Raw genomic sequence first — 72,089 nt, 5'->3', positions numbered from 1 at the left:
AAGGGTAGAATTATCATTTATTAATATTTTTCTCATCAATGTAATTCTATTCAAAACACTTATGCAAAAAAAAGCCAAAAACAATACATTCCCCAGTGTTAAGGGCTCACCCAGAAAGAAAAAAAATGCACATAAGTTATTATTTTAATTTGCCTGTCTTCACTTAGCCCTTCATTCAGACCATTCACTCGATGCTAGCTTGTTAGGAAGTTGCATTATCATTGCTTAAAACTCTGCTCCTTATTGTATAAGCTCCAAAGGGGCAGGGACTCCACCCCTTCCCCATCTCTACATTCACAGTACACAGCCTGATAAACTGCTATATTTTCAAAAACATTGATAAATGACTAGAATATTTCATTCCCAAATGTTGTCTAAATGGAAAATATAAACCACCAGCATGTGGCTTAGATAGGTAGGATGACTGAATGACAATGGTTTATCAGGGGAAATCAGCTGATTGATGCTGATGCTCTAAGTTGAGGTACAGGACGCGCTCTCCATTGGTGCAGCAGGCTCTGTTAGGCTTCTCCAACATCTGCTTCCTCCACCCTTTGAACCCAGCTATAGCCGAGTGACTTATACTGGCATCTTAAATGTGGATAAATGATGTTCTCAAGTCAGTAGAAGTCTTCAGAGCTAAGGCCTCTCAGCTTTGATCCCCCATTTCTAATATTCTGTCCTGTGAGGCTGGGACAGGAATTCTGAAAATACTATTTCAAATTTTGCAGTTTGCTTCCTGCTGGGCCGTGTCACTGTGGAGCCTCAGACAGGGCTCCTGGAGAGCAGGTAGTGGGAGGGGAGATTGGCCTCTTCTTGTGGATTTCTTCCCGTCAACAGTGCTCATGCTAAAGTCCCTCACTGCTAAAGCGGCAATTTGTTCCAATAGCAGTGGGCTCCAGGTTCCAGAATTTCTACACACTAGCAGAAATTACCAGAGAGTGCCCGTCCCTCAAGAGCCCGACTCTCTGCTCTACGGGGCACTCTGGAAGTTCCTAGTTTCTGATAACCTCCAACATCTCCTTTTGTGCCCTAGTCCTAAACGCCAAGTGGCTTCCTGCACTTTCTGTCTCATTGGTATTCTCTCCTTGATCCTTTTCCCTTTATAGTTCTCTATTTTTTATATTAAATGATCTCTCCAAATAACTGATGTGTTTTTCTCAACCAACCCTTGTCTGAAGCAGAGCCAGGGCACCTTGTCCTAGGCTCCTCTCTCTCTGATCACTCAACTACCTTTTGAATAGGGGCGCATCCATCCTTCAGGGTCTTGGGTGAACATGACAGCATTGCAAGGGGATGATGTTGGAGGCTGGGTCGCTGTGCACGATGATGGTGGAGAGGAGACAGGCAAGGCCACACAGCAATGGCTGCGTCCTGAAGAAGGAGGCTCCACTTTCCTTTGTTTCCCCCCAGGGTTTCAGGTTTCAGCAGAACCTAATGCCATTAGCTTGTATCCTTTGCAAATCTGTATCATCTTTACCGTTTGCTGGTTTATCCATTTACTTAGTAACTGCTTATTTTTCATAATCATTAACCCATTTCCCAGCATGAAGTACAGTTTTCTTGTCCTAATCTTCCCTACGCATATCCCATTTATTATGAAAAAAAAATCAAAAGCCGTATTCTTGAAATAGTGACATTTTCAATGATATTCTGTGTCACTTAATAAAATGTTATTTATATTGAACAGCTATGTTTTCAAGATAAGGCATCTATTTTGAGGGTGGAGAAGAGGGCATTTTACCTTAATGTTTCCTCTCCTGTTTCTGTTTGATGCAAATGGACATTTGATTTTTCTTTATGTACACATGACACCCATCCCATTCAAGCAATGAGTCACTCAGCAACCCTGTCCATGTTCTGCGCATGGAACAACCACACGCCATCTCTTGACGTTGGTTCCAACACCACAGGAGAGGAGGGCAGCTGAGCATGGGCAATGTGGGCCCTCTGGTCTCATTTGCTTTTCCAGACGAGTGAACACTTTATTTTTGAAAACTCATACTCGAGTCTTTTCTACATTAGCACAGTGATACTAAATTACTAAATTGTGGTTTGGCCATCGCTTCTTAACAAACCCGCAATGGTGTTCAGCCAAGATCAGAGCTGGCATAATTAAAACAATTATGGAGCGAGTGCGTGCGTGCGTGTGTGTGTGTGCATGTGTGTGTATGTGTGTGTGTGCATGTGTGTGTGTTTGAAGAAGGATACTGAGAAAGCTAAGGTTCCTAAAGGACTGCTGGCCAACCCTGGCCTAAGAAGGCTTCCACCCTGCTCACCATGTATCCCTCCAGACTCTCTGAAGGACGATGCCCTCCTGCAAGCCAGGCCACTAGGAGACAGTCGGGCTCCGATGAGCAGTAGCAGGCCTGGCAGCAAGGACCAGGACTGATTCCACCTTGAAATATTAAAACTGCAAAGGCAGGAAAGAATGTTATTTTCAAAGGTCCATTGAAAGGTAAATGCAAGTCTACTGCGTGGCAGGGAACAAAATAAAGTCCCTAAAACAATGGTTTTATGTTTTGAATTAAAATCCAAGCCTGTTCCATTTTATTTGTCTTTCAGATTGACTAGGAGGATCTGTTTTGGGAATAAGCGATGTTCATAAAGCCAGAGCTTCTCACCACTGTCCACCATTGAGGGAAGCAGTGCATCGGCAGCATACTAATGTGTATGCCCAAGCTTGGAGCCCACAGCTGTGCCTCCGGTCATAGAAAGATTGACTCAGATGTCCAGATTTGACAATGAGTGCAATGTATGTATTTTATGTCTTTTTTTCTTTTTTTACTTTTTTCCAGCATTAAATTAAGAACAAAAACCAAAGCTGTACAGTGAGTACGGTTAAGTAACCTGCCCAAGTAGGTGCGCGGCAGAGCATAGATACTCACCGTGCCCAAGGCTACAATGCAAGCTTTTAACGACCAGAATACACAGCCTGCTGTACCATGAATGTTGTCGTCTTCTTTTCTTGGATAGCATTCTAATGAAAACATACGCAAGGTTGTTAAAAGTACTTTATTATACTGATAATACAAACTATATATAAATAGAAGACACAGATAAGCATAAAAAATAATCATTTTTGATATCTTGGAATATATCCTTAGATTTTTTTCTTTACTTGGAGCTCTGTTAAAAATAAAATACACTCTGCTAATATCATTCTTTGAGGCTTTATGATAATAGTGAGAATAGTTAAAATAATAATAATTTGGACATATAATGTAGCAGAATATAACCTAAGTGATTTAACTTAAAGAAGCATTGACAAATTCAATCCTCATGAGAATTTTCTGAAGTGGGTAATATGATTTCCCCATTGTACAAATGGGAGCACCAAGAAAAAGAAATGCTAAGTGATTGATTGAGGACAACCTACCTAGCAAATTACAGAGCCAGGTCTTGCATTCTCAAAAGCTCCAGCTCACTCTGTTAACCACAAGATACAGTACTGTAGTAACATAATCTAGAATCCATAGATTGTATATTTCTAAAATTCAATTAACTGGTCTTTATTTTTGGACAAGTAGGTCATTTCCAATTTTTAGAATTACAAATATTTTTGTGCACATATCTGTTTTCTTCAGAAAATTTATAAGGAATGGAGTTGGCTGCGTAAATGAGTATTTTTTAAGGTTTTTCATATTCCCATTCTCACCCATGGAAAAGCAGGGGAGATTTACCTTCCTACCAAGAAGACTGAGGAGTGTGGGTTTTCTGCTCAGCTTCCCTAGCGTTGGTTATGTTGATTGACTTCTGTGAACTTTGTGACAAATGGTTCTCAATTTGAATTCCAATTTACATTTGCTTATGAACTAATAAATTAAACCTGTTTCATTATTTGATAGCCTTTTTAGTTCGTTTATTTAGTTTTGTTGTTGTAGTTAGTTAGTGCTTTTTAATGATTACACATTTTTTCTCCTGGTGTTTGCGTGGGTTGTATTGATTTGTGGAAGCTCGCTACATTAAAGTGAAGTTGTCTGTGTTGTGGGAGAGAGGCAGACGTGCATTCTTTGCCCTTTAACCTTTGAATGATAAATTGCTTGCTGTTCACTGTCTATAGATAAAATGCAAGCATCTAAGAATCCTAAGCTACGAATCAGGTTCCAGTCTTGACTATAGCTGTATAACCTTGGACAAACCACAACATCTCACTGGTCCTCAGTGTTCCATCAGTAGAAAGAAGTCGTTATCTCTCTCACTCTTACAGGGTCTTTCACCTGGGTGCTTCCCACCTACAGAGGTTCTGGGCCTTGTGCAGAGGGTGGCACATATTCAGAGCTGGACATTTCGCACACTAAATCCTCACCAGCCACCTCCCTGCTGAATCCACTTCCCTTGCTGGATACTGGCTTCATACTGGCAAAAGTCCTGCCTTAAACATCGAGCTCACCCTCCCATTCCCTGCTTTAAACTTTCAACACAGATATCTAAATAGGAGGCCTTGCCGAATCCCTGAATAATGCTCAGGTAGCTCCTTACAAAACACACACACATACACACAAACAAGAAACAAAAACAAACAAACAAAAATTGCTCAAAAGGAAGCAACTGAACACGTTGCTTTAACAAATGGACTGGTTTTCTCCCTGCCATTCTAGAATGGTTTTCTCCCTGCCATTTTCTTTTTTTATTATTAAATTTTGATTTCTGCAATCTGCATCTTTTTTTCTACTTGGTATTTTAATTAGATAGTAGAATTTAAAAATAGGGTCTCCAGTATATTAAGGAAGTTGCAATGGCATTTAATTTATGTGGGACAGCTGGTAGATTTCTGATTTGAGAGGATATTTTTTAAAAATTCTGTCATCTGAACTTTGCTTTGGTAAGGCTGCAAATTAGCAGCTATTCATTCTTTAATGAACAAGGGTTCATGTAAATTTCAGCTATGAATAGGCAATCAGGATTTCTTTGGGCATAATGGGTTATTTACCAGGCTTCCATTTCAATTTTGAACTCTTTGCTTCTTTAAGCACCCTCCTATATAATTTTACAGCCATCTAATTACATATGTGTATATTTACCATATAGATACTACTTTTGTGCCTATATCTACTCCAAATTGCTCATTAAAATAGTGGCAAAAGCTCACTCTACCTGAAGTGGAGATATAATATTGAGTCAGCCATGATGAGTCCTGCAAGCTTGGAGCGGGGAGGCTGGGAACAGCCCCACGAGCTGGCTTTGGAGGCATGTGGCACACACACGGCTGTGGTGGCAGATGGTGGAGCCAAGGCACTTGCAATTTTGGACATTTCATTATTTTTTTTTTTCCATTGGCTTAAAAGCTTTACTTCAGGAACAATCTTCAGCTGTGTGAAAGATGGTCTATCTGTATTTTTTTTTCCTCCTATTTTTGGATAAGTTATAGACCTGACAGATTGTGAGGTTTAAGGAAGACCTAAGGCTATTGGCTTGAATTGGATTTCGGAGACTGGATGGTGGACGAGTGCCTAAAAGGACTTAGGATCAAGAAAATGAGCAATGGTTTTCTTGCTTCTACCCTTTCCAGGCTTCAGCCACCTTACTTCCTTTTGATTAAAGTCCCATTGAGGAGGAAACAAGAATGACAGGCACGTGTGGTGTCAGTGGTCATACCCATGGTTACAGTGGGAGTGAATTGCAGGCCCACTGGCCCTCTTGCCACTGTCTCCTAGTAGGATTCTAGCAAGTCACATTGCCTCTCTGGATGTTGTCTGTCTGTCTACTTTTTGGAATACATGATGGTTTTGAAAAAGTTATCTATTAGGGGCATTAATGATCTAACATTCATTGATCTCTCCAGTCTAGCCTGAAGTCATCTATTTATAAACACAATTACACCATGTATGTATTTCAATGTGTTTATAGGTAACACATATAGTTTGATAGACTGGATTTGGAAACCATTCTTTGCTCTCAAAATTTAAATTTGTATCCTGTGCAATAATTGTCCAGAGCATATTCATCTGCAAGAGTACTGAGTCAGTGCAGAGCCCTGACAAATCCTATAGTCCTTCCTGTAAAGTTCTCTGAGCTGCCCAAGGGACAATCAGCCTAACACATGAAAAGCGCATGGAGGGATATCATGCAAAAGGCAAAGACTTGCAAATCTCTCAAGGCCAAGGTCATGTATGTTGAGCCCTCTGGCCCCACACTTAGTTTTCTGTGTGACCCAAAGCGTCCAAAAGACTTCTATTTTAAATAGAATCAAAAGAATGACAGTAACTTCAGCTCGCTTATGTGTATCCACATATTTGCTATAAAATATTAAAAACTGACAGGCTGGTTTAACCATTGCCAGGCCAATGTTATTCCACTTTCCGCTTCCTCCACTACGTGTTCCCATTGGATTTGCAAGGTGATCAGCAATTTCAGCAGCCCTTTGAGAAGCAAGGGGCTCCCCTTTCCTCCCTGACAAAAGCCTCCATCACAACATTGCTGCCTCTCACAGAGGCCATTGCCAGTGCCAAGCACATGCAAGCTTAACGTGAGCTGGCTTGGTATGTCCCCAGCAAGTGGAGGAGGCTTCATGTTTTTTCTTGAATTGCCCAGTTTGTGTTCTCCTTTTGGCATGTAGAGGTACTGTGAACCCAGCTAATGAACAATGGTCATGCCTGTTATCTGGCACCCTGGGTATCTTTGTGCACTGTAGAATAGCAGAGAAGCCAAGCTACCTTCCTGCATCTCCTTTCTCTGCAATGCTTCTAGAAAGGCCCCAGTGTTTTGGTTTGGTGGATAGAGTGCCAGCCATGATACTGCTGCTAACTGGAGGGAGAACTTTTGCCGAAGTGGGCTCAGAAGAGTGAGTGTCACTTCCACACTTCCAACTCAGAAGAGAGACACTTACTTATGACACACTGAAAAAAATACTAGACTCTGTGACATGTAGTTGTTTTTTTTTTCTTTTTGAGACAGAGTCTCGCTCTGTCACCCAGGCTGGAGTGCAGTGGTGACATCTTGGCTCACTGCAGCCTCTGCCTCCCGAGTTCAAATGATTCTCCTGTCTCAGCCTCCTTAGTGGCTGGGATTACAAGCGCACACCATCCCACCTGGCTAATTTTTGTATTTTAGTAGAGACAGGGTTTCACCATGTTGTCCAGGCTGGTCTCCAGCTCCTGAGCTCAGGCAATTCGCCCACCTCGGCCTCCCAAAGTGCTAGGATTACAGGCGTGAGCCACCGCGCCTGGCCAACTCTGTGACATGTTACTCAAAGCCTTACAAAAAGCCCCAATCCCGGCCAAGCACAGTGGCTCACTCTTGTAATCCCAACACTTTGGGAGGCCAAGGTGGGAGGATCACTTGAGGTCAGGAGTTCAAGACCAGTCTAAGTAACATAACAAAACTCTGTCTCTACGAAATTGTTTTGAAATGTTAGCCAGGTGTGGCGGCTCATGCCTGTAGTCACAGTTACTCAGGAGGCTGAGGAAGGAGGATCACTTGAGACCAGGAGTTTGAGGCTGCAGTGAGCTATGGTTGCACTACTACGCTCCAGCATGGGCTACAAAGAGAGACTCTGTTTCAAAAAAAGAAAAGGAAATGATTAATCCTGCTTTTCTCCACCCTCCGCTGCCCCTTCTCACTTTGTTCTGTGACTTGGCCACACCTCACCACTCCCCTGCACCGAGCACCGACTAGAGGGCTCTTCACTGCTTTTTGTTTGGCTAAGAATGCCCACTTTCTTCTTTCTGGAATTATCTAAATCCTTCTCCTACAAATGCTGTATCAGCCTCCTTGGCCCCTCCATGTAGACACGGCTTCCTCCTGGGTGCTCTTCTGGCTCCTGGTTGCCCCATGCAGTGGCTTTTGCACAGGGATTAGCTGGGCCCTTCCCAGATACCCTTCCCCCACTGGGCTGGGCACTGGGCTGTGCTGGGCTCTGCAAGTTCTCATGCATTTCTTAATGATCATTGATACACATTAGTACTAGTTTTCCATGCTCCTTGTGGGGGGTGTAGCTAAAAGCTTTTTAGGGATCTCTGTCAGCTATAGACCTGACATCTGCACAGTATCTACCAGCCTCCGACTGCCGTGTCAGAGGCTGCTTCGGCAGCCCAGGCCTGACGCGGGATCTGGTCTTGGTTACACGGTCGTTCTGATGTAATGTCTCCCCTGTTGGGGCGCCTAGCCCAGCAGCCCAGCAGCCCAGCCTGTGGGGTGGAGAGAGGAAGGGAGGAGGCTATGACCTGAGACCAACCCCCTTTGAGGCTGTAAGGGGGCCTCCTGCTTACTTGGATTAGTCAATTAGGTAAATATTACTCCTGGGCCTGTCTGGAAAGAAATAACAAACAACATATTCTGCAAATGGAAAAGCTGATCCAGGCCCAGTGACTGACAATCCAGGTGGTGTCCCCGCCCGCCCAGCTCTAAATCAGGGTAGGTCATTAATATGCTAACAACGCCGAAGTCAATTGGCTCCCATGGCGACAGCTCTGAAGCTTTCATGAATAATCCATGCAGCACCTGGAGGCATGAAATTTTCATTGCAGATTCGGTAGAGGAGCTTTGGGTGTGGGGAATCACAAGCGGAAGACACGCCTAGCTCCTGGAGCATGGCGACCTACAGCCCTTGAGTCTGAGTACAGCACTGGCCACACCGCAGAGCCCAGAGAGAGCCTGACTCTTGGCCATGTGCCAGGAGACATAGAGGCTGGAAGTCTTCAGTCTCTGCACTGAAAACTAGAGCAAAAAATGGAATTCGTTTTCTAAAAACAGCTCTGATCCTGTGTTCTCTGACAATTTAGCATGAGCAGAGCACTTCCCAGACACCCTGTCCCAATGCATCCATAATGATCTCATTTCACAGTCTTTATCCTACAGAGGGATCTGACTCAGAGATCCACTTGATTTCAGGCTGCATTTTCCCTTTGCTCTTTTGTTCCCCGCTTACCTTCCCTAAACCTCCATTTTCTTTTTATAAAACAGGTAGCAACGACCTATCCAAGACACTGTGACAACTGAATGGAGTGCACTTCAAACATTTGTGGCACAGTCTTACACATTCAGCCTTTACCTGCCTCATTGGTGAGTGGAAGTCAGCCTTGCTCTCTGATTAAGCTCACCTCTCACTCTCCACTGAGAGGACGTTCTTTTCTTTTTCATAACTTTTTCCAGTCTTCAGGATGTTTACTGAGCAATCAAATATGGCATGGTTTTCCATGATGTAAAAGCAGGAAGGGGTTGTTTCTGAGAATTAAAACCTTAGACTTCCCTGAGCTGCAGTCTGTTTGTCACCCTAATGAGGATTGTTATTTGAGTGCTGTGACTTTTATCTTCAGGCGTTGATTGCAGTCACCACTGTCTCCTTGATTCACTCCATTTTTATGCCAGTCCTCCTCCTTTGGTTCAACGATTCCTTTGCTTTCTTCTTTGTTCAGTTTGACGTGATGTACTTTGATATTACTGTGGCCTGGATCCTTTGTTTACCTGTTTCAAATTTTATGAACACAAATCACACAGTAAGCATGAAGAGAATTTTCATTTCCAAACAGGAAGCTGCTCTGAAATGGGGAATCTTCCCCTATTTTTTTCTCTTTCTTTAAAAAAAATTTTTTTTAATGACTAGTGATATGGCTTGGCTGTGTCCCCACCCAAATCTCCTCTTGAATAGAAACTCCCACAGTTCCCACATGTAATGGGAGGAGCCCAGTGGGAGGTGTTTGAATTGCAGGGGCAGATCTTTCCTGTGCTCTTCTTGTGATAGTGAATGAGTCTCACGAGACCTGATGGTTTTATAAAGAAGAGTTTTCCTGCACAAGCTCTCTTCTCTTGTCTGCCACCATGTGAGATGTGCCTTTCACCTTCTGCCATTATTGTGAGGTCTCCCCAGCCACGTGGAACTGTAAATTCATTAAATCTCTTTCTGTTGTAAATTGACCAGTCTTGGGTATGACTTTATCAGCCGTGTGAAAACGAACTAATACAATAAATTGGTACAAGCAGAGTGGGGTGCTACTGAAAAGGTACCTGAAAATGTGGAAGCAGCTTTGGAACTGGGAACCAGGCAGAGGTTGGAACAGTTTGGGGGGCTCAGAAGAAGACAGGAAAATGTGGGTAAGTTTGTAACTCCTTAGGGACTTGTTGAACGGTTTTTACCAAAATGCTGATAATGATGTGGCCAATGAAATACAGGCTGAGGTGATCTCAGATGAAGATGAAGAACTTGTTGGGAACTGGAGCAAAGGCGACTCTTGTTATGTTTTAGCAAAGAGACTGGCGACTTTTTGCCCCTGCCCTAGAGATTTGGGGAGCTTTGAACTTGAAAGAGATGATTTAGAGTATCTGGCAGAAAGAAATTTCTAAGCAGCAAAGCATTCAAGAGGTGACTTCAGGGCTGTTAAAAGCATTCCGTTTTAAAAGGAAAACACAGCATAAAAGTTTGGAAAATGTGCAGCCTAACAATGTGATAAAAATCCCATTTTCTGAGGAGAAATACAAGCTGGCTGCAGAAATTTGCATAAGTAACAAGGAGCCAAATGTTAATCCCCAAGACAATGGGGAAAATGTTTCCAGGGCATGTCAGAAGTCGTCACAGCAGCCCCCATCACAGGCCTGGAGGCCTAGGAGAAAATGGTTTCCTGGTCCGAGCCCAGGGTCCCTGTGCTGTGTGCCGTCTGGGGACTTGGTGCCCTGCATCCCAGTCACTCCAGCCATGAATAAAAGGGGCCAAAGTAGAGCTTGGGCCATGGCTTCAGAAAGGCAAGCTCCAAGCCTTGCAGCTTCCACATGATGTTGAGCCGGTGAGTGCACAAAAGTCAAGAATTGAGGTTTGGGAACTTCTGCCTAGATTTCAGAAGATGAATGGAAATGGCTGGATGCCCAGGCAGAAGTTTGTTGTCGGGGTGGGGTCCTCATGGAGAACCTCTGCTAGGGCAATGCAGAAGAGAAATGTGTAGTGGCAGCCCACTCAGAGTTTCTACTGGGGCACTGCCTAGTGGAGCTTTGAGAAGAGGGCCACCATCCTCCAGACCCAGAATAATAGATCCGTGGACAGCTTGCACCATGCACCTGGAAAAGCCACAAACACTCAACTCCAGGCCGTGGAAGAGCTGGATGGGAGGCTGTACCCTGCAAAGTCACAGGGGTGGAGCTGCCCAAGACCATGGGAACCCACCTCTTGCATCAGCGTAACCTGGATCTGAGACCTGGAGTCAAAGGAGATCATTTTGGAGCATTAAGATTTGACAGCCTTGATGGATGTTGGACTTGCATGGGGCCTGTAGCCCCTTTGTTTTGGCCAATTTCTCCCATTTAGAATGGCTGTATTTATCCAATGCCTGTACCCCCATTGTATCTAGGAAGTAATTAACTTGCTTTTGATTTTACAGGCTCATAAGCAGAAGGCACTTGCCATGTCACAGATGAGACATTGGACTGTGGACTTCTAAGTTCATTCTGAAATGAGTTAAGACTTTGGGTGACTGTTAGGAAGGCATGATCAGTTTTGACATGTGAGGACATGAGATTTGGGAGGGGCCAGGGGCAGAATGATATGGTTTGGCTGTGTCCCCACCCAAATCTCATCTTGAGTTGTAACTCCCACAATTCCCAGGTGTCATGGGAGGAACACAGTGGCAGGTTATTGAATTAGGAGGGCAGATATTTCCTGCACTGTTCTTGTGACAGTGAATGAGTCTCATGAGATCTGATGATTTTAAAAAGGGGAGTTTCCCTTCACATGCACTTTCTTTTGTCTGCCACCATGTGAGATGTGCCTTGCACCTTCCTCCATGATTGTGAGGTCTCCCTGGCCATGTGGAACTCTGAGTTCACTAAATGTCTTTCTTTTGTAAATTGCCTGAGGTATGTCTTTATCAACAGTGTGAAAACAGGCTAATACAAGTAGGATGCAGTTTTGGAAATATTAAACTGAGACTCAAAAAATATTTAAAATGTGTTCATTTAATAAGAAATGCAGCCTGTATAAATACCAGACAAGGCTGTTTTAAAAAATCTACCTGTATGAGAGTAGGGCCTGGGGGTGATGGGCTGGATAATTGAGAGGGACAGCTCTGGCTTAGAAATGGCCACACTGTGTTCTTGGTTCATTTCTCCCCACCACACATTCTCTGTTAGTTTTCATTGGCATCTCCCAGATTTGGAAAGAAACAACGTTGTCTCCTATGCCTTCCTTAGGTGGCTTCTTCTGTCCCTGCAGGCCCAGGACTCTTTGGCTCTACCCCGTGCTAGGGAGGGCTTCCCACACAGCCCCACCTCCATTCCCAGCTGGGCTCAGCCTCTACAGGCCAATCTTCTGAGACATGTAGGCCTTTCACTGGAGACACCAAGCCTGTCGGGACTCCATTCTTGAACATCTTACACATTTTCTCCTGCTGGCCCTCACATGTTCCTCCCACATTTTCAGCCCCATCTCTCTTGGAATCCATGCAATTAGTCCCACTCTTTATTCCTTACCCTCTGTATTCGACCCTTCCAAATCCATTCTCTATTTTGTTGGCAGTTAGGTTTCCAAAAATCAAACTTAAGCCTATCATTTTCTTTTTAAAATTCTTGCAAAGGCTCCCTTTGATTGTGAAAAGAATCCAGGGTCCTGAGAAATCAGATTGAGAGACTTGTTACAGAATTGCTTTCTGATTCACTTTCCTTAACTGTCTGAGAGTTTGTAAAACAACATTTTACTGGTAATCTTTGGACTCCGGTAGGTAAATATATGGAGCTGACATTTTTGAAATACTTATTATGTACCAGATAGTAGCTGCATCTTTGCCAAGCATTATTTCTTAGCAATAGCTTTATGAAGTAACCATATTTTTCTTCTTTTTTAGAATATGTAACACATCCAAAACGAGGTGTGTAGCACTATAAATTAGGAAATATAACAAAATGAGCATTCTAAAATAGAGCCTAAAACCTAGAAACTAGGAAAATGCCCATCCATGTATCCTTTTGTGCACATACCTCCACTTCACTTGTCCTACCTTACTCCAAGGGGAACCCATGTCCTGCTTTTGCATCTTCATTCTTAGAGTTTTAAAATATTTTTGTGCATGCATATGTGGACTCCAAAGGAATATTTGTCCCATACGTACTATTCTGAGATGCCCATTCAATTATATTTGATAACTTCATTGTTTCATATCATATACAATGTTACTAGTACTTTTCTATTTGACTTAGAGATAAATTAAACTAGGCATGCAAATCTCTAAATGTGATTGTAATATTTTTGTAATTCTATCAATATTAATGTTTAAAAAAATATTTGAGGCTGTTTTGAAGTATATTGAAGTTTAGAATTATTACACCTTCCAAATTCTATAATTTAGGTTTTTTTTAAATTTGTTTGTTTGGAGACAGGGTCTCAGCTGTCGCCCAGTCTGGAGTGCAGTTGTGCAATCACAGCTCACTGCAACCTCTGCCTTTCGGGCTCAAGCGATCTTCCCACCTCAGCATCCTGGTTAGCTGGGACTACAAGTGTGTACCACCACACCTGGCTAATTTTTATATATTTAGTAGAGACAGGTTTTCCCCGTGTTGGAGAGGCTGGTCTTCAATTCCCGACCTCAAGTGATCTGCCTGCCTTGGTCTCCCAAAGTTCTGGGATTACAGGTGTGAACCACCGTGCCTAGCCTCAAATTCTATTATTATATAGTCCCTTGTTACACACTTAATATAAGTTTTTGTCCTAAGGCCAATTTAGTCTGATTTTAGTAGTTACTCAAGCTTTGTTTTTGTCTGATATGAACTTCGTCTGATATAACCTTTTTCTCTGATGTAACCTTTTCATTATTTTTCTTGCAAACATTCTACATTATTTTTCTTATAAAGAGCCTACAACAGGCTTCCTTTTAAAATTTGAAATATAAAAATATATTTTAACTAGCAAGTTTAGTCAATTTACACTTATTGGAAAGACTATCAATATTGGCATATTTAAATTTGTTTCTATACTCTTCACTTCTTTCTATTGCTCCCAGTTTTTTCATTATTTTACCTTGCTTTCTAAAAAGATATTTTTGTTGTTACCTTGTTTTCTTTCTGTTATCTTCATTATTCCATTTTCTCTCAAAATAGTTTGATATTCCTGCCTCTATATTTCTAGCGGTTACTCTTCAAAATCTAATTTTTATACGTCACTTAACATTACGCAAATTTACTTAATACACTAAAAACAAACTTAGAGCAGTCGGATTTTTACTTCTTTCTTCTTGGCTAACATTTATTATTGTTATGAATTTTTATCCTTTTATAAACAAAAAACACATACTGTTTTTGTCATATAAATTTTGTTTTATCTTGTATTATACAACACCCTGCCCCGCATTGCGTTGCTTCCCATCTCTTTCTAGACCTCAGACATTCTTTCTGGAGCATTTTCCCTTCTTGGGAAGGGTAGAGTTGTGCCTCCTGGGCTCACAGCACCAACACCGTCTGGGAGCTTGTAAGAGACTCAGGTATTCAATCCCCACCCTAGGCCTAGAGAAACAGGGTCCTGGGGATGGGCCCAGAAATTGATGTTTGTATAGACTTCCCAGGAAGGTTCCAAAACTTGTCAGACCCAGCACAGATGAAAATGGGGAGCTGCCCTTTGCTCAGCTTGATTAACAATTTTAGGATGGCCATAGCAGAGCCTTCAATCAAGCTCAGGGCCCTTCTGAGCTTGCAGACTCTGGGTGACTGCCCGTGGAGCTGGCCTTGACTTTCATGTGATATCTTCAATTTTTCAGTGAAGATTTGTGTGTTCTTCCTCCATTTATTCAATCATTTATTTATACCAGTATGAACCTATTACATATTTTATACACATATTTATAATCCAATTCCTTGGTTTTGTTGCCAAAATTGTTCCAGCTTGGGCCGTTGGAAGCTCTTCCCAGTTGTCCTTCCTTACTGTTTAATGGTGAAGCTAGTGAATTAAGTTGGAGCCCTTTGTAGGGGCTTCCATAATCCTTTTGCATTGCTCCCCCGACACAATTCAGGTCACCAGACCCAAATGACAGAGGAGGCTGAGAATCAGAGTGTTCTGTGGCCTTTGTCGGCAAAATAAGGGCTGGCAGGCCCCAAATGAGAAGTAAGTTTACTTACAAAAAGAAAGTGTGTCAGGCAAGGCTGACTGCACATGCCCTCCGGCTGCCCCCACTGAGGTCTGCTGCACAGGCTGCCAGGCACAGGTTTGGTTCTGGGTGGAACAATCCTGTGTTCCTTAGAGTCTTCTGTGGGCAGCAGGATCCTGGCAACCTCAGCAATTGCCTGGAGGCTGTGGAGGGTCTGCTGGTATCCTGAGGGTGTGTGTTGCAGCTTTCCAGGGGCTGCTGGGTTGGGTCGGGTCAGTGCTGCCAGGGGACTCTCATCAAGGCCCATGTCATACAAATTGTTATGGGGATGGTACTGTTTATCATTATGGTCATATTTTTAATTATTAAGAAACTACTTTATTCAAGTAGAGGCAAGCGAGTCACTATTTTCTCTCCTCCTGGAAGAAAGACAACACAATTCTGAGAAGCACAATGTGGATTAAAAACATATTTGGTGCCCAAAGTGATCTGAGAATGTATGTTCATGCAAAAAACCTGCATAGGGATGTTTAAAGCAGCTTTATTCATAATTGCCAATACTTGGGAGCAATCAAGATGTCCTTCAGTAGGTGAGTGGATAAATGAACTGTGCGGCATCCAAACAATGGAGTATGATTCATCGTTAAGAAGAAATGAGCTATCAAGTTGCAGAAAGACATGGAGGAACTTTAAGTGCACTTTGTTAAGTGGGCAAAGACAAACTGAGAAAGGCTGCATACTGGGTGATTTCAACTATATGACATCCTGGAAAAGGTAAAACTATGGAGACAGTAAAATAATCAGTGGTTCCAAGGGGTGTTGGGGGAGGAAGGAATAAAAAGGGTAATCACCAAAGATGTGTGGGGCAATGAAACGACTCTGTGATACTATAATGGAAGACACGTGAATGCATCTGACAAAACCTATGGAATTCACACCAAGACGCAAATCCTAATAAACTATGAACTTTAGTAATAATGTACGAATATTGGCTATACCTAAGGTATTGTACCATTGCAAAATGTTAATAATAGGAGAAACTGTGAATGAGGGAAGAGGGAGTATATGAGAACTCTCTGTACTTTCTGTTCAATTTTGCTTCAAAACAGCTCCACAAAATAAAGTGCATTAATTTAAAAAATTCATATTTAGAGGTCTTGAGCCCACTTTAGTGCAAACCAGATCAGAAAACAAATGATTAAAAACGCATGAAACACCAATAAAGAACTAGAAGTCTCCAACTCTTCACTTGATGTTTACATAGACACCTTTGAAAAGAAGTAAAAGAAGGTAGATGAAACACAATATCGAGAGCAAGTTGACCGATGGTTGACATTGCAAGGAAGTTTCACTCTGTACAAGATGCATCAGGATATATCCAATTTGAAGTACCTGCAATAAAAACGTCCTTCAAAATCCATCTGATGAATGAAGAACAACTTCAGACAGCACTGAAAGATGCTTCGAAGTCTAATGTTCCAAGAAGGCTAAAGTGGAAGTGGAAGGATAGAAATGGAGAGTGAGTAAAGTTATTACAATAAAAATGTTCTAAAACTATAAAGAGAGGTAGGTTAAGCCTCTGGATGGACAATTGCAACAAAGAAGAGTTTTTGCTAGTGTTATTGGAAAAAACAATGTGGATAGTAGGAACTTCGAAATACATATTTTGAATGCCATGAAAATGAAGACCTCCTAGAAGATGACTCAAAGGAATTTCAAAGAAACTGATTGATGTGGCTGAATTAAATATTTATTTTAAAACTTTTGAAGGGGAGACCAAACATATGCTAAGTTAACTCAGGAAGATGAAATAGCCGATGCACTTAAAGATCACATAAAAATCCTCTCAGCTGAAAAAGCATCTCTGCAGTTGGAAGAAAATCAGTTAAAAAAGGAAAAGCAACCACTCCAGAAGGAACTTCAGATCTTCTTGGAAATGCACCAAGAAGAAATGAGCGTTCAGCAAATATCTGATTTGGAGAGATTGTATTTTGTAAGATAGGAGAGTAGTTTCCCAAAGCAGATGAAAACATGCTTCAGCACCTGATAGTCACAATAAATGACTATGTTACTGGCTTATGTACTTGTTATCCTATACATTTTTATTGTTATTTTAGAGTGTACTCTCTCTCTCTCTATATATATATATATACACACACACATATACATACATACTCTTTCTACATATATATACACACATACATACATATATATGTAACAGAAAAACAGTCTCAGGTAGGTCCTTCAGGAGGTAGTCTAGAAGAAGGCATTGCTATCAGCAGAGATGACAGATCCATGCACGTTATTGCCCCTGAAGACCTTCTGGTGGGACAAGATGTGGAGGTGGAAGAGAGTGACATTGATGACCCTGACCCTGAGAAGACCTAGGTTAATGTGTGTGTTTGTCCCTTCGTTTTTAACACAAAATTGTTAAAAATAAATAAATAAATAAACAATTTAAAAATAGAAAAAAAATGCTTATGGAGTAAGAATATAAAGAGAAAAATATTTTTGTGCAGCTGTACAATGTGTTTGTGTTTTGAGCTTTAATGTTGCCCGGGACTGTCTAGGTCACCACTACTCCTAGTGGTCTCTCCCTCCTCCGGACAGAGCATTACTAACATGGGTCACAGTCACAGGTCCTACATGCAGGGCTTGTATGGTTCACTTTACCTCACCCTCAAGGTGCTGCAGACTGACAATATATTCAGTGTAGCACCCCATCACTTACAAATATCTTTCACTTTGTCTCATTCAATATTCCCAATTCTGAGAAGTAGGTAAGTGCAAGAAATTCACATAAAACTTAGTAGCTTAAATAATGGCTTTATTTATGTATTTCTGAGACAGGGTCTTACTCCTGTCACCCAGGCTGGTGTGCACTGGCAGTCTTGACCTTTTGGGCTTAAGCAATCCTCCCATCTCAGCCTTCAGAGTGCCTGGGACCACAGGCAAGTGCCATCATGCCCAGCTAAATTTCTTGTATTTTTTATAGAGATGGTGATGTGGTTTGGCTGTGTCCCCACCCAGATCTTATCTTGAGTTGTATCTCCCATAATTCCCATTGTTGTGGGAGGGACCTGGTGGGAGATAGTTGAATCATGGTGGTGGTTTCCTCCATGCTGTTCTCATGATAGTGAATAGGTCTCACAAGGTCTGATGGTTTTATGGGAAGAAACCCCCTTGGCTTGGCTCTCACTCTCTCTTTGTCTGCTGCCATCCATGTAAGATGTGACTTGCTCCTCCTTGCTCCTCACCATGATTGTGAGGCTTCCCCAGCCACGTGGAACTGTAAGTCCAATTAAACCTCTTTCTTTTGTAAATTGTCCAGTCTCAGGTATGTCTTTATCAGCAGTGTGAAACAGACTAATATAGATGGGGTCTCACCACGTTGCCCAGACTGGCCTTAAACCCTTGAGCTTAAGCAATCTTCCCACTTTAGCCTCCCAAAGCACTGGTATTACAGTTGTGAGTCACTGCACCTGATATTTTGCTCACACATTTATGATGTGCTTTTGGATGAGAAATGGCAAGTCAGCCTTGTTCCATTTGGTGTCATCTGGGCCAGCTTAAAGGCTGGGCATAGAATCACTGGGAGGTTCACTCACTCCCACATCTTTGGGTATCTGCTCCATGGAGCAGTGTAAGTTTCACAGCAGAAGAAGCACATGTGGGAAGGGAAGTGCAGCCTTCTTGGACTGTGCAATTGACCGCAGAAGGTATGAACATACCCGTTTCACTCATAAGGAAACCAAGACACAGTGCAGCTAAAAGGCAGCCCAAGCTCCCTCAGAGATGATCATGAACTCAAACTCAAACCAGTTTGCCCTTCTCTTTCTTTTTCTTGTTCGTTTTGTTGTTGTTGGACTTTTGCTTTGTTTATTTGTTGGATTCATCGTTGTTTCTTTTTGTCTTGAACCTGGTAAGCAGCCCAGCCACGATAGAAAGTATGGTTATTCTGACACTGAATCCGAAAGGATTCTCAAGATCTAAGCCTTCTCCTTTATTTTGAAATTAAGGGAGGTAGAGTGATTCATTAAAAGCCAAATAAGGCCACTTTTCCCCATGTCAACCCTGTGGTTGGGGCCTCTCCCTGCAGAGGTGCAGAAGCTGTATCCTCTATGGAGGAACAGTCAGTGGGGCTCTGGAGTCAGACTGCCTGGCTCCGTTCCAGTTCTAGAGCCTTAGCTGAGGAGCCTCAGGAAAGTTACTTAACTTCCATTCTTAGTTCTTCCAGAGATAGAATGGGGGTCACCACAATACCTACCCAAGGGTTGTCATCGGAATCAAATGAGATAACTGGCAGTTAACAGAGCAGCTAGCACATAGCACCTGCTGCACGGTGCCTGGAATGAAGCAGACACATGCAGGCATTAACAAATAATCCAAATCGATACAGGCATTCTTACTAATTCACCTAACACATTTCATTGAGCACTTTCACGTTGAGAACTACTGAAGTTTTCTAAACTTAGCTCTGGAAACTTTGATATCTCACATTCCTTTTTCAAGCCTCAATTTCTCTCTCTGTGCAATAACAATATATTTATTAGCTCCAAAATTTTTCCAGCTCTTTTTATGATCTCTAATCTATACAGTATAGTAACTTTATTTATAGTTAACAATCTGCAAGATTATTATCACAACATCCTGATTTGAAGCCTGGTTTTTTTTTTTTTAATTTTAAAGAGGAATTGTATAAATCAGAAAAAGAAAACACATTGGTTTTACTCTTTGGGGGAAAAAAAGAGAAGATCTGTTACTAACATTTTGTCGTAAGCTTGTCTGGTATCATTAGGCTTATACTGAAGAAATAAATAGTGTTTCTCAAAACACAGTACCTGAGGCAATTTAATTTATTGTGACATTTCTTTGTGATGTTTCTACCTGTATTTTTCCTAGTATATTCCAGGAATAAGCAAGGATCCTTGGACTTTGTGGTCTCAAGTGGACTTTGTGTTTTTGCCACCAGCCTGCAGGAGGAAGAGTAGGGAGATCGCTGTCCTCACATTTCGGGAAAGCCTGGGCCAGCTGAAGTGGCCACAATTGGGTCCTGGAGGAGAAAAGGAGAGGAAGTGTCAGAGAGGAAAATAGCAGAAACAGGCCGTGAAAGGCCATCTCCTAAGACAGGGGAGAGGTCAGCAGCCCAAGGAAGAGGCCCCAACCTCACTCCATGACAGCTCTGCGGGGAGATGAAGGACCTCCATGAGGTATCCAGGTGGTGCTCTTGGAGAGGTTGTATGCCAGCATATTCCAAGAGAGGGACTCCCAGACTGAGCAAAAGTCTGGCCTGGACCTGACAGATCAGGTGAACCACTGGCCTTCAAGGACCAGTGAAGCTTAGATGATGAGGATGTGAGCAGTGAGCTTAAAGAGTGAGAAGGGAGGCTTCCTGACATTCTGGGGGCTGTGTAAGCTGTCCATGTTCTGATGAGGCCTTATGAGAGACAGGGAGCCCCCAAATAATGCAACATGACTGTTCCAGCTACCAAGTAGGGTACAGGCTCATAGTCAGGTTGAATTTGATATAAAGGAAATACAGCAAGGTAACCTTCCTTTCGTAACCCACTGTATGACCCTTATGCCATAAGAGTCATACTGTGGAGTCCTCTGGAGTACTCCACTAAAATAAGGACATTGTGGGTCCCTTGGAAGGCAACTCAGTTTGAAGGTAACTGACATAGCATCATCATCTTCACTTTTGCACATGCTGCTTCTTCATTTTAGACCATTTCTTCTCATCACTGTTGATATCTCCATTCATTTTAGCCTTGAAGGCACCTATCAGCTGATCTTTCAGTATCCGTGGTACCTCTGTGTGGCAGGCAGTGCAAGATGCTTGACGTATGTTGTCTCATTTAGCCTTCATCACTCTGCAGAGAAGATACTATTATTCTCACACTGTAGAAACCAGATAAGAAATCAAGTCTAACCCCAGCTAGATGACTCCCCCACATACTGCACTGAGAGAGAAATGAACTAGACCTCAGATTAGTTCCCATTCAACTTTCATTCTTTTGGAAAAAAAAAAATTCTATTACCTGTACTCTGTATTTGAGAGGTTTCTCCACCACATTGATTCTGACAACCTTGAGTCAAAGAAGACTCAGGATCCCCAGCAGTGCTAGGGACTCCATGGGACAGGGTGGCCATCTTTATCCCGAGTCCATCCAAGGCCCTAAATGCTTGATTCTGACCACAAACTTAACCAGGAGAGGGACTCTGTGCTGCATTAACACCAGGCATCATGTATGCTGTGGAGTAAAAGTGACCTTGGAGTTTAGACAAACAAAGCCATGGCTCCAGCTAGAATCACCCATCACCCCGTGGAGATTGGAGGACAGACTGCAGTGGTTGCGGAGTGGAGAGAGAATGTGTGTCTCCAAGGCAAGAGGGAGCTACTGCGGGGACATGGGCAAGGAGCCATGGTGGAGGCCATGAAGAGACAGAGGCAGGCACAGAAAGACAGAAAGGCAGACAGTGTATAAGTCGGCTAGGGTGCCACAACAAAACACCAAGGATGGGGGCTTACACAGCAAATGTTTGTTCTCTCACAGTTCTGGAAGCTGGAAGGTTAAGATCAAGGTGTCGGCAGGGCTGATTTCCCCCAAGCTCTCTTTCCCGGGTTGCTGATCACCAGCCTCTCATGATACCCCCATGGGTCTTCCCTCTGTGTATGTCTGTATCCAAATTTCTTCTAGTCCCATTGGATTAGAACCCACCCTGATGGCCTGATTTTAACTTTATCACCTATTTAAAAGCCCCATCTCCAAAAGCTGTCAACATTCTGAAGTCCCCGGGGCTTAGGGTTTCAATATATGAATTTTGAGGGCACCGACTTTAGCCCATAATGAGGGAGTGGTAGGGAGACTACAGCCCCAATATAGTGCTCCTGGGTACTTGTGTACTTTGAGGGGCAAGGGTGGATGATAGATGGGCTCTCAGGGAAGGCACACAGCTGTGGATTCCAAATACCAGCTACAGATTCATCACCCAGAGACTTGGACTCCATGACCTTTGAGCTCCTTTGCATTTAATTCTAATATTGTGACATTGATTAGTCTCCTTGAGGGCTTCCTCTGAGCTTCCCATGGGTTTTGCTGTCACCAAGTTGGCTGCTCCTGAACAGCCTTTTCGAGACCTGGTGAGCACTTTACGGCGATGGTGCTAGGGACACCCCACTGTAATAAGCCATAATGTGTTGGGAGGGCACAGTAGCACCTGCTTCACTTCCTGTCTGGCTCAATATTCTCTCAGCCACCTGAAACATGGCTCCACTCCTGTGCCTCATTCCTGCCTCCCTTCCTTTCAGGAGTCCTGTGAATTCTGCAGAGCCAACTGCAGTTAAGACTTCAGCCTCTACAAGCCCTAGTTTCTGACTTTACTGGTAGATTTTGCTCAGCCTAGAAAAAAGAAGGAAAGCAAGCCTCATGGTCTCCTTGGTATTTCTTCTTGAGTCTTTATAACATTCCTTCAATGGAACCATAACTATAATGTTATTTTAGAGATGAGAAAACAGAGACTCCAAGAGGTGACCTAAGTCCCCGAGCATAACACAGAGTAAGGGGCAGAGATGAGGTTCAGAGCCACCTGTGCTTGGCTAGGGAAAGGAGAGAGCTACACGATGGGCTCCCGCAGGGATTTCTGCCCAGGACACTGATTTTGGAGGTTGGCAAAGGCACTCACTCTCTACTTATTACAGACCTTTAAATATTTTCCCCTCAACGAGATAATGGGTTTAAGCAGGTACACACGTGATTGTATATTTTTCCTGAATTCTGCCCCTGCCCTCATTGCTAGCCATGGTCTAGTACTCAAAAAATAATTATTAATAATGTGGACACTCAGGATTTTAAAGGGCTTTCTTTTGGATGTGAAGAGGACTTTAACTATCCTTAAGGCATTAGATTTTAAAAGTCAAGTGTTTGTGCTGCATAAAATAAGAAGAGCTATTATCTCTGTTTCCACATACACAAGACTTGAACGCTGAGAAGTCGGGTAACCTGCTAACTTCACCCTACAGCCAACCAAGACTGCTTCCTTCTCTGGCTTATCACCAAAATTCAGGCACACAAGTTGTGAGGTCAGTTACAACCTGGAGTACTTAGAGGACTTAGTTACAAAGTGTTCATCTTTGGCTTTTTGAAGGATTTAGGGGGAGTTCATTTGCCATTGATCCATTTCTTTGGCACGTGCAATATTATTTATCCAGAACTATTCCTTATACCTACTTGCTTAGCAGGCATATACTTAATGTTTCTCTGTCTCAGTGTTCTCATCTGTAAAATGAGGCTTATTATACCTACTGCACAGGGTAATTGTTTCAATATCATATAGTGTGAGGATCAAATGAATAACCATATGGAAGGAACTTAGCACAGTTCCCAGAATGGTATGAACATGTAATAAGTATTTGCCCTAAGCATTCATTCTATGATTGGCTGAAAACACTCAATAAGTGTTAGATTAGCAATAATTATTTTTTTCAACTTTTATTTTAAGTTCAGGGGAACATGTGCAGGTTTGCTACATAGGTAAGCTTGTGTCACAGGAGTTTGTTGTACAAATTATTTTGTCACATAAGTATTAAGCCTAATACTCATTAGTTATTTTTCTGATCCACTCTCCCCTCCCACCCTCAGGTTGGCCTCAGTGTCTGTTGTTTCCCTCTATGTATCCATGTGTTCTCATCATTTAGCCCCTAATTATAAGTAAGAACATACAATATTTGTTTTTTTGTTCCTGTGTTAGTTCACTAAAGATAATGGCCTCCGTTCAATCCATATTCCTGCAAAGAAAATGATCTTGTTCTTTTTTATGGCTGCATAATATTCCATGATGCATATGTACCACGTTTTCTTATCCAGTCTAAAACTGATAAGCATTTAGGTAAGGAATTTAAACAAAATTACCAAAAAACTCAACCCCATTACAAAGTGGGCAAAGGACATAAACATACACTTTTCAAAAGAAGACGTACATGGGGCCAGCAAGCAATGGAAAAAAGCTCTATATCCCTGATTATTGGAGAAATGCAAATCAAAGCCACAATGAGATATCATCTCACACCAGTCAGAATGGCTACTATTAAAAAGTCCAAAAAAAAAAAAAAAACAAACAAAACAGATGCTGAAGAGGTTGTGGAAAAAAAGAAACACTTACAGACTATTGGTGGGAGTGTAAATGAATTCACCCATGGTGGATAGCAGCGTGGCGATTCCTCAAAGAGCTAATAACAGAATTACCATTCGACCTGGCAAACCCATTACTGGGTATATATCCAAAGGAATATCAATCGTTTGAACATAAAGACACCTGCATGCATACGTTTATTGCAGCACTATTCACAATAGCAAAGACATGGGATCAACTTAAATAGTTCATTTTTGAGGTGGAGTTGCAAGTTATTACCTTTCAAAATCTCTTCTTTCCCTTTTCCCTCATTATCTTTTTCTCCCCAGCAGCATAGTTGATGCATAGTTTTTTGGTGTTTTTTGTTTTTTTTCTTTGAGATGGAGTCTTGCTCTGTCGCCCAGGCTAGAGTGCAGTGGCCAATTTTGGCTCACTTCAACCTCCACCTCCGAGGTTCAAGCGATTCTCCTGCCTCAACCTCCTGAGTAGCTGGGATTACAGGCACATACCACCAACACTGGCTAAGTTTTGTATTTTTAGTAGAGACAGGGTTTCACCATCTTGACCAGGCTGGTCTCGAATTCCTGACCTCATAATCCACCCACCTCGGCCTCCCAAAGTGCTGGATTACAGGCGTGAGCCACCATGCCGGGCCGCATAGTTTTGTTTTGTTTTGTTTTGTTTTGTTTTTTGATGGCCACTTAACACAAAGAAACCACTTCTTATATCACATTAAAAGAAGAAAATGAGTAGAAAACAACAAAAGCTTTGTTGATAAACACGTGCTATACAGTCAGGTGGATTTACTCCTTTTACTAGCAAAAGGAGTAAATTTCAAAATAGAATGTGCAAGGTCTTCAACTGTAATACTAGGCGAGAAGCAAAGAACATCTATGCTTGTTTATTTTCATTTAGCAAATTAGAAAACAAATTGAGCTTTACTGGCATTTCACATACAGATTGACGAAAGAGTAGGTAGAAAAAGAATGAAAAAATGCAGTTTGGAATGTACATTTTTTTCTTTTTCTCTAACTACTTGAGTTGAACAATCAAGAATGGTTGGAGGCCCTTCGTGATGCTGCAGGTCTGTGATCCCATGCTTTGGGAGGCCAAGTTAGGAGGATTGCTTAAGACCAGGAGTTCAAGACCAGCTTGGGCAACAAAGCAAAAGGGCACGGTTGGAGCCGAGTGCCTACGCCACTCGCAAACGTAAATCCTGAGAATTGCTTTTGAGAGAAAAACAGTTGTGTTTTATTCCTTATCTTTCCCAAATGCAGAACACAATGGTTGGTGCATTTCATCTGTTCAATCAATAAATGTTACTTACTGTTATTTTACTGTGATTAGTGAGGAATTATGCTACGTGCCTTTTTTTTTTTTTTACTTAAACCCCACAGTATTTCTGCAAAGTTATGCAATAGTATCCTTTTTTAAAGACAGAAACCAAGGGGCAGGGAGAGCATATGATTTCTCCAAAGTCATTTGGCCCCTCGGCTCTAGAATTGAAGCTAAAATCTGTCTGTCAATTCAGCATGAGGTCTCCTGGTTTCTGTCCTCATCTAAACGGAGCCAGAGCAGGGAAGGTTCTATCTTAGATGAACTGAGGAATTAGGTGAGAGGGGCACAGGTGTGGGCTACCTGGGAAAGTTCCAAACCTCCCTGACCTTCATAAGATTGTTCTTAGGGTTAAATAATAATGATTAATTTAAACAAGCATGTATAATTGTTTTTGGCCATTTACCACGTGAACAGACCTATCACTATCAGTCTTGACTTCGAACAGAGAGTGCACAGACTTCAGAGTCACAGACCTGGGTGAGGGCCAACTCTTTGCCCTTCACTAGCGTGGAAACACAGGTCTTCCTTTTTTCATACGCCACTAGGGGATGCTCATATTTATTTTATTTAAAATTAAAGATACTTCAAAACGGTGCAAGTTCCTCATACATAGTAAATTCCTGATAAATGAAGTAGCTATTATACATTACTATTTCCCTTTTTTCATTTTCCTAAGTTAAAAAATCTTCTCACCCCAGCTACAATTCTTAAAGTTTGAATCATGGAAACACGTGAGTTATCTCATGAAAGCCAGAAACCATGTCCTAGGCAAGAAGGGCCATGGCTGTTATTCAATGTCCCTTTTTAAATGCCTTCTAAACAGATCACAGACCCAAAGAGGACCTTGAGGACCTCTGCTCCTTCTCACATCTCAGTTACAGGAAATAAGGCCAAAGGGTTTGTATTACCTGCCCAGAGTCACTCAGTGAGCTCTTGTCAGTGTCAGGACTTAACCCAGATGCCTGGGCTCCTTCTTCAGATATCTCTCCTCTGCCACCTTGCCCCATCTCACCTGCCTAGATCCTGACCATGGATTTCATCACCTGGGTCTTTGTTCCCTGGCCACTTAGGTCTTTGTTCCCTGGCCACTTTGTTCCCTGGCCACTCCTCAGACTCTAGACTTGCATGGAGTCTAGGCAAAAAGAGATTCATAATGTGTGGTCACCCTGGCCTTGGGTGCGTCCTCTGTGTGTGGCTCCTCGTGGTGCCTCCTGACCAGTTTCCTTGTGCCTTTGCTTTATCTCTTCTGTGTTTACTTGGATTACCAGAATTTGCGTGTCAGGAGTTCTAAGACACAAGGTGTGTCCCCAAACCACTCCATATAGGGTGTATTGTGGGCTACCTAAGAAACTTTTAGCACTTGAGTGATTTCAGGCACTTGTATGCAAAATGCTCACAAAGACATGCAACTCACACAGCCACATGCATACAGGTGTGCCTGTACACACGCAAATTCTCATGTGTGCATGCACACACATGGGCACACACAAGCATGCACTAGCACACACACACACAGAGCTTCCAAACCATGTCATCCATTTCGCATTGTAGCTCTGAGTGATTGATCTGATAAAACAAAAAATATTTGGGGCCTATGTCTTGTCTGTAGACTACCTATGAGATGCAATTTCTCTGAGATTTTCAAACCGTCTGGCATCTGCAGACTTCGAAACCACTTATAGATATTATAAAACCAGCTCTGATTGTACCATGATGATTGCTGACATTTAGTGTCTGTCAGCCTGGGGGAGGAAAAAAAAAAGAAAGAAAAGAAAAAAAAGCTTTGCCCCACTAGGATTTCTCCAGCTGGGGCAGCCGAGGCTGTGGCTGTCAGGGGAGGCCCGTGGGGCTGTCTGCTGCAATGCTCCAGTGAGTCCTTTCTGCAGCCCAGCACTTTTTGGGCCACAGAGCTCTCATTTCCCCCTTGACCACACTGGTTCTGTGTCCTTTCACACCTGACCCCTTTGACTGACAAACTGGAACAGTACCTGGGAACAAAAGGCAGTTATATAAAATCTAAAGCAGCATATTAGTATTTCATTAGCAATTCTTTTCTCTCTGAGGCTGACTGACAGCTCCGTCAAGATAGTGGCAAAGCTGATTTTAATTATTTTTTTTTTCAACCTGCATCGCTACTCTCACTGCCTCTTCCTGCTGTAAATCAGTCAGAATGTTTTCCTTCATTATTACCACAAGTGCTCAGCAGTCTCTAATTACTCTAAAGAATTTCTTATCTTTTATTTCTAAAGCCGAGATTTTGCAGAGAAGGAGAACGAGGGAGAGAGCCATAATTAACTGTGCAGCTGTTGGTAGTCTGCCCAAGTCTAGAACTGTGGCCGTCCCCCCTCCTGTCTGCTCGGCTGTTAGGGGAGACTGGGTGCAGTAATGATAGCACGCTCTTCAAAGCAGGGAGAGCCGTGCATCCAGCACACTCCCTTTGGAAATGCTCTTCAGAATCCATTTTTAATAGCAAGATGATTAAAGAGCACACTCAGGAAGCCTTGGCACACACGTGCCTAAGTGCACAGGGCTTGCATCCCTGGGAAGAGCAGTCCCGGCTGCAGGATCCTCTGTGCACACCCAGCAGGGCGCTCCGCATTCCCAGCTAGCAGCCTGAAGACGTGGCTAGGTGAGCCTCTTGCCAGAAGAAATCAGGAAGCATATTATGTAGCTTTCTGCTGGGCAGATTGTGAGACTAGGTCTCCTCCCTGGGAAACGGGTCCCATCTCCTCATGAGTGCCAAGCACAGAAAGGAGAGGGACCATTTCAGACAAGTGATGAAATATATATTATCTAACCACCCTGGAGGCATATACCCTTGTCATTAGATATAAAAAGCTTCTTTCGGGGGATTGCATTAGCTTCCTGGTATTACGACTTACAAGGAGAGCAAAATGCAAATTGAGAGTTTTCATGATAATCGGCCTTTTCTATATTTCCCCTGCATTGAATCTGCCTCTGGCCGTCTCTTTGAGTTTTATTGTGTTGACGAATCTCAAACTGATTATTCCTTGGAAATAAGGAAATAAGCAGAAATGAAGATAGGGCACACAGCATATATCTTACAGAAATATGACTTAGAGCCAGAACCCAGAGAATGTTGAGTTTTGTGTTGTCTCGTGGGTGACACACTCCCAGCTGGGCAGCAGGGGTCTGTGTAAATGGAGGAGATGAGGAAAACTCTGAAATTAAGCCACGAGTTCTTTCCTGAGCAGCTGTGCTATAAAATGGTTCAACACTGGCGGCCCTCTCGCAGGCTAATAGGCACCTCCCTTCTGATGGGGGAGACCACCTGCACTAATGAGCCTGCGATTATGCAGCCCCTTGGATGGCTCCTATGGGCATTCCTTGTGGACAGGCGCCCCAGCTCTGATGAACGACCTGCTCAGGATTTATGATGTGGAAGGCCTCCCCTCGGGGACCAGCCAAAGCTCCTCCAACTCATTCAAATCTTGATTATCAAGGGTTCAAAATGCAGTTTGTAAAGGTGAGAGGCCACCCCCATCTCTCTGGTTTTCTCATGAGCGCTTGGAGTGGGGAATCTCATGGACATGGGCTCACAGTGACACTGGGCAGGCAAGAGCAACACCTCACAGCGTGCATTTCAAGGGACAGAGACCTCACGCATACTCAGGAGCCTTTCTGGGGGCCTCAACTGGAAGCTGATCGAGGCTAAAGGAGCGGAGATTGTGGGAAAGCGAAGTATTAAGGAATGGGAGCTCAGAGGGTCTGGCTGTGGCACTAACCAGGCACATGTCCTTGGAGAAAGTCCCTGGCCACCCTCCTCCCCACTCATTCAACAAATGAGCAAGATGCTCACCGCCCCGCCAGTCTCATGCAATGCTCTTGGAGAGAATGGAGGCAAATGCACTGGGACCTGAGAAAGCAGCAGTAACAACAGGCATCTTGTGTTTTATTTAAAATGGAGAGTTATGTCCACTTGTATAAACGCAACATTTGGTCTGAACTTGCACCTGGGCTAAGGCAAGCTCGCTGTCAAAAAGACTCACTCACCGTCTGAACCAATCACCTCTCTATTTAGAGAAAAATATATATTTGCCATTATTCATTCCCTAGTCCACTGAATTCTTATTTAAAGAGGACCTTGTGTCTTTACTGTGGTATGATTCCTCCAAAAATAAGTTTTGATTTGTTGGCCGGGCACGGTGGCTTAACCCTGTAATCCCAGCACTTTGGGAGGCCGAGACGGGCGGATCACGAGGTCAGGAGATCGAGACCATCCTGGCTAACATGGTGAAAACCCGTCTCTACTAAAAATACAAAAAACTAGCCGGGCGTGGTGGCGGGCGCCTGTAGTCCCAGCTACTCGGAGGCTGAGGCAGGAGAATGGCGTAAACCCGGGAGGCGGAGCTTGCAGTGAGCCGAGATCACGCCACTGCACTCCAGCCTGGGTGACACAGCGAGACTCCGTCTCAAAAAAAAAAAAAAAAAAAAAGTTTTGATTTGCTATGTAATATAGAAATACAAATTTTTCCCTACTTACTGAATGAAGTGTCATGTCTGCAAAATCTCCACGAACCCATCAGGCCATGGTGGTTGTAAAAAAGGAGATAAATGAAAGGTCTGATCTGTTGGGGAGATGCTCTCTCTCGCTCTCCCCTGTGATGGGATTTAAAGCAGGAGGCAGCGAACCAAGCATTAACAAGGCTGATGAGTCAGCATGGCCAAGGGCAAGGGCGCCGCTCTTTTTCTCCACCTGTAAAGTGAGATTGATAATCTCTTGCCACCATTACTCCTACAAGGATGTGTGAGGATGAAGGGACCGGTATCTGCTGAGAGCTTTTTGCTATTCCAAGAGGAGAAGCAACAATGTCTACTGGTCCAGTAGCTATAAATTAATATCAAATACATAATACTAGTGACAATAATAATAGGAGTAGCTTTGCCCTGCACAGCACTGTGTGGTTTCAAGAGCAACTATACACATGTTACGTATCTGCATTTGAACGTAAAACAGCCCCATTTCACAGACAAAGGAATTAAGGTGGATAGGGTTAAGTCATTTTTAAGGTAACAGAGCTAGTAAATGACAGCCATACGTGGAGTCTAGGAACCTATGTTTCACACTCTGCCCCACACCATCTCCTTGCTCATGCTTGACTCTGCCAACTTGAAATATCTCTGGTCCGCCAGGGAGATTGAAGACTGATCAGGAGTTGGGAGACCTGGATTCTACTCCAGGGCTTCTTTGTGAAAGTCTTTTCACATCCGTAAGCTCTTCACCTATAAAAGTCAATGCCATTTAAAATTCACTGAGGCTCTTTCAGTTCCAAAATTGGACACAATCCATGATATCAGATATAATGTTGACTTGTCAAAGAAAAGGTGAATGGGATGTTTTTCATTAGATTCATTGCATGTAATTTTTTATAATTTTTGTTCAATTAATGTCATATGTAATATTTACTATATTTAAAAATATTGCCGGGCGTGGTGGCTCAAGCCTGTAATCCCAGCACTTTGGGAGGCCGAGACGGGTGGATCACGAGGTCAGGAGATCGAGACCATCCTGGCTAACACGGTGAAACCCCGTCTCTACTAAAAAATACAAAAAACTAGCCAGGGGGTGGGGCGGGCGCCTGTAGTCCCAGCTACTCCGGAGGCTGAGGCAGGATAATGGCATGAACCCAGGAGGCGGAGCTTGCAGTGAGCCGAGATCCGGCCACTGCACTCCAGCCTGGGCGACAGAGGGAGACTCCGTCTAAAAAAAAAAAAAAAAAAAAAAAATTGTATATTGAAGTGAGATCTATTTCTGAGTAAACATGCTTAAAAGCACATAACAGAACAATATAAAAACATAATCTGACTTATAGGAGTTTGATATAAACTCTTTTAATGCTACGTTATTTTTATTAAAGGATTCAATACTATACTATGATGGATAAAGAAGGCCTCCAGGATAAAAATCCATAGGCTTTTTGTTAAATATAAACTTAATTTCTTAAAAAGAGACTGACTAAATTTTGCTTTTAACAGCGAGTGTTAATGCAATCAAAGTAAGAAGAGTGGGCAGACTGCATGTAAAATGGACATCAAACCATCTGAACATATCTTTCTTACATTCCTGAAATTTGTCTTTTTAGGTTTTCACCATTTGCTAAACATCTCTGTCTTCAAAAAAGCTTCTACTAAAATGTAAACCTATCATGTAAGAAAGTGATATTCTTCTCATTAGATCTTCCTATCAATTTATCACATTCCTTGACCATTTGCTGAGTGAGTTCTGAGAAAATCGGACACAGGACAAGTGATTATTAAACAGGAAGTTAGAAAGGGAAGAAAACATTCCTGAGGGTAGGAAACTGTGGAATGTGAATCTTCATAATGCAGGAATCCCAGGTGGCAGAGTAGTGGGAAAGCTTGTGAACCTTTCTGTGCTGAGAGAAACTAGCCAAAGTCCTTTTTCATTTTTTCCTGGAGCTGAACTTAAGCTCCAAGGTGAAAAAACATACTTTTGACATCAAGAATCATGAACAAGAATTTTCTGATGAGCAAACTCAGATGCTTATGACTGTTCCCTGATCTCTAAAAGGAAAAGGTTAAATTGGAGTTCAGCTCAATTCAATACAAGATGTGCTGGGCACTTGTTCTTGTCTAAGGGGAGATGACAAGGGCCATGATAGAAACAAAAATACCAAGATACAGGAGCTCCCTGACCTCCTTTCTTCAGTGCGATGGGGAGACTGAAACGTGTGCCCTGACTCACTGGGCACAGCCTGATAAGCTCTTTGCTCATTGTGTGCTTGTTTACAGTCATACACTCCTGGGAAGCAACGATCATGTCTTAATTTATGAAGTCCCTGTTTGCTGACTCTGATATCCTATATGCTGAAAATCAGTTAATCAGTGTCAGTTAAGTTAATGCTAGAGACACTAAAACAATGGAATTCAAAGTTGGAAGCAATTAATTAGGTGAGACAGATAGTACAGAAAATTTCCTGGGGCCAATGGCTACTGAGCGGGGCTTTAAATACTGTATAAGATCCACTTAGGCAAAGCCATGTAGGGGTGGAGTCTTCTATAAAACCTCAATGGTTTCCCGACAGAAAATTTTATGTTATTCAACTTTTGTAATGCCTCTTCTCTCACCTAAGATACAATTTGCAAAGTTTAAGTCTGTCTAATTCAGAATAAATCACTACTCATATACTTGAGTTAGCCAAACCACAAAGAATGCTTGCATGGAGATCAGGAGGGCTGCAAACTCCCTTCCAATGTTATCCTTTCCCATCTTCAGTGGTGGTCACCGAGGCAAGTGGAGGGCTAAATGTTGGGAGTAGATGTGTTAGTTCTGCTGCAGCTGGGCTTTGGTATCTAATAGAGAAGAAAGATGTCAACAATTTGTGAGGAATAGCACCTGGAACAGGGTTCCAGCTGCCCATACTTAGAGTCTCAACAGGAATTAAATGCATGAAACAAATATAATAACATAAATTTCAACTGATAGAAATCATTTCAACACTGAATCTCGCACTGCTTGAATACTCTCCAGCTTTGAAAGACAGAGAAATAGAAGCATAGAGAATGATTTGAGAAGTAAAATGCAAAGCAAGTCAAGTGTTGTAGAGCTGTGAAGCTTTGTAGCTGAAAATGATTCTATGGATCAGTGTTTCTCAAAATATGGATTAGAGATCTATATCAGAATCACTACACTTTTGTCCCCTACATCTCCACCACCCATGATTTCCTGGCTTAATCCAGGGATTCAACAGATCCAGGGTGGGTCACAGAAATCTGCATTTTTAACTAGTACTGATTTTTTTTCCACTGATTTTCCTCTGAAATTTTATGCCCAATGGGGAAGTCCATTCACAGCGAGGGAAATGAGCCTTGGAAAAGCTCACTACATGAAATTGATCATGGACAAGGGCAGATGTATTATACTGAGAGTTTCCCAAAGAGTCATTGACATTCACCTTGGCAGTGACTGGCTCTATTGGGAGCCACTCACTGAATTTTCATGCTTTGTCAGCACACAGATGTGAGCAGGGAAGGTGGAGGAAAGCACAAACCAGAATTCACTTTTCATTACATGAGCAAAAGCTGTGCCATAGAAATAGGATGACTATGGATTTGAGCACATGTAAGGCATTGCATCCCCAATGCAGCTGCTTCTGGACTCTAGGAGGTTAGCCTGATCTTTATATCTCAGTGTGGATGCTAATATGCAAACAAACATCTAACAAACAAACAAAATAAAGAACTTTTTTTTTTTAATCTTTGCCATAAAGAAGTCTGTAAAGAGCCAGATAGTGAATATTTTAGACTTTGCAGGCCACATGATTTGTATCTCAACTGCTCAATTGTACTTTGAAAGCAGCCATAGACAATACATAGAGTAATGACGGTGGCTTTGTACAAGAAATACTTTGTTTTACTATTTACAAAAACAGTAGAGGACCAAATTGACTCTGGCTGAGTTTTAAACCCTGAATTTATACAGCATTACTATCCTAAGAATTTATAGACTGTTGCTGCTATTGTTGTTTGTTGGCTTAGCAAATTTTGAGTTTTATGATTTTACATATGCCCCTTCCTCTATCTTTTCTTAGAAATAAATGACATGATGTATTAACACATGTCTTGAATAGAACTAGCACCTTCTTACTGGGTATTTTCCTTTCTTTCATTAGTGTCTTAGGCTATGTAAACATCTTTATAAATTAATCTTTTTTATATGTAAGTAGCATCAGTATTTTAACTTAAATCACCTGAATATACTAAAAACAGTGTTATGCATGCTTAGCTTTACCAATTTTACCAGCATTTCTCCAAACTTTTCTGCAGGAGTACAGTCACCTTCATAGCCACCCTTACCTAGGCTTTTCTGGATGAGGGGGTATCTCTCATATGATCCTCTTCAGTTATACATTCATTCTATAACTAAATGGTTCCCAGAAATTCCTCTCCTCTTATGCTCTCATGCAAATCCACTGGGTTCCATGTGGTTGGCAACTGCTAATTTTTTAAAAATTATTTCTTTGCTTCAGAAAGACATGACTCACTCTTCTGGTCAAGTCCACTTCTACTGGGAATTGCCACTCCTGCCGAATGACTATACCTCTCTGAATGTGAGTGTTCCTTTCACATGCATTGACATTAAAGGGTGCCAGAGGCAGAAGAACTAAAAGATGGTCTTAGGTAAAGTGGGAAGGATGCCTCTATTTCTGTCCTATAATTTGTCACAAAGGTGTTAACAGAGCTCTGAATTATGTCTGGATAATTTCAACAGTCTTAATAAAAACACCATTTGAGTTTTTACTTTTGGGGCTCACTCTTTGTAAAACTCAAACCTGGACGAACACATTTGGAACCAAGACAAAAATTATTTAGAGACCTTTCTATATCATTTCCTTTTCTGACTAATCTTGCACAAGTGGAGACCAAGCCTTCATGCTCTACCCTTGTTTCTGTAAGAAGGGAGTCTCCTCAGCTCCTCTACGAGCGGGCATGTGGTGCTCACCACAGATGAGGAAAAATTCCAACATTCAGCTTAACCAACCATTCATCCTTCAAGAAACACACCCCTTGTGTAAGGTGTAACTCTTTGGTCTCAGCCTTTTTAATTCAATCAATTAATTGTTCTTTATTTGACCTTTAAATATTGGTATTTTCAAGGCTAAGCATATGTCCTTTCTGTGTTTCAGTCTCTACTCTTTCATGATAATTTTCTTCTCCAGGATTTCAATAAGAATATATAGTCAGAGGGCTGCTAAATTAAAATTTTCAACATGATTTTTATCTCTGCAATCCAAATGAAGAGACCCCAAATCTATTTAAGTATCTCCAGTTCCAATATCTGAAGACAGTGCCTTATCGTGGACTTGGCAGCAACTCTTTCCTTCAGGATTTTGGGGAGCATGGGATGAAAAAGTTCACTTCTTGGGTTTCTCCAACAGCTCTACTCCCACTAAAGGTGAATGCCTGCTGGGGCAGGGCAATTTTAGTGCTTCTCCTTTGCCTCCACCCCACCCCACCTGCTGGTTCTTATTCTTCAATGCCATCTGCTATACTGCAGCCTGAATTACAGCACCAAATGACATTACATCAATGCAACAAGCAACATCTGAGAAACCACTGGACAAATGTAACTGCAACAAAACCTCATACAAAGCCTCAGAACCCTGAAAGCACCCAGAAATGAGGTCAATTGATCGTAACACAATATATATTACAGTCATATCCCTAAGGAAAACAATAATTAAAAAATCAAGAATCTGCATTCAAATGATAACAAATTCAAGAAAACAATAAGAAAAGTTCCAGCTATCTCAGATGATAAGGAACCAGCATGAGGATGCTGGTACAAAATGCCAGAGCGTTTTGTCATCTTCAAATGATTCCACTAGCTCACAAGCAAAAGATTCTAACCAGAGTGAAATGTCTGAAATGGCACATATAGTTTTCAGAATATGGATGGCAAGGAAACTCAACAAGATCCAAGATAAAGTTGAAATCCACACAACGAAGCCAGGAAAATGCTCCAAGATTTGAAAGACAACATCACTATGTTAAGAAATAACCAAACGAAACTTCTGGAATTAAAAAATTCATTTAAGGAATTTCAAAATATAGTTGTAAGCCTTAGCAACAGACTAGACCAAGAAGAAGAAAGTTTTAGAGCTCAAACACTGGTCCCATAAATCAACCCAGTCAGAAAAACAATAATAATAATAAAAAGCACTTATAAAAAGGAATGGGCTGGGCGCTCATACCTATAATCCCAGCACTTTGGGAGGCTGAGGTGGGTGGATCACCTGAGGTTGGGAGTTCAAAACCAGCCTGACCAACATGGAGAAACCCCGTCTCTACTAAAAATATGAAATTACTCAAGCGTGGTGGCACATGCCTATAATCCCAGCTACTAGGGAGGCTGAGGCAGGAGAATCACTTGAACCTGGGAGGCAGAGGTTGCAGTGAGCCAAGATCCTGCCATTGCACTCCAGCCTGGGCAACAAGAGTGAAACTCTGTCTCAAAAAAAAAAAAAAAAAAAAAAAAAACCAGAAATGGAGCCTTCAAGAAATAAAATATTACATAAAAGCAACCAAGTATACAACTTATTGGCATTCATGAGAGAGAGGACAAAATAAGCAACTTGGAACATACATTTGAGGTTGAAAGTCAGGAACATTTTCCCAGTCTTGCTAGAGAGGTAAACATGCAGATACAAGAGATCCAGGCTCCTCTGACATAGAATACAAGATGGTCATCCCCAAGGCATATAGTCACCAGACTATTCAGGGTCAATGTGAAAGAAAAAAGTCTTAAAGGCAGCTAAAAGAAAGGGTCATGTTACCCATAAAGGGAAACCCATGAGACTAACCGCAGACTTCTCAGCAGAAACCTGAAAATCTCGAAGAGATTGGGAGCCCATTCTCGGCATTCTTAAAAAAAAAAAGAAAGTCAACCAAGATTTCCAAATCCCACCAAATTAAGCTTCACAAATGAAGGAAAATTAAATGTTTCCAGATAACAAAATTGCTAAGGGAATTTGTCACCACCAAACCGGTCCTGTAAGAGATGCTTAAGGGAGTTCTAAACACAGAAATGAAAGGATGACATACTTGCTACCACAAAAGCGAAAACAAGCACATAGCTCCTGAACCCCATAAAGCAATTACCCAGATGGAGACTATGAAGCAACTAGCTAACAACATTATGATAGAAACAGAACTTCACATATCAATATTAACCTTGAATGTAAACGACGTAAATGCTCCAGTTAAAAGATATAGAGTGGCAAACTAGACTGAAAAAAGAGCCATCCTTCTGCTATCTTCAAGAGATTCCACTTAAATGTAATGATACCCATAGGCTTAAAGTAGAGAAAGGATAAAGATGCATCATGCAAATGGAAAACAAAGAGCACAGAAATCACTATTCTCATATTAGATAAAAGAGACTTTAAATCAACAACGGTATTTAAAAAAACAAAGAAGGAAATTACATAATGATAAAGGGTTTATTGAACAAGAAGACTTAAGTATCTTAAATATATATATGTATATATATATATGCATACCACACCGAAGAACCCAGATTTATAAAACAACTACTTTCATATCTAAGAAAAGACTAACAGTCACACAATTAATAGTGGGGGACTTCACTACCATACTGACAACATTAGACAGAAAACTAACAAAAAAATGCTAGACTTAAATTCAACACTTGACCAGTTGGACCTAATAGACATCTACAGAATACTCCACCTAACAGTCGCGTGATATACTTTCTGTTCATCTGCACATAGCACATACTCTAAGATTGACCATGTGGTTGGTCATAAAGCAAGTTTTATAAAGGGAGAAAAAAATAATAGAGACCGGGTGCAGTGGCTCACAGCTGTAATTCCAGCACTTTTGGAGGCCAAGGTGGGCGGATCACCTGAGGTCAGGAGTTCGAGACCAACCCTGTCTCTACTAAAAGTACAAAAAACAATTAGCTGGGCTTGGTGACGGGTGCCTGTAATCCCAGCTTCTCAGGAGGCTGAGTCAGGAGAATCCCTTGAACCCGGGAGGCAGAGGTTGCAGTGAGCCAATTTTGTGCCACTGCACTCCAGCCTGGGTGACAAGAGCAAGACTCTGTCTCAAAAAAAGAAAAGTAGAAATCATACCAAGCATCCTCTTGGACCACAGTGGAATAAAAATATAGATTAATACCAAGAGGTACTCTCAATACCACACAAATATATGGAAACTAAACAACTTCCTCCTGAATGACTTTTGGGTAAACAATGAGATTAGTGCATAAATCAAAAAATTCTTTGAAACGAAGAAAAATAGGGACACGTTATACCAATACCTCTGGAAAGCAGCAAAAGAAGTAAAATGAGGAAAGTTTATAGTGCCAAATGCCTACATCAGAAAGATAGAGATCTCAAATGAACAACCTAAGCTTGCACCTAAAGGAATTAGAAAAACAGAAACACAAACTAAACCCAAAGCTACTAGAGGAAAAGAAGTAACTGAAATCAGAACAGAACTAAATGAAATTAAGACATCCCCAAATCATACAAAGGATCAATAAAACAAAAAGTTGGTTATTTGAAAGGATAAAAATGATTGATAGACCTCCTGCTAGATTAACAAAGAAAAATAGAGAAGGTCCAAATAAGCAGAATCAGAAATGACAAAGGTGACATCACAACCAATCTCACAGAAATACAAAAGATCCTCAGAGACTATTATGAATATCTTTGTGCATTCAAACTAGAAAATCTAGAGGAAATGAATACATTCCTGGAAACACACAACCCCTAAAGATTAAAGAAGCAGAAATTCTTAGCATATCAATAACAAGTAATGAAATTAAATTTGTAGCCAAAAATAAAAATACAAAACAAAACAAAACCCTACCAACCAAACAATGCTCTGGACCATATACATTCGCTGTCTAATTATACAAGATGTACAAAGAAGAACTAAAACCAATCCTACTGAAACTATTTCAAAAAATCAAGGAGGAAGGATTCCACCCTAATTCATTCTATGGAACTAGTCTAATCCTAATACCAAAATCTGACAAAAACACAACAACAAGAATAAAACTACAGGCCAATTTACCTGATGAACACAGATGCAAAAGTCCTCCACAAAATACTAGCAATCCAAATCCAACAGCATACCAAAAAGTTAATTTGCTACTATCAAGTGGGCTTTATCTCTGAGATGCAGAAATGTTCAACATACACAAATCAGTCAATTTGATTCACCACACAAACAGAATTAAGAACAAAAAAAATGATCATCTCAATAGATGTAGAAAAAGCTTATTATAAAATTCAACATTCCTTCATAATAGAAACCCTCAACAAACTTGATATCTAAGGAATACTCCTCAAAATGATAAGATTTATCTATGACAAACCAACAGTCAACATCACACTGAACAGAAAAAGGCCGGAAGCATTCCCTCTAAGAACTGGTACAAGACAAGAATGTCCACTCTCATCACTCCTATTCAACAGAATACTAGAATTTTTAGCTGGAGCAATCAGGCAAAAGAAAGAATCAAAGGCATCCAAATAATAGAAAATCGGGAAGTCGAATTATTTGTCTTCATTGACAATATAATTCTCTTTATAGAAAACCCTGAAGATTCTGATAAAAAGTCTCCTAGACCTGATAAATGACTTCAGCAAAATCTCAGAATACAAAATCAACATATAAGAGTAACTAGCATTTTTATACACTGATAACATTCAAGCTGAGAACCAAATCAAAAACTCAATCCCGTTTACCACAGCCACAAAAAATGCCTAGAAATATGTTTAACCAAGGAAATTAAACATTTCTATAAGAAATACTAAACACTGTTGAAATAAATCATAGATGACACAAACAAATGGAAAAGCATCTCAATTCCATGGGCTGTAAGAATCAATACTGTTAAAATGTTTATACTGCCCAAAGCAATCTACAGATTCAACACTATTCCCAACAAATTAACAATATTATTTTTCACAAAATTAGCAAAATCTATTCTAAAATTTATATGGAACCAAAAATATCCCAAATAGGCAAGGCAACCTAAGAAAAAGAATAAAGAGAAAACATCACACTACCCAACATGAAACTATGCTACAAGACTACTATAACCAAAACAACATGGTACTGTCACAAAAATAGACATGTAGATCAATGGGAGCATAGAGACCCCTGAAATAAAGCTGAACACATACATCCAACTGATCTTCAAAAAGCAAACAAAAATAATTGGGAAAGAATATACTATTCAATAAGTGCTGCTGGGAAAACTCGTTAACCATATGCAGAAGAATAAGACTGGACACGTACCTCTCACCACATACACAAATTAACTCAAAATGGATGAAAAACTTAAATGTCAGACCTAAAACTATACAAATGCTAGATGAAAACCTAGGAATTGCCCTTCTAGACCTTAGCCGAGGGAAAGAATTTATAATGAATTCTCAAAAAGCAAATGCAACAAAATGAAAAATAGACAAATGAGACTTAATCACACTAAAGAGCTTCTTCACAGGAAAAGAAAATATCAACAGAGTAAACAGACAACCTACAGAATGAGAAAAAAAAATATTTACAAACTATGTATCTGGCAAAGGACTAATATCCAGAATCTATAACAACAAATAGCCCCATTAAAAACAAATAACCCAATTATAAAGTAAGCAAAAGGCTGCAATGAGCTATGATCACACCACTGCACTTGGCCTGTATGACAAGAGCAAAACCCCAACTCTAACAATAATAATAATAGTAATAATTTTAAAAGGTGAGCAAGAACATGAACAAAAGAACACATACAAGTAGCCAACAAACATAAAAAGATGCTCGACATCACTAATCAGAAAGATACAAATCGAAACCACAATGAGATACCATCTCACGCCAGTCAGAATGACTATTATTAAAAAGTCGAAAAACAATAGATGCTGGCAAGGCTGCAGAGAAAAGTGAAGGTTTATACACTATTGGTGGGAATGCAAATTAGTTCAGCCCTTGTGGAAAGCAGACTGGAGATTTCTCAAAGAATTAAAAATAGAATTATCATTCCACCCAGCAATCCCATTATTGGGCATATACAAAAAGGAAAATAAATTGTTTTAGCAAAAAGACACCTGCATTTGTATCTTTACTGCAGCACTATTCACAATAGCAAAGAAGTGTAATAGCAAACCCCGGTGCCCATCAATGGTGGATTGGATAAAGAAAAAATGGTACATATACACCATGGAACACCACACAGCCATAGAAAAGAATGAAACCGTGTCCTTTGCAGTAATGTGGATGCAACGGGAGGCCATTAACCTAAGTGAATCAACAAAGAAACCCAAAACCAAATACTACGTGTTCTCACATATAAGTGGGAGCTAAACGTTGGGTACACTCAGACACAAGGATGAGAACAATAGATACTGAGGACTCCAAAACTGGGAGAGAGGGATGGAAGCATGGGTTGAAAAACTAGTTATCAGGTACAGTGTTCACTAATTGGGTGACGGGATCATTTGAAGTCCAAACCTCAGCATCACCAATATATCCATGTAACAAACCTGAACATGTACTCCTTGAAGCTAAAATTTAAAACTGTATATCTGAAGACATTTCAAATTCCAGTTCCGGTGACCTTACTTGTCCTCTTATGTTCCTTACTGCGAATGGCACCACCGTGGGAACCAGAAACCAAGGAGTCACCCATGCCACACTTCCCTTTACCATGTTCCCCATCCCCAATTGTGTGCAACATCCTATAGATTTTCTTTGTCCTAAATATCTTTCTAATCAAAATCCTTCTCTTATGAACAAAAAAAATTTTTAATGATTACTTTATTATAAACTTAATTATGGTCATCATTGAACAGTAAGCAATATATAAACTAATGCATAAATTATTCCAACTTCCTCTACAGCCGCTCTGACTCCTCAAAATGAATGCTGTTTGCTATGATTTTTCCATGAAAGTTCAGTGGAATACAAATATCTATTACTATATATTTTTCTGTAAATTGACTCTAGAAACAAATTCAACTATAGCTGTAGAGTTAACTAGATTTTTCTAAAAATATTTTAAATTGAATGTAGCACTCCCAACAGACATGAAAGTAATAGCGCCAGAGTGACCCAACAAAAATGAAGTCCTATAATCAAGATTGTCTTTTGAGAATCATGTCAATTTTGGCTTGGATAAATAAGCAATTTTTATCCGGTTTACCTTCAGCCCTGGGATTTAAGTTCCACAACCAGAATAAACTCTCCATGCTGGATTGTGAGATGCTAAGTTGTTTAATGTCTTCATTATTAAAGAATGTGGCAGAGAAGCTGTCTTTAGAGGGTCCACATACCTCAACCACAAAATGGACACATGCTTAGTCTCTGTATGTGACAGGCTCTCACTCAGTCAGGCTTTGGTCAGAATTTTAATCTGCTGAGGAGATTCAGTTAAAGGTATTCTACTCCACTGCTCCCTTCTGCTCCTGTTTATCCTTAGAACAATTTTCCAAATTACTGGGTCTCCGCTTACAAACTTTCAGTAGCTTCCTCTTGCCCTCATGGTAAAGCCCAAGCTCCCTAGACCTTAGAGGGGCACAAAAAGCACTGTCCTGTCTACTCACCTCCTGTCCAGGGTCATCCTCACCTATAGCCTTGGACTCCATGCATAACGAAGACCTGGGAGACACCTGACACCTCGGAGCAAACTTTCTCATCCTACACTCTCTTCCTTGACCACCTTCACCCGGGAACATCTTACTCTTTCTTCAAGTTTAAATATTTGCGTAGTTGAAAAAAGTGGATTATAAAACTACATACTTCATGGATTTTTTAGTTGTTGTTAAAAAGACTTTTAGACACACAGGGAAAAGTCTGAAAATAGATATAGTAAAACTGAGTGAGAAATGTCAAAAGGACTTTTCTTTCCATTTTATTACATGTGTTTTCTGCAACGAGTGTGTGTTATATATGTTATGTAATTTTAAGGCTCAATATAGGTATTTGATTCCTGTGAAAAGCCATCTCTTCTTGATTTCACCCACTCCCAATTTTGATTTTGTGCATTTTCTCTAAACTCCTCACAATTCTCTGAACTCATCCTCTCTTAACAACTATTTTTATTCTCCAGTGGTCTGTCCATAGTCTATCTTGCTGGCAGGACCACACATTCATTTGAAGGTAAGTACTCACCTGTCTTCTACGCAGGAGCTCCGGCATCTAGCACAGTGCCTAGCACAGAGCTCAATAAATGATGAATGAATAGAATCCATGTGTAAGAGGAAACCTGCAGAGAAGCAGGGCCGTCTTAGCAAGAGTGCCTTTTCTGCTCAAATACATGGGTGGGCGGGCACAGGGAAGTGTCCCTGGGCCTCGCTGAGCCTGCTTCCACCCAGACAAGAAATCATCACCATCACCATCTCCAGCACAAACAGGCTGGCACGCTCAGCATGAAAGCTGTCTAGGAAAATTTAAGTAATAGTGGAGTGTGGATAGAGCTTATGAATATTCATGAACCAAGGGTCTTAGCAGCCAAGCTAAGCACAGAATTACAGCAATTATCTGAATGATTTGCACGCACACAAAGCCAGCCTTAAGCAAAATCATTGAGGAGGCTGGAAGTCGACTGGCCCTCTGTCTGGCACCGCCCTGCTTCTTTTCAGTGTGCCCTGCGGGAGCTCATGTGCTCTGCCTGCCCAGGGAATCTTGGTGCCAACCTCCTCCACCCACCCTCCTCCCACCCACCCCAGTGACAGGTCTCATAGGACGTGAGCCTCTTCCTCCAAACTTAATTGTCTCCATTACTTCAGAGTTTAACTAGGTAACTAGCTGACTGGACAAGGCACCTAACAGATTAATGAATGTGGAGGAATGAGTCGGTCTTTCTTTTCTGTCAATGTCTATTGTAGATATTTAGTCTTACTTAAAGACCTTTTGTTGTGAGATTCCTTAAGTCAATTTCAGGAACAGGAGGCTATAAATAGACTTTGTAAATAATTTACTAGATGATGAAGTGTGGTAAGAGCTTGATGATGGACTCCAGCATCACAGAACCTGAAAGCAGGAAGGAGCTTTATAGGCCATTTAGTTTGGTGTCCCCCACGTTGAGTTTTACATGAAGTTCGGAGATAATTGAGTAATAAACCATTCTATGACTGAAAAAACAGCATATCGTAAATTAAAAATCACTTATGGAAAGAGTATCTCAGAATCTCTATTATGATGTTGTGAATCTCTAAAAGGTGAATGTGGTGTTAATCACTTCCTAATTTTGAGTAGAGAGTCTTTGTCACAAAATAATAATTATTATCTTTAAAATTTTTTTTTTTTTTTTGAGATGGAGTCTCGTGCTGTCACACAGGCTGGAGTGCAATGGCTCACTCTCGGCTCACTGCAACCTCTGCCTTCTAGGTTTAAGCGATTCTCTTGCCTCAGCCTCCCGAGTAGTTGGCATTACAGGTGCATGCCACCACACCCAGCTAATTCATATTTTTAGTAGAGACGGGGTTTCACCATGTTGGCCAGGCTGGTCTCGAACTCTTGACCTCATTATCCACCTGCCTTGGCCTCCCAAAGTGCTGGGATTACAGGTGTGAGCCACGGCGCCTGGCCTACATCTTTTATTCTATAGAACTTTATTTTGGAAATGCCGATCTCCACGCCTTTATTTTTCCGGTGATGAAACATTCCAGAAAAGGAAACTACCTGTTCAAGATTGTGACACACTCACTTCAGAGAGAGTTTAGACTGAACCAAGATGTCCTTGCTGGACTTCCCGTCCCTCTATCCAGCCATCTTTCCTTTGAATGGATTTTATTTTTAAAGAGAGGTTTTAAAACCATAATTTAAAGTGAGTACTTGTACCAGAGACTACTAATTACACTCACAAATCCATTCTCTCCTACTGACGTGGTAGAGTATTTTCATCTGGGCACATGGTCATCACTTCTGAGCCATCTCATTGTTAGATGTGGTCCTGTGATTACATCATGACCAATGAGATGAGAAAGGAAATAACATTGTAATCTGGGGCCACTTTCTTAAGGGGAAAAAGTGCATTCTCCCTTTCCCTTGTCCTTCTGGCTGCTTCCCGGAATGAGGATCTAGTGCTAAGGGCCGGATCCAAATTGGGGCACATGTGTGGAGAACACAGAATAAAGGAAAAAACAAAAACAAAACTAAAGAAAAAACTGGCATCTGAACGGTTCGTGGGAACTGGCTCATTCTGGCTGATTTTAACGAAATTGTATGTGAGAAAGATGAATCCAGGTTAAATCTAGTGGATATACATACAGAGATTATTTTATTTTATTTTATTTTATTTTACTTTAAGTTCTAGGGTACATGTGCATGACGTGCAGGTTCGTTACATACATACACATGTGCCGTGTTGATTTGCTGCACCCATTAACTCGCCATTTACATTAGGTATTTCTCCTAATGCTATCCCTCCCCCATCCCCCCACTCCACGACAGGACCCCATGTGTGATGTTCCCCGCCCTGTGTCCAAGTGTTCTCGTTGTTCAATTCCCACCTATGAGTGAGAACATGCAGTGTTTGGTTTTCTTTCCTTGCGATAGTTTGCTCAAAATGATGGTTTCCAGTTTCATGCATGTCCCTACAAAGGACATGAACTAACCCTTTTTCATGGCTGCATAGTATTCCATGGTGTATATGTGCCACATTTTCTTAATCCAGTCTATCATTGATGGACATTTGGGTTGGTTCTAAGTCTTTGCTGTTGTGAATAGTGCCACAATAAACATATGTGTGCATGTGTCTTTATGGTAGCATGATTTACAGTCCTTTGGGTATATATCCAGTAATGGGATCACTAGGTCAAATGGTATTTCTAGTTCTAGATTCTTGAGGAATCACCACACTGTCTTCCACAATGGTTGAACTAGTTTACACTCCCACGAACAGTATAAAAATGTTCCTATTTCTCCACATCCTCTTTAGCATCTGTTGTTTCCTGACTTTTTGATGATCATCATTCTAACTGGTGTGAGATGGTATCTCATTGCGGTTTTGATTTGCATTTCTCTGACGCCCAGTGATGATGAACATTTTTTCATGTGTCTGTTGGCTGCATAAATGTCTTCTTTTGAGAAGTGTCTGTTCGTATCCTCTGCCCACTTTTTGTTGGGGTTGTTTGATTTTTTTCTTGTAAATATGTTTAAGTTCTTTGTAGATTCTGGATATTAGCCCTTCATCAGATGGGTAAATGGCAAAAATTTTCTCCCATTCTGTAGGTTGCCTGTTCACTCTGATGGTAGTTTTTTTTTTTTTTTTTGCTCTGCAGAAGCTCTTTAGTTTAATTAGATACCATTTGTCTATTGTGGCTTTTGTTGACATTGCTTTTGCTGTTTTAGTCATGAAGTCCTTGCCCATGCCTATGTCCTGAATGGTGTTGCCTAGGTTTTCTTCTAGGGTTTTTATGGTTTTAGGTCTAACATTTAAGTCTTTAATCCATCTTGAATTAATTTTTGTATAAGGTGTAAGGAAGGGATCCAGTTTCAGCTTTCTACATATGGCTAGCCAGTTTTCCCAGCACCATTTATCAACTAGGGAATCCTTTCCCCATTTCTTGTTTTTGTCAGGTTTGTCAAAGATCAGATGGTTGTAGATGTGTGGTGGTATTTCTGAGGCCAATGTTCTTTTCCATTGGTCTATATCTCTGTTTTGGTAACAGTACCATGCTATTTTGGTTACTGTAGCCTTGTAGTATAGTTTGAAGTCAGGTAGCATGATGCCTCCAGCTTTGTTCCTTTTGCTTAGCATTGTCTTGGCAATGCGGGCTCCTTTTTTGTTTCATGTGAACTTTAAAGTAGTTTTTTCCAATTCTGTGAAGAAAGTCATTGGTAGCTTGATGGGGGTGGCATTGAATCTATAAATTACTTTGAGCTGTATGGCCATTTTCACGAGATTCATCCTTCCTATCCACAAGCATGGAATGTTCTTCCATGTGTTTGTGTCCTCTTTTATTTCATTGAGCAGTGGTTTGTAATTCTCCTTGACGAGGTCCTTCACATCCCTTATATTCCTAGGTATTTTATTCTCTTTGCAGCAATTGTGAATGGGAGTTCACTCATGATTTGGCTCTCTGTTTGTCTGTTATTGGTGTATAGGAATGTTTGTGCTTTTTGCACATTGATTTTGTATCCTGAGACTTTGCTGAAGTTGCTTATCAGCTTAAGGAGATTTTGGGCTGAGACGATGGGGTTTTCTAAATATACAATCATGTCATCTGCAAACAGGGACAATTCGACTTCCTCTTTTCCTAATTGAATACCCTTTATTTCTTTCTCTTGCCTGATTGCCCTGGCCAGAACTTCCAACACTATGTTTTTGTTTGTTTGTTTGTTTGTTTGTTTGTTTTTTGAGACGGAATCTCGCTGTGTCTCCCAGGCTGGAGTGCAGTGGCGTGATCTTGGCTCACTGCAAGCTCCGCCTCCCGGGTTCACGCCATTCTCCCGCCTCAGCCTCCCAAGTAGCTGAGACTACAGGCGCCCGCCACCACGCCCGGCTAGTTTTTTGTATTTTTAGTAGAGACGGGGTTTCACCATGTTAGCCAGGATAGTCTCGATCTCCTGACCTCGTGATCCACCCGCCTCGGCCTCCCAAAGTGCTGGGATTACAGGCTTGAGCCACCGCGCCCGGCCAACACTATGTTTAATAGGAGTGGTGAGAGAGGGTACCCCTGTCTCGTGCCAGTTTTCAAAGGAAATGCTTCCAGTTTTTGCCCGTTCAGTATGATACTGGCTGTGGATTTGTCATAAATAGCTCTTACTATTTAGAAATACGTTCCATCAATACCCAGTTTATTGAGAGTTTTTGGTATGAAGGGCTGTTGAATTTTGTCAAAGACCTTTTCTGCATTTATTGAGATAATCATGTGGTTTTTGTCTTTGGTTCTGTTTATGTGATGGATTACATTTATCGATTTGCGTATGTTGAATCAGCCTTACTTCCCAGGGATGAAGACAACTTGATCTTGGTGGAAAAGCTCTTTGATGTGCTGCTGGATTCATTTTGCCAGTATTTTATTGAGAATTTTCGCATCGATGTTCATCAGGGATAGTGGTCTAAAATTATCTTTTTTTTTTGTGTCTCTGCCAGGCTTTGGTATCAGGATGATGCTGGCCTCATAAAATGAGTTAGGGAGGATTCCCTCTTTTCCTATTGATTGGAATAGTTTCAGAAGGAATGGTACCAGCTCCTCCTTGTACCTCTGGTAGGGTTCAGCTGTGAATCCATCTGGTCCTGGACTTTTTTTGGTTGGCAGGCTATTAATTATTGCCTCAATTTCAGAGCCTGTTATTGGTCTATTCGGGGGTTCAACTTCATCCTGGTTTAATCTTGGAAGGGTGTATGTGTCCGGGAATTTATCCATTTCTTCTAGATTTTCTACTTTATTTGCATAGAGGTGTTTATAGTATTCTCCGATACTTGTTTGTATTTCTGTGGGATCAGTGGTGATATTCCCTTTATCATTTTATATTGAGACTATCTGATTCTTCTCTCTTTTCTTCTTTATTAGTCTTGCTAGTGGTCTATCAATTTTGTTAATCTTTTCAAAAAACCAACTCCTGGATTCATTGATTTTTTGAAGGGCTTTTTGTGTATCTATCTCCTTCAGTTTTGCTCTGATCTTAGTTATTTCTTGCCTTCTGCTAGCTTTTGAATGTGTTTGCTCTCACTTCTATAGTTCTTTTAATTGTGATGTTAAGGTGTCAATTTTAGATCTTTCCTGCTTTCTCTCATGGGCATTTAGTGCTATAAATTTCCCTCTACACATTGCTTTAAATGTGTCCCAGAGATTCTGGTATGTTGCGTCTTTGATCTCATTGGTTTCAAAGAACATCTTTATTTCTGCCTTCATTTAGTTATTTACCCAGTAGTCATTCAGGAGCAGTTCATTCAGTTTCCATGAAGTGCAGTTTTGAGTGAGTTTCTTAATCCTGAGTTCTAATTTGATTGCACTGTGGTCTGAGAGACAGTTGTTGTGATTTCTGTTCTTTTACATTTGCTGAGGAGTGCTTTACTTCCAACTATGTGCTCCATTTTTGAATAAGTGTGATGTGGTGCTGAGAAGAATGTATATTCTGTTGATTTGGGGAGAAGAGTTCTGTAGATGTCTATTAGGTCTGCTTGGTGCAGAGCTGAGTTCAAATCCTGGATATCCTTGCTAACCTTCTGTCTCATCTGTCTGTCTAATATTGACAGTGGGGTGTTAACATCTCCTGTTATTATTGTGTGGGAGTCTAAGTCTCTTTGTAGGTCTCTAAGGACTTGCTGTATGAATCTGGGTGCTCCTGTATTGAGTGCATATATATTTAGGATAGTTAGCTCTTCTTGTTGAATTGATCCCTTTACCATTATATAGTGCCCTTTGTCTCTTTTGATCTTTGTTGGTTTAAAGTCTGTTTTATCAGAGATTAGGATTGCAACCCCTGCTTTTTTTTTTTTTTTTTTTTTTTTTTGCTTTCCATTTGCTTGGTAGATCTTCCTCCATTCCTTTATTTTGAAGCTATGTGTGTCTCTGCACATGAGCTGTGTCTCCTGAATACAGCACACTGATGGGTCTTGACTCTTTATCCAATTTGCCAGTCTGTGTCTTTTATTGGGGAATTTAGCCCATTTACACTTAAGATTAATATTGTTATATGTGAATTTGATCCTATCATTATGATGTTAGCTGGTTATTTTGCCCATTAGTTGATGCAGTATCTTCCTAGCATTGATGGTCTTTACAATTTGGTATGTTTTTGCAGTGGCTGGTACCAGTTGTTCCTTTCCATGTTTAGTGCTTCCTTCAGGAGCTCTGGCAAGGAAGGCCTGGTGGTGACAAAATCTCTCAGCATTTGCTTTTCTGTAAAAGATTTTATTTCTCCTTCACTTATGAGGTTTAGTTTGGCTGGATATGAAATTCTGGGTTGAAAATTATTTTCTTTAAGAATGTTGAATATTGGTCCCCACTCTCTTCTGGCTTGTAGAGTTTCTGCTAAGAGACCTGTTGTTAGTCTGATGGGCTTCCCTTTGTGGGTAACCTGACCTTTCTCTCTGGCTGCCCTTAACATTTTTTCCTTTGTTTCAACCTTGGTGAATCTGACAATTATGTGTCTTGGGGTTGCTCTCCTCAAGCAGTATCTTTGTGGTGTTCTCTGTATTTCCTGAATTTGAACGTCAGCCTGCCTGGCTAGGTTGGGGAAGTTCTCCTGGATAATATTCTGAAGAGTATTTTCCAGCTTGATTCCATTCTTTCTGTCACTTTCAGATACACCAGTCAAACGTAGATTTGGTTGTTTCACATAGTCCCATATTTATTGGAGGCTGTGTTTGTTTCTTTCTCCTCTTTTTTCTCTAAATTTCTCTTCTCACTTCATTTCATTAATTTGATCTTCAGTCACTGATACCCTTTCTTCTACTTGATCAAATAGGCTACTGAAGCTTGTGCACATATCATGTAGTTCTTGTGCCATGGTTTTCAGCTCCATCAGGTCATTTACAGTCTTCTCTACACTGTTTATTCTAGTTAGCCATTTGTCTAATCTTTTTTCAAGATTTTTAGCTTCCTTGTGATGGGTTCAAATATTCTCCTTTAGCTCGAAGTTTGTTATTACCGACTTTCTGAAGCCTACTTCTGTCAACTCGTCAAAGTCATTCTCTGTCCAGCTTTGTTCCATTGCTAGTGAGGAACTGCGTTCCTTTGGAGGAGAAAGGGCACTCTGGTTTTTAGAATTTTCAGCTTTTCTGCTCTGGTTTCTCCCCATCTTTGTGATTTTATCTACCTTTGGTCTTCGATGATGGTGACCTACAGGTGGGGTTTTGGTGTGGACATCCTTTTTGTTGATGTTGATGCTATTCCTTTCTGTTTGTTAGTTTTCTTTCTAACAGTCAGGTCCCTCAGCTGTAGGTCGGTTGGAGTTTACTGGAGGTCCAATTCAGACCCTGTTTGCCTGGGTATCACCAGCAGAGGCTGCAGAACAGCAAATATTGCAGAACAGTAAATATTGCTGCCTGATCCTTCCTTCCACTGGAAGCTTCCTCTCAGAGGGACACTTGCCTGTATGAGGCATCAGTCCGTCCCTACTGGGAGGTGTCTCCAAGTTAGGCTACACAAGGGTCAGGGACCGACTTGAGGTGGAAGTCGGTCCGTTCTCAGAGCTTAGACACCATGCTGGGAGAACCACTGCTCTCTTCAGAGCTGTCAGACAGGGACGTTTCACACATAGAGATTTTTTAAAAATGGAGAAAACATTGAAAAGTTTTCTATGATAATCTGTTGTTTCACATGGTCCCAAGCTAACCATGATCACTGAGTTATAAGAGTTGAGGTAGGCAGAATCAGAGACCATCACAGAAGACAAAGCAGTCTGTGGACTCAAGAATTGCAGTTATATAGAGCAATAGGTTTTGATTACAATTACTTACACATTGGAACTGCCAGAAGGACACTTCCAGAAGCTTACAATTGTGCCCATCCCACCAATTTTATTTTTATATATATATAGTTATTTAATTATATATATAATTAAATAATATAAATAAATATTTTATTTATATATATTTTTTGGTTATATATATATATATAAATAAAATTGGTGGGAAGGGCACAATTCAACAATGCATTGCATATGTATATGTGTATGTGTGTGTGTGTGTGTGTGTGTGTGTGTATGTCCTAATCCCCAGTATCTCAGAATGTGACCATAAATGGGTTTATGCAGATAAAATTAGTTAAGATGAGATTATACCTGTGTAAAACAGACACCTAATCCAATATGACAGGGGTGCCTATGAAAGGAGGATATTTGACACCAATCACAGACTCACACAGGGGGAGACTGCCCTGAGAAGATTGGAAAGAGGTTACCACCAACCAAGGATAGGTTACCACAAACCAGGAGAGAGGCCCAGAAGACATCCTTCCCCAACACCTTCACAGGGAGCACAGCCCTGGCGACACCCCGGTCTTCGACTTCTGACCTCCAGAAATGTGAGATGATCAATTTCTGTTGCTTTAAGCCAGAAATTTGGAGGTAGTTTGGTATAGGAGCTTTAGAAAACACACACATCTGCTAAGTTTTTGAGAAAATCGTATGTTAAAGAAATTACAGCCCAATTTTGAAAAGCCTGTGAGTATTTGGCCCTAATGTCACCTCCAAGCCTTTGTGTAACAGCAGTGGACAGGGAAGTCCATGCAGTCACTCAACAGAGCATCCTCTCCAAGCAGAAGAAAACAGAGAGTGAGGAACTTCCCCAAAGGAAAGGCTGGGGCCACAGAGGATAAGAGTGGGTCAGCTCCTTCCAGAGAAGTCCTGGCAGCTGGCAGATGAGTTCCATGAAGAGCTTCCTGCACTGTGTGGTCAGGGATGTCTTACAAGGGTTAGGGTGTTAGGCAGTTTTTGTGGTTGCTCTAAAGAAATACCTGAGACTGGGTAATTTATAAAAAAAAATAAGGGGAGGTTTTATTGGCTCATGGTTCTTTAGGTTGCACAGGAAGCTTGGCACCAGCATCTGCTCAGCTTCTGGGGAGGTGTCGGGAAGCTACAATCATAGCAGGAGGTGAAGGAGGAGTAGGAATGTCACCTGGAGAGAGGGAGAAGGGGGAGAGGTGCCACACACTTTTTAACAACCAGATCTCATAAGAAGTCACTCACTATGGCAAGGACTGCACCAGGCCATGAGGGATCCAATCCCATGACCCAAACACCCCCCACCAGGCCTCACCACAAACATTGGAAATTACATCTCAACATGATATTTGGGTGGGACAAATATCCAAACCACATCAGTGGCCATAAACTCAAGGTTTGGCGTCTACAACTGATTGGACACCAAAAATTAAAGGACTTATCAGAACCAGTCTTATAAGGCAGGTGTGGTTCCTTGCTATGAAAAGTGCCTATTATGTGTTTTTTCAAACTTCTCTTTTGTAAACGATACTTTATAGAGTGGCTGTCCCTTTGCTCACATGTCAGATGTGCTTGGAGATCAGGGTGTGAACAGTTTATTACTTATAGCTTAGTTTGTAGCTGCTGAGCTGTGAGAAGTCACATTCACATTTGAAGCCAAGGGCTGCCCATCAACCAGAGATCCTGGAATTGGTTGTCAAGGAAATAACTGAGTGACTGAGATAATGGGTATGTACTGAGTGGAAGTGTGAGTACAGACATTTGGGTGACCAAAGGAGTAGAGCATGGTAGGCACTTCATGTAGTTTCCTGAAATCCATCTAAATAAATAAAGGATTCCATTTAAGGGCTCAATATGGCTGTGTGACTTAATTCTGGACAATGAGACATAAGCAGAAGAAACATATGGAGCTTCCAGATCCTTCCCTCCTTTATGTATTTCCCATACTGTTCACTGCCCTACGAATAGGCTGGAAAATGCTGACTCAGTCAGCTTGTAGGATGAAATAGAAATCAAGTGTGGAGACTGGCAAATCAACACAAAATAAAACATTCTCTTCCAAAGCAACATTTCAGGGGAGAGAAGACGTCAAGTGGCTCAGAGAGGTTGAACAGATTGTCCAAGGGCAACCAGCAGAGTCATACCCCGAGGTTGGTCTCAGTTTTTCTTCTGTTATTGATTCTCTTTTCACTACACAAACGAGCCACTCAATATAAAAGTCAACAACTACTAAAAGAACATTTAAGTGTGTATGCTAACATTTAAGTATAGTGGTCTTTGAGATAAAATATAGGTAGACATATGTATGAGTCAGGGTTCTCTAGAGGGACAGAACTAATTATACAAATAAAGGGGAGTTTATTAAGTATTAACTCACACAATCACAAGGTTCCACAATAGGCCATCTGCAAGCTGAGGAGCAAGGAGAGTCAGGCTAAGTTCCAAAACTGAAGAACTCGGAATCCAATGCTCGATTGCAGGAGGCATCCAGCACAGGAGAAAGATGGAAACTGGGAGGTTGGCCAGTCTCATCTTTTCACATTTTTCTGCCTTCTTTGTATTCTAGCTGTGCTGGCAGCTGATTAGATGGTACCCACCCAGATTAAGGGTGGGTCTACCTTTCCCAGCCCACTGACTCAAATGTGAATCTCTTTTGCCAGCACCCTCACAGACACACTTAGGATCAATACTTTGCATCCTTCAATCCAATCAAGTTAACACTCAGTATTAACCATCACAACATATGACTGGCTAGAGTTTGCTGTTTTTTTAACATACAGAAAATGTATACACATCAATATAGAAAACACTAGGTAAATATTAGTAGAAAATAAACATACCCAAGTAGAAAATTAATAAAGAAGAAATACAAATAATCACTAAATCTATGAAAATATAAAAATCCATAAACACAAAGATATATTAATTTTATTGCTTATTATATTGGCAAATGAATTGGAAATCATCTAAATGTCACAAAAGCAATAGTTAAATAATTTCTGATTCGTGGATGAATGAAGCAATATTTAACCATTAAAGTTAGGATTTTAAAGTTAAACTAATAGCATGGAGAATCATTTATTTTACAGTTTTAAATGAAGAAGCTGAAAAACGATATGGGTTGAGTATGATATGAAGCATCTTTTCTTTTTTTTTTTTTTAGAACTGGAGTTTCGCTCATGTTGCCCAGGCTGGAGTGCAGTGGCGCGATCTCAGCTCACCGCAGCCTCTGCCTCCCGGGTTCAAGCGATTCTCCTGCCTCAGCCTCCTGAGTAGCTGGGATTACAGGCATGTGCCACCACACCGGGCTAATTTTGTATTTTTAGTAGAGACGGGGTTTCTCCATGTTGGTCAGGCTGGTCTCAAACTCCTGACCTCAGATGAACTGCCCACCTCGGCCTCCCAGATATGAAGCATTTTTAAACATCATGGAATAAAAGACCTGAAGGAAAATGTTCCAAATATTTTAGGTCTCTTGATGGTGTTCTTTAAAGAAGTTTTTATTTACACTTGTCTGTGCTTTCCTACATTGGCTGTAATAATACATAATAGATTTGTAGCTGGAAAAACAATGTTTGAACTCACAAATACCTCCAAATTCAGAGCAAAGGGCATGCCACCCTGACACATGGCGTTTTCACAATGTCTCCCATATGCTTTTCTCAGACATGTGGCTGCCTCTTCCAGAACTTCCACTCCCGTGATAATCGTACAATATTTGACTTCCACTCCCCTGCTAATTGTACTATACCTAATCCTCACACACTCTGATCTGGCCATTTTCTCTTCAGTACCTGACTTATCTTCCCTCCTCCTCCACTGAGCCAAGCACTTAAAGGCTCAAGGTTGCTGGGAAGGAAAAGGATCCTGTTACGTATGGAAGACACACGCTAATAGTGCCAGCAGTGTGGAGTGGGGACCAGTGGCCCTCAGCAAGCTGGCTATAGACAGTTCTCAAGGCAGTAAGTAAAGAAGCAGAATTGGCAGAATAATGTTCGGCTTCTTGAGTATAATGAGCATGATGGTGACGACGTTGTTGATGATAACGATGATGATGATCACAGGGCTTGTATTTTGTCAGTGGTGTTCAAAGTTTTAATTTGCTAATATTTTACTGTGATTGTATTTTACAAAAGTAACTTCCATACAGATTGGAAATAAAAATAATAATAAACAAAAAAAAACCTAAAACATACAAGCATCTGGTTCGTCACCACAGATTCTCTGAGAAGCACAGTGTGAGAGCTGCGTCCTTGTGGGCACAGAGGCAGTGAGTCCTTGTGATCAGATCCTGGGTTGCTGCAGAGGGAATGCCAGCAAAGGAGGGATGGAGAAACAAGTAGAAGGTAGCTTTCTCCCAGGATCACCTGGGAGAAAGAGAAAAGGAATTCTGAATGGTGACTCCTGCGTGTTCAGAAAAATCCATCAGAATAAAAGCCCATCAGTGACCAAGGGGTTCTTTTTCCTGGCTTGTCCAATCATGTCTTTGTAAAACTGCTCTCTGCCCTTGCTGTGGAACAGTGAAGTGAAGACCCAGATGTGCCGGGAGATCAGGTTACCCTTCTCAGAGTCCCCTCCCACCCGCTATACACATCTACCCTCCGGAAGAGTGATACCGGATGTCATTTGGGGGAAAATGCATGAACGAGTTTACATTTGTGGCCTTAGGGCACTGGCAGAGTAGGTGTTCCCCAAACATTTGTTAAAGAGAATCTTGTGTTTTTGTAAAAACAAGAAAAACCACCACTCTCAATGTGCCCACCTCAATTTCCTTGCACTGCATAAGGGTTCAGCTAAAATAGAAGGATAATGTTTCCAAACTAGACTAAGGAAGCTGATAAATTTGATCTTGGTGAACAAGAGGGAAATCTTCAGTTCTTACAATAGAATCTTCTTCCAGGCCCTGAGATTGGAGTAATCCCCATGCTTTGTCACAGGATTAGATGTGAAATCACATCATTTGCTTCCTTCAAAGTTTCCAAGCATCTTAGTTCTCACTTTTATTACCTGCTCTTATCAATCAAGAACTACTACAATGCTTTTCACATTTTTCTTTCATGCTGTGACTTTATTTAAAACAGGGAACTTTTTGTACACCTGGAAACTGTCTAGCAAAGGATAGACACTTCAGAAGACACACACACACAAGTTGGGTAGTAGTGGCTCTGATTTCTAGAAATACAAAGAAAACTGTACTCACAAAGAGATCCTTATAGCTGGTTCCTTCCATTCATGAGAGGATAAAGTTAATGAGCCCAAGGTCAGGGGATCAATCACCATATGAACCACTTAAGTCTGGGCTGGGGCAGAACTTTGTCCCCCAGCAAAAAGCTGCACCCTGTCATCACCATCTTGTAAATGTCAGGCACCAGTCGCAAATGGAACTGGAACAGAAAATGTGGACAGTGTCAAAGTTTCCAACCAACGACTGCAAAACAACTAGAAAATTATAACCATCATCATCACACTTCCTCACAATTATAAGATGTTCTGACATGTAAAATATGTTTGTACATATTTCTTTATTCACTTTCAAATATTGTTGATCCCATCGGCCACCTAAGGAAGTAAGTGATGTGCTGTTTAATTTTAGAGATGAAGAAATCGAGACAAAAAATGTTACTCAAGCAATGAGTGGCAGATCCAGGACTCCAGCCAGATGTTGACAAATACTGCCTGAAAACCAAAATTTAGTAATGGGGAAAAGGTGAAATTTTCTTTGTACATAAAAGAAGATCTTTTCTCTTTCGTACAGTTTTACCAAAGGCAAGGGTATACCATTATCACAGAACTTAAGAGTAAAATAAAGTTGATATAAGTCCTTCGCACTAGGTGAACATTGTCTCAGGAAGTGATTGACTGGGAGGGTTGTAGCTCTGGGCTTAGAAGGAATGTGAATTCTGCTTTTCCAAAAGCAGATAAGAGCATCTGTGACTCCTCTGCTTGGCATCACAGAACCTCAGGACCTGAAAGAGAAGGACCTGGAGAAGTCATTCTTCTTAGCTGCTTCTCCCTGTAGAAGAAATGAGAGTTCCGTTTCTAATATCCCGGTTCTCTGGAAGCCGACTTTGAGCCAGGGTTTGGCATAAAGATATTTATTAGGGATCAACACCTGTGGGAAGAAGCAGGAAGGAACAGAACCGGCCTGGGAAAAAGGCAACACCATTTTGCAGGCCGAAAGGAGCCATGGCCAGTCCCACAGGAGCTCCAGAAAGGAATATTGCCCATGGCAAAGGTCCCCATTGTGCAGAATGTCTGGACCTTTACCCCAACCTTGTTCTCCTGGCCTCGGGTTGCCCTGGGAAAGTTGTAACCCCAGGCCAGGTGGCTCTCCTCAGCTGGGGGCAGAACTTACAGGAGCAGAGAGCTGGGGGCCTTGGGCTGACCCCACTACTAGGCATGGCAGCAGGCCCTCCCTGGGGGTGGGATCTAGACAGTGTGTCTATAGGTCTAATCGGATCCACCCCATTGGTGAGGGATAACAGAGGTACACGGCAAGGAAATATCCACATTCATCTAGGAATGGCCCATAAATACCGAACTAACTTAATTCACAGAAAGATAAAATCTAGATATAGAACCCCAGAGTAACAAACAAGAATAGTCATGAAGATTTAGTAGCCTCAGACGGAAGGCCAGGAAATCAGAGCTGCAGCCAAGCCTTCTTGACTATGGTAGCCAGAAAGAGGTGCCACATGGACACTCCCAGCTTATTCTCAGTACAAAGATAGAAACATATTTGTGAAAATAAGCCTAATTTCTAAGCCCAGCTTTCACTGGGGCAAAACTGTCAATATACTTCCCGCTGTAATTGGGACTGTCTAGGAACACAGGGGCTAAATCTCATAATGGAAGACCTAGATCGAACTTGTCCAACCTGTAGCCCAGAATAGCTTGGAATGTGGCCTAACACAAATCTGTAAACTTTCTTAAAACATTATGAGACTCTCTCTTTTTTTTTTTTTTGAAAGAGTCTTGCTCTGTGGCCAGGCTAGAGTGCAGTGGCACCATCTCAGCTCACTGCAACCTCCGTCTCCTGGGTTTAAGCAATTCCCCTGCCTCAGCAGTAGCTGGGATTACAGGCACGTGCCACCATACCCAGCTAATTGTGTGTATTTTAGTAGAGACAGGGTTTCACCCTGTTGGCCAAGATGGTCTTGATGTCCTGACTTGGTGATGCTCCCACCTCGGCCTCTCAAAGTGTTGGGATTACAGGCGTGAGCCACCATGCCCGGCCACATTATGAGAATCTTTGCAATTTTTTTTTTTTTAGCTTATCAGCTATTGTTAGTGGTGGTGTATTTTATGTGTGGCTCAAGGCAATTCTTCTTCTTCCAACGTGGCCCAGGGAAGCCAAAAGATTGGACACCCCTGGCCTACATGATAGAACCTGGAGGACACCAACCCGAAGTGGAACCTGATGTTTTCTCTAAACCAGCAGAGAAGACCACTATCACATTCTCCTGCTGGATGTAAAGCTTCCTGAGTTCACCATACACATTCATGGTATATTTTATCTTTCAATGAAATAACAAATTACATTTTTCCTACTGTACAAAAGAGAATTACATCAAGTTCTAGATGTGTATTGATTACAAGGTTATTTTTCACAGATTGCAACAAGTAGAGTGTACAATGCTTGGTAAGTTTCTGTGAGAGACCTCTGCCCATTGTGACATCAGGTTGCTATTTAATGTCATTTGTAAAGAAAAAGTAGAATCCACCCATTGAACACACACAAAATAAGGTCACCATACTGAGCTTCACTACAGTCTAATTTTCCCTTATTATGATCTCTATCATTTCTGTCCTCAGAGAAATTGCAAATGTGTTCGAAATTTCCTCCATCCCCTTCATGAAAACCATGCTATGCTGGGGAAAATCCCAGGCCCACTATTCTAGCCACTGATTAAGGAAGCAGAGCATCTAGATTATCTAGGTTTTGTGAGAATTCACTTCACTAGCACAAAGAGAACTGGAAACACAAATGTAAAAGCCGACATCGAGGTGAGAAAAGGTCAATGCATCTCTACATTGTTTCAAGCAAAAGATAAACGGTCAAAGAAATAACCCCTTTAACAGGTCTCTTGGTTTCTTTGGATCCTGAAATTTCAACACTTTTCTAATTCGAAAAAAAGATACGTAAATTTACGCCTACTTTATACTAATGGGTCACCCTTGGTTTTATAATCATGTACAAATCCACACAGCACAGGCAAACAGAAAATGTGCTGCCATGGCATGACCACTCATCAGATGCCCTTCAAAATGCATCAGTTCACTTGGTCGGTGTCCTTGAAAAAGGATTTCATTTCAGTTGTTCCAATTCTCTATTAATCAAACTTTCGATTCTTGTTTACATTTTAAGTAAAATTTTTCTACAGAAAACCCATATGCCAACAGCCTGATACACACATACTGTTCATCCAGGTTATTTATATTCAGCTAACAGATAGACAGTACCTTCTATGAACTAAGTACCATGACAAGAGCTTTACAGGCATCAGTATGAGGACTCACCAATGAGACCTCATTTTGCAACAAATAAAAAAAAATGAAGATGAACGTGCCTCATGAAATCTTAGTTCATTGTGATACCTCCTTATTCGTACACACGAGGCTTAGATCAGAACAATACATGTTGGTCTGTGTTTTTACTACTCTCAGAAATACCTTCTTCCATTGTAGAATCCTACAGTTCTCTTCTATTTGCAGTCCTCTCCCTTTGCCATAACAACTGCCAGCACATGTGGTTGCCATGGCAAGCAGAGGAGGCATTATTAAGAAAGATAAGAGCTAAGACCTTACCTTATAATTCAACCTTGGTAGTTTATTTTTTCTCTTGAGTTCTTCATATTTTATGACCTACTTCATTTGCCCATGAACTCCAAATGCTTTCCAGATGCATCTGGACTTTATCAGATAACTGGGCAACAAAGGTACTCTTGGCTTTTTCCTGGTATTCAGCAGCAAAAGAGAAAACAAGCACCAATACTACAGAATCTCCAGGCCAACTACGAAAATGGCATGTAAAATTATTGTAAGACAAAAGAGTTAGATATTTAGCACAACCGGCTCTCTAAAAGGTTAGAAAAGAGTTTAAGAATGGAAAAACAAATAATAAAACTACAAGTATTAAGAAAGATTTAACTCCAGACTTAAATAAGGAATTCCAAATTGCTCCCCAAATTCCAATGAAAAGCACTCCGACCATTTGAATATGTCAGTTGTCAGCTCTTTTAATGAAATAAAATAGCAACCATACAGCAAGGCTGGTACTGCAGCATCCGCCTTACCGGTAAAAAAACTGCAGTTCAGAATCATCGAATTCCTTGCCCAGGATTGTCCCATGTAACAAACAACAGATGCAGCTCTTTTGACCTCGAGTCTGGCACACTTCACAGCATTTTATGCTGCCTCAGCAGTATTTTTCTTCATAGATTAATTATTTCCATTTGGTACAAGGTGGTCTTTTGCCAGTTTGAATGGCATGAACAATATTTTCTGTTGCAAAACCGTCCCTGGGGAGGCTTCCTCAATGCGGAGCTGTGATATTGCACTCCCCATCCACGCTCCTCTGAGTGCAGCCCGAAGGCACCCTTAGCCTCGCACATTTCCCTGAAAGTGAGAAGTTGTTCTTAGGTTTCCTGCACATCATAAACACCTGTGAAGGTCTGAAAATGGCGACTTCTTAGTCTTAACCTCTGAGATTAAAATTTAATTGGTCCAGAGTGTAACTTGGGCCTCAGGCTCCTTAAAAGCTCACCAGGTAATTTTGTTATGAGGCAAAGTTATAGAGCCACAGATCTAAAACTTTAAAGAAACCTTCGGTTGTGTAATAGGTACCTTTATAGTGAGCAATGCATTAAAATCACTTGGACAGACAGTAAAATACATATTTCCAGGTCCTATCCTGGAAATACAAGGGTTGGAATCATGGGTAGAAATCCCATGATTCTGATATAGTCAACAATTGGCATTTTGCAAACTGCTGAGTTTAGACGCCTAAAACATGGACAGATTAGAGAAATGGGCTATTGCAAACTTTGGGAATCACCGGAATCCTCTTTTAACTATCAGACCCTCTAAGGAGGCTTATTTCTGAAACGTAGTACCAATTATACATCATTCAGTCATCATGATTTAGCAGCTCTTACAGAAAGAAAACACACGGAATGCCCACCTGACTGTGTGATGAGAAATGTCCTGTTACGGCAGCTGCCAGGCTGTGAAGCCTGGGTTCATTCAACTCTGGAAATCTGAAACAGAAGATAATAATTACATTTTAAAAAATCCACATGAGTACCATTCAGGACATAGGTATGGGCAAAGGCTTCATGACTAAAATAGCAAAAGCAATGGCAACAAAAGCCAAAATTGACAAGCAGGATCTAATGAAACTAAAGAGCTTCTGCACAGCAAAAGAAACTATCATCAGAGTGAACAGGCAACCTACAGAATGGGAGAAAATTTTTGCAACCTACCCATCTGACAAAGGGTTAATATCCAGGATCTACAAAGAACATAAACACATTTACAAGAAAAAAACAACCTCATTGAAAAGTGGTCAAAGGATATGAATAGATACTTCTCAAAAGAAGACATTTATGCAGCCAACAAACATATGAAAAAAAGCTCATCCCACTGGTCATTAGAGAAATGCAAATCAAAACCACAATGAGATACCATCTGATGCCAGTTAGAACTGAGATCATTAAAAAGTCAGGAAACAACAGATGCTGGAGAGGATATGGTGAAGTAGGAACGCTTTTACACTGTTGGTGGGAGTGTAAATTAGTTCAACCATTTTGGAGACAGTGTGGTGATTCCTCAGGAATCTAGAACCAGAAATACCATTTGACCCAGCAATCCCATTACTAGGCATAGATATACCCAAAAGATTATAAATTATTCTACTATAAAGACAAATACACACACACGTTTATTGCAGCACTGTTCATGATAGCAAAGACTTGGAACCAACTGAAATGCCAATTAATGATAGTCTAGTCTGGATAAAGAAAATGTGGCACATATACACCATGGGATACTATGCAGCCATAAAAAAGGATGAGTTCTTGTCCTTTGGAGTGACATGGATGAAGCTGGAAACCATCATTCTGAGCAAACTAATACAAGAACAGAAAACCAAACACTGTATGTTCTCACTCATAAGTGGGAGTCGAACTATGAGAACACATGAATTTAGGGAGGGGAACATCACACACTGGGGCCTGTCAGGGGGTAGGGAGTAAGGGGAGGGATAGCATTAGGAGAAATGCCTAATGTAAATGACAGGTTGATGGATGCAGCAAACCACCATGACACATGTATACATATGTAACAAACCTGCACGTTCTGCAAACGTATCCCAGAACTTAAATAATAATTTTTTTAAAATCCACCTGAGCCAGGCACGATGGCTCACACTTGTAGTCCCAGCTACTTGAGAGGCTGAAGCAGGGGGATCACTTGAACCCAAGAGTTCAAGGCTACAGTGAGCTGCCATCATGCCACTGCACTCCAGCTTGGGCAACAGAATAAGACCTTGTCTCTAAAAAATATAAAATAATAATTTCCACATCATTGTTCAGAAATTAATTTCTCTTCAAAATGCTTGATGTTCTTTTGCCCTCGGTTAGTCGTTTATTCATCTGGTTATCTTGACAGGATCACCAGTGATTTTAGGTTGACATAAAACTTTGGCAAAACTGATTATACCCAGAGTGTTCAGTGACAAAGGTCAATTCTGTATTTGTAATAAAATGTCAGTTGAGGCCAGTCTTGGTAGCTCAAGCCTGTAACCCCAAAACTTTGGGAGGCTGAGGCAGGCAGATCACCTGAGGTCAGAAGTTCGAGACCAGTGTGGACAACATGATGAAACCCCATCTCTACTAAAAATACAAAAAAATTACCCAGGTGTGGCATTGGGTGCCTATAGTCCCAGCCACTCGGGAGGCTGAGGCAGAAGAATCACTTGAACCCAAGAGGCAGAGATTGCATTGAGCTGATATCATGTCACTGCACTCTAGCCTCGGTGACAGAGTGAGACTTCGTCTAAAAAAAATAAAATAAAATAAAATAAATAAATAAATTTTAAAAATGTCAATCGCAACTTGTCAAAACTTTAAAAAATGAGACAGGTCTCCCTTCAACTCCACTTACATTGCATCCTTTTTTGTGGAACCCCCTGTATGAGCTCCTTTCTATTGAGTGCTTGTTGCTAAGGCTCCCATTACTTCCTAATCAAATCCAACCCTATTCCAAAGAAAGGGCCTAAACCTCATTTTCCTCTTGATATAATACACTGGAAGTAACTTTCAATGCCGCCTCTTTTAGTGAAGACATTATCTGACTTACAAAAAATACACAAGTACATTTAACACAAATTTCCTGTTTATTATGTACCAGCATGTACTACGGGGGGACTAGAGAGAAACGAGTAAGACAAAGCCATGTTTCAAAAAGCTTGCTACTCTCCAAGAGAAACATATTAAACCAATACACATCAAGGATTGTATTCCATGTAGACATAGCCATAATGAGGATTCACAGGCATGGGTAAGTTAGTAAAGGCTTTCATTGAGACATGATCTGACTCATAGAGGATTTATTGGAATTTTACAATTAAAAAATAAAACAAAAAAAACAAAGTGCACTCAAAGAATTTGTGCTTCAGAAAACATCCACAGCAAACTCACCATTTGAAAGTTATTCATGATGACTGCCCATAGGAGACAGGGAAGATCCCAGAGGAATTTAAATTAAGAAGTTTGCAGGAGGCCTGGAGGAGGCCCTTGAATGCCATGAGAAGAAGTCTGTGCTTTTTCTTTGTTCAATTTGTAGTCACTAGGATGACAATCCCAGATTTGTGTTCTAGAGATCTATCTAGCAGTTGTATGAGAGATGCGTCTAAGCAGGTCAAGAATGAAGGTACGAGAATATCGGGTAGTTCTTACAAAAGTCCAGTTGTGCAATGATGGGAGCTTCTATTAAGTCATGGGGGGATGGGTTAGGATATGAGCTGATTGACTTGAGATAGGTGTAAAAGTAAAGCAAGGATTTGGACAGTCAGGGTGAAGTTAATTGAAAATTCAGATATCAAGGAAGAATACATGAGGTTTTCATTTGAAACAGGGAGAAAGTAAAGAATTGTTCAATAATTTTTCCGAGTTTTTCCAATAAAGACGTGTAAGTGGTTGACTCTCTTTTTTAGGCATTTCATTTTCCCCTGCCAGATTTTAAAGTTCCTTCAAGATTGAAATCATCTTTTACTGACTACCTGCATCTCTAATAATGCATTGCACAGGAAGGAACTGAGAATAAATAATCAAACAAAATTACACGTTAGCAAAACCTATCAAAGTATCAGGAGTGTAAAACACATGAAACAATGCAATGCATGGCCCAGTATTTCAAGTTTCACGTCGAAGAGGACAAAGTGATGCATGCATCTGTTGGGCTTGTTGAGTACTTTCTCCTGGCTAGCTTTTCCCCAACTGGTTTGTTCATAGCCGTGAAACTTGCAAGCCTGATTCTCTGACTTTTGGGGAGAATACTGAGCTATATGACATTATTAAATGAGTGCATTTCTAGCTAGAGCATACTCTATTATTTGCAACCAAGAACCATATTCATATTTTAAATAAAATCATGCTTTATAATGCCAAAGAGCTTATTTGGCAACAAAAGCTAATATTAATCTTCATTAATTTATTAATTCTTCCATTTACTAGAAAATATCTAAAGATTGCCTACTATGTGCTCTGCAGTATTCCTGGGGCTGAAGGCAGTCATGAGCATGACATGTGTGCCCTCTCTGTCAGGACACTAAAATAGTCTAGCAGGGGAATCAGATAATAAACAATACAAATAATAATAATAAAAAAAAAAACCTAGATATTCCTAGAAGTTCTGTGAAAAAAAATAGAGGGATTAAGGGAGAAACTTCAGTCAGTGTAACTTCTTTAAGAGTACTCAGTGAAGACAGCTTTGAAGAGGTGGTATTTAATCTAAGATCTAAAGAAGGAGACACGGTGAGGAGTGCAGTAAACGGTGCAGGGAAGGAAGGAACGAAGGGAGAGCTTGGCTTACAAAAGCCTGATCTGGAGCCTGGTAAGGGAGCGAAGTGAGCCCTAGGATGAACCTGGGCTGTCCTGACTTCCAGGCTAAGATTATAAGGTCATATTAAGCAAGACACTGACAGATTTTAGCAGCATGATCAAATTCAGCCTTTTTCTGACTGCTGTGTTTTAGAACAGCGGTCCTCAAACTTTTTGGCACCAGGACTGGTTTTACCGAAGACAAATTTTCCAACGATGGGATGGGGGGATGGGGGGATGGTTTTGGGATGAAACTGTTCCACCTCAGATCATCAGGCATTAGATTCTCATAAAGAGTGTGCAACATAGATCCCTTGCATGCGCAGTTCACATTAGGGTTTTGCACTCTTATGAGAATCTAATGCCACTGCTGATCTGACAGGGGATGGAGCTCAGGTGGTAATGCTCGTCCCCCACTGCTCACTTCCTGTTGTGTAGCCCAGTTCCTAACAGGCCATGGACGGGTACCAGTCCAAGGCTGGGGCACTAGGGACCTCTGTTTTTTATTTATTTATTTATTTATTTTGAGACGGAGTCTCACTCTGTCGCCCAGGCTGGAGTGCAGTGGCGCGATCTCGGCTCACTGCAATCTCCACCTCCCGGGTTCACGCCATTCTCCTGCCTCAGCCTCCTGAGTAGCTGGGACTACAGGCGCCGCCACCACGCCCGGCTAGTTTTTTTGAATTTTTAGTAGAGACGGGGTTTCACCGTGTTAACCAGGACGCCTGGCTAATTTTTGGTTTTTTAGTAGAGACGGGGTTTCACCATGTTGACCAGGCTGGTCTCAATCTCCTTACTTAGTGATCCCCCCGCCTCGGCCTCCCAAAGTGCTGGGATTACAGGCGTGAGCCACCGCGCACAGCCGGGGACCTCTGTTTTAAAAGACACATTCACAGGGTGGGCACAGAAGGAAGGGCACCAGAAAAAGAGTTGTCTAGAGAATAGAGGAAACTGCTTTGGCAGGGCTGGTGGTTACAGAGACAGAAATCACTAACTAGGGGGATTCAACACCATTTGATGCTGGAATCTATTATGGCTTGTTGTTTGCTGGGTTGCATATAGGAGGGAGAGAGTGAAAAAATAAGTAATTTTTAGACTTCTTGTTTAAGCAACTGGATGGTTTCGCTATCTCATGGTGTGAGAAATGTCAGAAGAGGGGCATTATTTAAGTTTGGGGTGAAGAAGAATGTCAAGAGTTCAGGTGAGAAAATATAAAGCAGAGACACCTGCAAGATACCAAGTGATGGTATCAAATACATAAATCTAGAGGGTGGAGAAAAGTCCAATATATACATAGAAATTTGAGGATATTTACAAACAAGTGGCACAAACAGCCATGGGGATGAATAAAATCACCTAGGAAGAGTATTATTCATTAGAGTGGGCAGAGAACTAAGGAAGTCCAGCATTTTAGGGCTGGGTAAAGGAGGTGAGTCACAAAAGGAGGCTATGAAGGAACGGCCAGAAAAGAAAGAGAAATCTCAGATGACCGTGCTGTCACAGGTCAAGTTATGTGAGCATTACCAGAAGGATGTCATGGTATCTTGTTAACTTTTGTAAGATAAGGAAAGGAAAGCGTATAATCTAAGGGGAATGATTGGGGAAAGAGGGGAATTTAATGATACGAGAGAGTAGGATAATTAAAGAAATGAAGCACTTGTAAAGAAAAAAAAAAAAAAAAAAAGCAACAAACATGATCCAGAGCTCCTGTAGCAAAAAGAGTCTTTGTTAGAAGACGGAATAATTCCTCCATAAATAGAAAAGAAGATGAGTCCAGGCTCAGACAGGTGCACAGAGTCAGTGCTGGGGAGGTGAAGGGGCACCCAATGGCTTTTGTTTTTCTAATGAAGTGAGAGGCAACGCCATCTGTGGACAGCATGTGGCAGGAGTGGCGCAGAGGGGAATGATGGGGGATGAGCTTGAATAGAAAAACAAAGGTCTAAAATAATTAGAGCAGAGAGTGGGAGAATGAGCTTATTAGAGGAAAACCTGTAGGATTTCTTAGAATTTTTGAGTGAGAATTTAAATTATTAATCATGAATGTATGAAGATGATATTATACTCTTTTATCTTTTTCTAAACGTTCTATAGTGGTGTTCACATTTGCAGATAAAGACATGAAGAGTATACGTGAATCTAACCAAGATTAGTGTTTTGAAAAACAAACAGAAGGAAACAATAAGTATGCAAGAGAAATGACAGTCTTTCTAAAGGGAAAGTTATTTTCAAAAGATGTAGTAGATTGAATTATTGCTTCTACCTATTCACTCTGCTTTCTTGTAAAAAAAATTATATGCAGTTGCATCATGCACGAGATTTGTAGTGTCTCCCATTGGAGAAGCATGTATCCTCACCCAGATGACATCAAGCTTGTTTGTGTGACTTGCTTTGGCCAACGGCATGTAAATGAATGTGGCATGTATCATATCTAAGCCACAGCATTGAGAGTCGTGTTTTGCCAGCCATGTCGTTCACTTTTCCATCCTTTGGGAAACAGTTGAGTTTCTACTCACACTGCTTCTCATCCTTTCAGCCAGAAGATCAAAGCTGTCTTCATCCAACATGGAGTAGCTGATAAGGCAAGCTACAGTTGGCCCAATGTTGTTTGGGGTAATAAACCTGAACCTCTTCATTTGCTTTGGGGCTATTCTTATTTTGACTTTGTTTCCACTTGCCCAGAACTTCTTATTCGATTAGCTCATCTTAATTCAGTCTCTTACCCTTTGGACTTGATGTTAGTATTTGGTACCTTGCTGCTTGAGCTTGACTCTTGGCTCCAATGAATCCCTCAGGGACTTTTCTGGAAATTTTCCTGGCCTTTTCTTCCTCCAACCTGTCTAGCTATTCCTGCACTGTCTGGACCCACAAGCTCAGAGACAGGGCGGATTTGAACAGTTCCTGTTCTGAGGAATGCTCAAGGGGAACTGATTGTTCCTGATTGCGAAGGCTACATCGTAGGTTGTGCCTCCTCCTCAATTTAACTAGAAACAGAAGATGATACTCAGGGCCCTCAAGGAGGTCATTCCAATCTGGAGAAGCTGGTTCTAATGAGATCCAGTGGCCAAGAAAGAAACTTGTAGCAGCCAATTCAAGTGGCTTCTGCCATAAACATAGCATAGATTGTCCTTGAAAATCTAGGTGCCTTGTTCTCCAAAGGTCTTCTTTTGAGCTCAAGACATTCAGGCTGTACTATTATGCATATAGCTTAGAAATATAATGATTTTAAAATAAATTAAATTAAAGTCGAAATATTGTTTGGGATATGAAAAGTGTTGCAGACTGAATCGATATAAAAGGTGTTGCAGACAAATTGCATCCTTTGAAGTCCTAATCCCTGATGCAACAATGTCTGCAGATGGGGCCTTGGGGAAATAAGTAGGTTTACATGAGGTCCTCGGCTCTGGTCTGATGGAAGAGACACCCGAACATTTTCTTTCTCTTTGTGTGTGTGTGTGTGTGTGTGTGTGTGCGCGTGCGCGTGCGCCTGCATGCACCAAGAATGTCACAAAAAGGTGCCCATCTACAAAACAAGAAGGGGGCCCTGACAGAGAACCAATTGGCTAGCAACTCAATCTTGAACTTCCCAGCCTCTGGAAGTGTGAGAAATAAATTTATGTTGAAAAAATCACCCAGTCTATAGTATTTTGGTATGGTGACCCAAACTGACTAACACAAAAGGTAAAAAGAGAAGAAATGTGTTTTCTATGACAAATCTGACTCAATTTTCCGTATTCCCACTTACTGGAATTTTTGAAAATCTTTTGGTTTACAATATTTCCTATTCAGGAAACAGTGCGCCTAAGCTCAGTCATATTTTACTGCCTTCATTCATCACCTGTCCTTAATGAAAAATAAATTTAAGTAAGTGAATGATGAGATGGATCAAATTATTCTCTAGAGCTCTAGAGGGTGTTTCATGCTCCCTAGATGGTATATAAACGCCTGAACATTTGTATACAAATTGATCAAACATGCAAATCAGTAATCTGGGACTGAAAAGACACAGAAATGATCTTGGAAATTGTATTTCAGAAAAAAAAAATTAGAGTATCATGTTGGTAGACACAAAAGAACTTTGATGAAAGCAGCTGTTAAATTGTTAATTTAACATAAAGATGGAGCTGATGATTCAAAAATGATCAACTAGGTTGCAGATATTCTGCACTCTGAATAGCATAGGCTGCACGGCATTCAGCCCGCTCCTCTGCTGTCATTTGAGGCTGCATTCTATCTGCATTAACAGAACTGTTAATAAATCACATGAGCAAGAAATGAGGAACTGAAAATCTCCAGGTGTTTGATAATGCCTCAAATATCTTCACCACATGTTTCAGAGGAGTCATGTGAGTTCAGAAACATGACTTGGTGATTACTCACTGCATTGCTCTGGCTACAGCCTAGTTAACTTCTACAGGATAAATTTAAATACCAGGTTAGGGTCACTATGATGCTTTCTTCTGCCTAGCCCTCGGTACTCTCTTTGATCCTTTGTGTACAGTAGAGATCGGTACCCATTGGTCAACTCATGGTTCCTTTGTCATAGAACATTTGTTTTCCTTACCAAGTCCAGATTTGTTCTCATTCTCTCTCTCTCTCTCTCTACCTTGCCCCCCCCCCTCTCTCTCTCTCTCTCACACACACACACACACAGAAAAATACTTTAAGATAAGAATAGAATGGTAAAAGAGAAAAGTTGTGCTTGTCTAGTCTCTAGGTTTAATATAAATGTTATTATTCAAAGGACAATTCTTAGTGTTATAATTGAGAAACTATGAGCTGAAGTCTGTAATTAAAACATAAACTCACTGGCATCTACTAGTAACTGATTGGACACCAAAACTTAAAGGACTTATCAGAACCAGTCTTATAAGGCAGGTATGGTTTTCTACAAGAAATCTGCAAGACAGGGGATGTGACAACCTTTGAGATGTAAGTCTCAAATTCTGGGGGCCGTTGACATGGTGTCTGATGCATCTTAATATCCTAGGAACAAAACATTAAAAGGGCAGAGGTGAGCTGATCGTCAAACACGCGTGATCTGACATTCACGACAACGTTCTTCATTCTAATCCAAATCAACTTCTTGATTTTATTTTTCTTTCTTTCTCAAACTTTTTTGTTTCTCAAATCAATTTCTAAATAGAGATAATTCAACCTTGTTCTATAAGTATGTTTCCCAGGTGTGTTTTATTTAATTCTGTTCAAAAGATCAAGGGAAGGAAGAACCCGTGATACTCCCTGAAAATATAAATATACTCATTAGCAGTTTTGACAAGATGGTTCGTACAGTGCTTTCAGCCCAATAAGGAGACATCATTGTAACAGTAGCACAGGACTCTCCCTGCATTTGTGCAGAAAGGACAATAGCCAACTAATTAGTTTTAAGAGAAGACTCAAGATATCACTTGTCCACAAAGATTCCCACCAAAATGTAGGACTTGGCTCAAAACTTTCCTCTTAGAAAAAAAAATTCTAAGAGTTACAGTAGATTCTGTTAGGAAAACATTGTCATCAGAGAACCCTCTGAATTACCTGGAGATGGAAGGAGAAGCCCCCATTCTCACCCCACTGGCTCAGTTTTTCCAACAGAACACATGTATAGACCTCTGCAAGTATTCTCCTGTATATCTGATTCAACTAGCCATTTTCCTGCTGGCATGACATTTATGAAACAGCAGGGGAAAGGCAAACATATGTGACTCCAAGAACATCTCATCAGGCAGAGAGATGACTGTGAAGAAGTGTTTAGGGGCCCAGAATTCAGGGGAAATTTTATTAAGAACAAAATCCAGGCCCTATCACTGACTCTTGTACACTTATCTTCCTAAGCCTCAGTTCCCTCATTTGTATAATAAGAATCATCTTCACATTACAAAGTGGTGGTGAGAATTAGATCACATATGTCAAGTGCATATTGCATAATAAATACCCCCCAAATATTCTCTATGTATGTATGTATGTATCTATCTGTCTATCATCTATAGTATTTAGGTCTCCCCTAAACAAATACAAGAATAAGATAGTCACAATCTAGCCTTAGACAGCTAGGGTTTTATTGAAATCAAAATCATTTTGATTTAACTGAATTATGAGACTTTAAAAGTAGCCACATATACGTTGGTAGTATTACTAGCATCACTAGAAGAATTATTTAAGAACAATAGCAATGATAGTTCCATTTATTTTAGCTAAACAGATTGCTTCAGATTACTAGATCCAATTTTGAATTCTATTTATTAACATATATGTAACATGTATCTTCGTATCTATTATCTATCTATTTATCTATCCATCTATTTACACAGACACATATAGATATAGATGAATGTTCAGAGAAGAGCAATCTGAATAATTAAATTTAAAAGTAAAAAAATGAAGAAACTTGCATTAACAAGAATGGTATAGAGAAGAATACTCAGAAGCACAATATAATTATCTTCAAATATTTGTTAGACTAACATGAGAAAAAGGTTAGAAAAACTGTGAAGGGCTTTATGGAGTAAACAATCTGATAGCAGCTGAGGAAAGCAGAAGTCATCACAAAATTTGAGAACATTTCTAATATTTGGAAATATTCAAGATAATACGAGATGTCTTGTAAAATATG

General features: G+C 40.9%; 1 long non-coding RNA gene across 1 annotated transcript; it reads right to left on the bottom strand.

Annotated features, from left to right (window-relative positions):
* Positions 1-17,258: 17,258 nt before the first annotated feature.
* LOC135966711 (uncharacterized) lies at positions 17,259-43,296 on the bottom strand. Its single transcript, XR_010580256.1, has 3 exons — positions 43,152-43,296; positions 19,881-20,046; positions 17,259-19,339 (listed from the first exon to the last, which is right to left on the bottom strand). It is a non-coding gene; the product is annotated as an uncharacterized lncRNA (long non-coding RNA).
* Positions 43,297-72,089: the final 28,793 nt, after the last annotated feature.

This window comes from Macaca fascicularis, chromosome 13 (genome assembly GCF_037993035.2).
Source record: "Macaca fascicularis isolate 582-1 chromosome 13, T2T-MFA8v1.1".
In the NCBI taxonomy this organism is placed as follows: Eukaryota; Metazoa; Chordata; class Mammalia; order Primates; family Cercopithecidae; genus Macaca; species Macaca fascicularis.
This window is presented reverse-complemented; position numbering and strand designations above follow the sequence as displayed.